Raw genomic sequence first — 72089 nt, forward strand, 5'->3', positions numbered from 1 at the left:
TAAGTGTGTACAGTGTGGGCGGGTATTACTGTCAGTCATCAGCTCCGGCGGGGCTGACTGACGAAGTTGGTGGTGGTGGAGCTAAAGGAGTCACAGACAGTGTGGAAGTGAGTCGGCCGTCTGGGCTAGGAGAGCACACAGCACACACCACAGACTGACAAGGCAGCACTGCGGTAGGTCACAGGTGGAGCTGTGGGGAGAAAGGGGATGCAGGAAGTACCAGAGTATGGTACCAAACTGACAGGGTCCCACTGGTGCTGATGATCACGGCTGCACCATGCTTCATTCACAATCACAGGCAGATGTCTGCCTGTGAGTAAGACGCAGTTGCTAGCCTGCTAGGATCATCAGCCCAAGCGGGACCCTCTGTCCGGTTTCAAATGGGAGCATTGGTTTGTGTGCTGTGCTCCCCTCCCCCACTCTCGCAGGTGACTTCAGTCTCCACTCTCCGGACCAACAGCAGAAGCACAGCTTCATCTCTTGACTCTTTTACATGCTGCTCCACCCCCAGGTCTCCTACAGCTCCTCCCTTCTCACTCTCCCTGCTTCCACTGACTTTGCTCACTGTGTCATGTGCCTCTAACCTCCCTCCACTATGTGTGTCTCTGCTACCTATATAGGTCTTACCCACCCCATGTGTGACTGCCTCTAACCACCCTCCACCATGTGTGCCTCTGCCACCTATATAGCTCCTATCCACCCCATGTGTTCCTGCCTGTAACCTCCCTCCACCATGTGTGCCTCTGCCACCTATATAGGTCCTACCCACCCCACATGTGCCTGCCTCTAACCCCCCTTCATCATGTGTGCCTCTGCCACCTATATAAGTCCTACCCACCCATGTGTGCCTGCCTCTAACCCCCTCCACTATGTGTGCCTCTGCCACCTATATAGCTCCTACCCAGGTAAGCACAATTTTCTGTTACTTACTTTATATTTACATTTTATGTATGTGCATGTATGTATATATATATATATATATAAATAAACTACTCTACTATATATTTATATACATTATTATTAGAAAATTTGACCCTGAAATACCTAAAGTGCAAAGCTAGCACCCTAGCTCCCACTGCGCGCCATGCACATTAGGTGTGCTGTGCAAGTGTTCCCTGCAGCAACAAGAATGGAGAGGATGGGGAACGAGGTCGGTAAGTATAATGGGATGGGAGTGGTCTGGAACAGGAGAAATGGACAGGCTGAGATTACCCACAGATGCCAGGTCCATGTATTTGCTAGTGTGTATTTGTATTTTTTGGGGGTATCTGGTGATATCTTAGGAGCATCTGGTGTATGTTGGCACTATGGGGGTGCACCATAGCATGCACTCGCTCTGGGTTCCAGGGCTTCATTGAACACCTCTGCATCCACTTGATTGGCAGGGGTTGAGGTGGTTGTGTAGGCTCAATGTCTGTTTTATTTGCACTGGGCTCTTCATGTTTTATGGCAGTCCTGGGCTCAAGGTATGCCATTGCTATGGGGCTCGAACTGTCACCCTCTGCACCCCTGTCATGCCACTAAACGGGAAAAATGAGAGAGAGAACATTACAGGCAGTGATTGCACTCAAGTGCAATAGCATGGTGGTAAGGAACTTATCACTAGAAACTGAGCGGGTCCCCCATAACATGCTCTATAATAAGAAAATGTCTCATCGGGATACTGTAATGCTGCCTCTTGGTTCCGGGACTACTGCGTCCCGGAAGCTTGTCTAATACTGGTTGACTGGTGGAGGGTCAGTGTAGTGCTGAGGCTATTGAGGTAAACATCCTCTCGGGGGAAATGATTGCAATGATCAAGGTAGAGTGATATGCTAATCCCGCCTACTTTGCTGTATGCTCCACCTACAGTTGATTTGGTGCCACCCACTTGATGCTGCTTCCAGAAATTTTTCCAGGGCCACTTTTAGTCCTCAATCTGCCCCTGCCCCAATCAGTCAATTTCTATCAAGACTGAAGGGTGACAACTAATTAAAACTGCTACTGAGACCAGACTACCACTATTGTTGTGCCTATTCATAGCCAAACGACGAACTAGTGACTTTGTTTACTTATTGCCACAATCTCTAGAGGATATATAGTGGTTGTGCTGTGGAAGGGTTAACGTGGCGCACTACAAGAACATTTTTCCCGGAGTCAGCAGGACATACTGCGGGAGATATACTCTTTGGACACAACAGTTTTAATACAGGTATTACTCTGGAACTAACACTATTATATGAAAATACACTGTTGGATTTATTGCGGCATAAAAGTGGATATATTCTTTGTGAGAACAATTGAGCTCATTTACCAAGTATTGCTATTGGAATTAAGGTGGCCACCAAGCATATCATTTAATCCTTGAGATTACATATTGGACTGAGAAATCGTTTTTTTATTCCCTATTGGATGATTGTTTATGTGTATCAAAAATACTATTATATGTTATAGATACTTACAGATAGCAATTTGTTAGTCAGTGTTATTATACCTGATACATTTTATCCTTTTACAATTGTCTTTGTGAATAAATACAGTGTTTAATATAATAAAAAAAGCAATAATAATAAAAATAAAACTATATTTTTGGACATTGGCCAAAAACTGATCAGATTCAGAAATCAGATTGAAGAGAAACCTGGGACATTCTATTTCTGTCCTGTCTCCTATTTCACTTCTCACTGACCTACCGCAGGTAAGAGTGGAAGGTAGGTATTCAATATTACACAGAGGCTGCTAAGTGCCTCCAGAAAGAATCATATAGGGGAGATGTACTAAGCTCTAGAAAGTGATCAATTGGAAAGTGATAAACAACAAGCCACTCAACTCCTAGCTGTCATGTTACAGGCTTTGTTTGAAAAATGACAGGAGCTGATTGGTTGGTCGTTTATCACTCTCCACTTTATCACTTTCTGGAGCTTAGTACATCTGCCCTGAAGGCACTTCTTGGCCATTATCATCTGTAATTTTCCCTCACAACCCCACAGAGGTACACAGGAATACTAGCACAGATTACCTAACGTAAGGGCACATTGGGTAGAATTCAATACCGCCACAAAGTGTTGGAGTTGCAGCTGCAGCCCCAGTTGCCTAGAAATAGAGATCATTGTGTTTGGAGACAGCTGGTTCTTTATACAGCCTGTCCAGAGGCTGTATTGGTGCCTGTTGGAGCAAAAAACTTGGGGGAGAAGTTACTTAGCAGTCAACATCTTGATTGTAAGGGATTAATAGGGAAAAAGAGTGAAGAAGCTATTAAGCTGCACAAACACTGTGCAAACCTCCTAGTGAAAGTTAAGTTTTATATCACTGTCCAGTGCAACAAACTCTTCGAGATGGGAGACAGCAGACCTTAGTCTAATGTTGTGGTACATTAGGCTCTGTGTAATATTTATATTTATTGCTTCAATACAGTAAATTAAATATACAGTCTATTAAAAAGCATACAGTTTTAATTATTCAACTTCTTGTATTCTTTATTAGAAATATATTTGCCAATATTAAATGTCAAATACATTGTTGATATGTTCATTTTTGCAATACTGTATTATATAATACTGCTGGCAAGTTTCGAAAGTACCAGCATAGCACTCAGGCACAAAACAATCTAAAAAAAACCAACAACAATGTGAGTAAGCAATCACACAGTAAGACAGACACTCTACATATAATTTCACATACAGTATACACCGATAAATTCTTAGTGGGCTTTCAGCAAGATTTCATTTTTCCTCCCTTTGGTCTTACTAAAAACAGAAATATGTTCACAAGATTGAAAAGTATCTTCTAAGGGCAACAATATTAATAAGCGGTATGTCAAGAAAAAGCTATAAGGAAAAATTGTCTATCCTACCATAAACATGTTTTGCCCGCAGCAATGGAGACTGAAGGGGATATTAAACAATCCTTAGGTTTCCCCAGGGAATAGATGGGGTGATAACAAAACATCCTTCAACCATGTGAGCATTTGTTGTACAGGTCCAGGTTACATACAAAAGGCTTTAAAAGACAGAACAACTAGAAAGGTATACTGTGTTTGTATATGTATAAGTATATGTATGTATGTATATATAATATATATATATATATATATATATATATATAAATCTTAACAAAAGACTCAACTGAATAAAGAGCTCTTGTCAAGGAATACATTGCAAATTGTTAATGCAACATATATAGATGTTAAGTATAGCAGGGTGGTGGGCTCCTTAGCCCAAAAAAGTAGTTAAGCTACCTGTGGTCACTATTAGGGGTTCCCTTCCCCATTAGAGGTAACATAAAAAGACAGTTATATAGTGACCTGGGCGCCAAACATATGCAATAATGGAATTGAATCTGATTAAAAAATATTTTGACAAAAAATGTATTCCTTCAATCAAAGAGATATAAAATGCACATCAAACAATCAATAGACAATAAACAGAGATAGATTGTACATAAGTAATTAGCTTCAAATGAAGCAACAAGCATACCAGTCTGTTATAGTGAGTGTCCTAAGGTATTAGCAGCAGGGGTTGGTCCGGAATGAACCTTTGCTGGACACTCACAGGCATAAACAGGATCCTCGTTTGGTAGTGGGGTGCACACAGGTGGGTGACACGTTTTGTCAGCCTTGAAGAAGAGCCGTAATCTTGCATCATAGGTAACGCATGTCACATATACATTTCATAGACATATATTCTCATCATGAGCCCTGTGATGTCATGCATCCATCAAAAATTGCCACTGGCCCATGACGTAACAGGGCTCATGATGAGTATGTCTGCCTATGAAATGTATATGTGACATGCGTTACCTATGATGCAAGATTATTGCTTTGATATGATGCTTTGCTATTAAAAGATATTGATTCTTATTCAGAAGGTGGTGTGCTGATCTCCTGATTGCTTCCTTTGTTGCTTGTAGATGCTATAGGATTTTTTATGTGATTGTAGCACCCTGGAATTGCTTCTTCTTTAAAGTAAGTGCGATTTCTCCGGATACCTTTGTATATATATATATATATATATATATATATATATATATTATATATATATATATATATATATATATATATATATATATATAGCAGTTTGATATATATGTAAGTTAGTGCAGAGTTTGTATGAATTTTTATTTAAATAGTGTTGTCACATACCAAAGGCAAAGGCGATATACAAATGCTCCAGGAATTTACAAAGACCTGCTTTCTCTCCATGCATTGTAAACCTGATATGGGTCTCCTCTGCACCGCGGGATGCAGTCAGGAAGCCAACGGTCGAAATGCCGTCTGCCGGCTTCCCGACTGTGTAATCCCTACAGGGGACTAATGATAGGCGTAAAAAAATCCCGATGCCTATCGTTATCCCTACGCCGGGAGCCTGAAGCCCGGCATACCAAACGAATGTAAGCCGGGCAGCAGGCACGGACAGCCGCCGGGGCGGGAGGGTTAGGTTTCAGGGCTCCTGGGGGGACTTTGGGTTAGGCACCCCCCTGGCAGGGTTAGGCTAGGGGAAGGGGGGGGTTAGGCACCCCCAGGGGGAGGTTAGGGTTAGGTACCCCCCCGGGAGGGTTAGGTTCAGGCTGCTGGGATGGGGGGGTTAGGTTTAGGCACTAGGGGGGAGGTTAGGGTTAGGCACCCCTAAGAGAGGGTTAGGGTCTGGGGGGAAAGGGTTAGGGAAAGTCTTCTACTTCCCAACGGGATTGTCACTGCTGCCGAGGTTTCAGCGTCTGGATTTGAACCGCCGGGCATAGGTCATTCATACCGATCCCTGCACCGCACCCACATGTCCTCAGTGTTGTCACATGATTATATAATGGGATTTCCCTATTTATTGTGGACCACCGAGCATTAGCTGAAGGCAGATATCTTTGTATAGCATTCACGGAGTTAAAAACCCAACAAAAACATTTCCTTACTCCATCACTATATCTTCAGGCTGTCTGTCAGAGAGGCTGACATGGAAGGCTTGATCGTCATCTTTAATGATGGTTTATAAACCACCAATAGGAAATATGAGGATTTATAAATATCAATTTAGCACATCAGGTTAAATTTTCTTAGGTATATTGTATATAGAACTATATTCCAATAAACAATACAAAACTGATTACAGCTATTGAGTCAAATGATCAACTACAACCAATACAATGTGTCTTACCTAGAAAGAGACAATTCAAGAAAACGACTGAGAAAAAAAATTGACCTTTGTTAGCACAAATATTGACCAAACCAGTCAATAGTAATCAAAACAGAAAATACAGTTCTTTAATCTATTTATCAATCTGCCATGGTGGTAGGGTAAGCATTCCTCCAATAAGCAGGATTTATGAATAATTAAAAGCCTGAATGCAGCTGTGCACTGGCTGCGTACCACAGACCACCTCGTTTTGTGTCTGTATCTAGATGGTCTGCCTGGTGCACTTCACCAGCAGTCCTATTCTCTGCTCTCTGCAGAATACTCTAAAAGGTAGAGAGGGGGGGAAATTGGAAAAGGCACACTACAGTATGTAAAAGTGTGACCACCACATGAAAAGCCCAGCTTTCTATCACTCTACAAGACTCCTTTCAATAAATATGACTTATATTTTTCTCCTAAAATATTGCTCAGCATATCTTTCCTTAAAAAAAGTCTTGTTAATACATGTTAATTGTCTGTATGCATAGCGATTTAAACAATTTTCCCAGAAGGTCAATGGTATATATAGTAAGATGATAGTTCTGCTAGATGTCTACTTTGAGTAACATTTCACTTCTAAAATATGAACAGAAATCGAATTAAAAAAGTTTGCTTTTCAAGCCAGGGGATTGTAGTATATGCCTCCACAGCTCCTACTCTGCCCACACTGGGGGGGCTGATGCAGCACTGTTCACAAAATGGGGGTAAATTAGTAAAAAAAATGCTTGGAAAATTACTATATATACACCCATATGTAGATACAGACATACTGTACATACCTTGCAATGCCCCAGTCTCTTCACTGGGAGCCAATGCGCCTGGTTTATGCCAAGTCTTAATTTTCAGCATGTACAGTGCATCCAGAATGTATTCACAATGCTTAACTTTTTCCACATTGTTATGTTACAGCCTTATTCCAAAATGGAATAAATTCATTTTTGTCCTCAAAATTCTACACACAATACCTCATAATTACAACATGTAACAAGGTTTTTTGATATTTTTGCAAATTTAATTTACAAAACCACTAAGAAATCACATGTACATAAGTATTCACAACCTTTGCTCAATACTTTGTTGATGCACCTTTGTCAGCAATTACAGCCTCATGTCTTTTTGAATATGATGCCACAAGCTTGGCACACCTATCTTTGGGCAGTTTCATCCATTTCTCTTTGCAGCACCTCTCAAGCTCCATCAGGTTGAATGGGAAGCATCGGTACACAGCAATTTTCAGATCTCTCCAGAGATGTTCAATTGGATTCAAGTCTGGGCTCTGGCTGGGCCACTCCAGGACATTCAAGAGTTGTCCTGAAGCCACTCCTTTGATATCTTGGCTGTGTGCTTAGGGTCGTTGTCCTGCTGAAATATGAACCGTCGCCCCAGTCTGAGGTCAAGAGCGCTCTAGAGCAGGTTTTCATCCAGAATGTCTCTGTACATTGCTGCATTCATCTTTCCCCCTATCCTGACTAGTCTCCCAGTTCCTGCCGCTGAAAAACATCCCCACAGCATGTTGCTGCCACCACCATGATTCACTGTAGGGATGGTATTGGCCTGGTGATGAGCGGTGCCTGGTTTCCCCCAAACATAATGCCTGGCATTCATGCCAAAGAGTTCAATCTTTTGTTTCTCATGGTCTGAGAGTCCTTCAGGAGCATTTTGGCAAACTCCAGGCAGGCTGCCATGTTCTTTTTTAGTTAGGAGTGGCTTCCGTCTGGCCACTCTACCATACAGGCCTGATTGGTGGATTGCTACAGAGATGATTGTCCTTCTGGAAGGTTCTCCTCTCTCCACAGAGGAATGCTCTAGCTCTGACAGAGTGACCATCGGGTTCTTGGTCTCCTCCCTGACTAGGGCCCTTCTACCACAATCGCTCAGTTTAGATGGCTGGCCAACTCTAGGAAGAGTCCTCGTGGTTCTGAACTTCTTCCATTTACGGATGATGGAGGCCACTGTCCTCATTGGGACCTTCAAAGCAGAAGATATTTTTCTGTACCATTCCCCAGATTTGTGCCTTGAGACAATCCTGTCCCGGAGGTCTACAGACAACTCCTTGGACTTCATGCTTGGTTTGTGCTCTGACATGCACTGTCAAATGTGGGACCTTATATAGACAGGTGTATGCCTTTCAAAATTATGTCCAAACAACTGAATTTACCACAGGTAGACTCCAATTAAGCTGTAGGAACATCTCAAGAATGATCAGTGGAAACAGGATGCACTAGAGCTCAATTTTGAGCTTTATGGCAAAGGCCGTGAATACTTATGTACATGTGAATTCTTAGTGTTTTTTTTAATTAGATTTGCAAAAATCTCAAAAAAACTTTTTACACGTTGTCGTTATTGGGTATTGTGTGCAGAATTTTGAGGGAAAAAATTAATTTATTCCATTTTGGAATAAGGCTGTAACATAACATAATGTGGTAAAAGTGAAGCATTGTGAATACTTTCCATATGCACTGTATTTGAAAATGCCCTCTAGCAGCTGCAAATTATATGCTTCTCTATGAATGTATATGCCAGCTTCTGCAGGTTTGTGTGAGCCACATTTGCATAACCACATCCATACTGTACTTAGTATATACCCTTTTCATCCCCAGCTTTGCCTCTCTAGTCATAAGGAAGAACAAGTGCCAGATACACACAACAAGGGGTGTAGCAAGATCTATGCTATGGGGGCCACATAGCAAAAATATCCACAACCCCCCCCCCATGGAAATTATTTTGCAGTGCATCCATTTTGATTGCAAATGGTCTAATCTGCCTAGTGAGCTGTCATGCAGGATTAAATTAAAGGTGATAAGCATATAGTAAGTATTCTAAACAGAAATCTAATAATTTTGACAAATTATATAGTCTCTCTAATCCTACTTGTTTATGATATAGGGCTCTATTTATTAACATTATTTTTACTCAAATAAAGTGAAAAAGAGTGTTTTCACACCCTTTTCACATTATTTTAGTTTCAGCTAAAGTTACTAAAGGGCAATTGGAGTGGAATTCGTAAAATTCTACTCCAAGCCCTAATTATCACATATTTTTAGTATGCAAATCGCATTTCCCATAATTGTAATGGGAAATGTGATCTGCCTGTAATTTACTAAAAATAAAATATGAAAAAATACAGAGGGAAGCCCTGTGATAATAACGCCATCTGAAGGTAGGGTTATACAGTGTCTCCCCCGGTTACTGGACTCCTGCTCTGCTCTATCAGGCAGAGCAGAGCTGGAGCTGGCCCCAGTGATCAGCTGTTTGGTCCAAACAGACCACAAGCTGATCACTGATAAAAAAAAAAAATAGTAAAAAAACTCACCAGTCCAGGGTCAGTGATCAGGGCTCCGGCGATGTCTTCCGTGGCTCCGGTCATCTGGTCTCCCATCCTGCACTGTGACTGTGAGCTGACCGGGTCACAGAGCAGGATGCAAGACCAGCTGACCGGAGCCACGGAGGACATCACTGGAGCCCCGATCACCAGAGGTAAGTGAAATGAAGGGGGATGAGTGTGGGGGGGTGGTCGCAGGGGGGGTTATGATCGCGGGAGGGTAGGTGCGGGCAGTCTGCGCATGCGCAGGCACCTTGTCACTGTATTTTTTCCGAAAAATACAGTGGTAAGGCCGCGGAGGGGTTTCGCAGGGATAGAGCTTGCGACAAAGCTCTGTCCCTGCGAAGCCTCTCTGTGGTGTTATCACTGTATTTTTGTGAAAATGCGATTTTTTTTATACATTTCTGTGATATTGCATTGCGAAATCAGTTGGTAATATCACACTTTAATCTGCATTTTAAAGCGGATTGTAGTAAATAGGGCCCTTAATGTGGTATATAACAAGGCTATTAATCAGTAATAAATCAGTCAGTGAGGAGAGATGACCAGTGAGAGCAGATGGTGTAACTCAGTGCAGGGAGAGGGCCTGGTCCCAGAGACTGCACAGGCCCCATAGCAGCTGCACTTCCTACACCTTTTGAAGCTATGGGTTGGGTATGATATGCCGGTGGTTCTAATCCCCACGCTGGAAGCCTGATGGAGTGAAATCCTGACAGGGGCAGTAAGTACCCTAACCCTCCCTCTCTCACCCCCCTAACCATAACACTCCCTTGGTGGTGCCTCCCCCCACCCCTTAACTTTCCTGGGGGGTGCCTAACCCTAACCTCCCCCTGGTTGTGCCTAACCCTAACCCCCCATTACTGCACTCTAAACTTAACCTTCCCTGGGGATTGCCTAACCCTAACCCCCCCTTCCTGCACTCTAAACCTAACCTTCCCTGGGGGTTTCCTAACCCTAACCTCCCCCAAATGGTGCCTAACCCTAGCCCCCACCCCCATAGCCTAACACTCCCCAGGGGTGCCTAACCATAATCTCCACCCATGGTGCCTAACCCTAGGCCCCCCTCCCTGTAGCCTATCCCTCCCCAGTGGGTTGCCTAACCTTAATCTCTCCCCAGGGGTGCCTAAACCTAACCCCCCCATCCCCGGGCTAAATATCATACTTACCCATCTTCTTACCTTTGGGATGGTGGGGGGCGGGATGCCGATATCAGTATCCTAATCCTCTTCAGGATATTATCGTGAGCATTTCAATGCCCAGGATCCTATCCACCGGCGTATTCAACGTATCCCATAGCTATGCCCTTGCACACAAGTCATATGCACCTGTTCTATTTGTAATGCAATCTGATATAAATTAAAAAGAAATCTCAGCATTAGGCCTTTGATGTCACTGGTATCATCTGCATCTTGAGCTGAATAGGTCTTTGCCTTGAAATGATCTCTGTAAATAGGAAGATACTTGGAATTTTTTTCAATTTAATTTTTTTTTCAAAAAGCATTGTTTTCCAATTCAGGTCATAAAAGCATATTATTTTTGAAATGTGTTGGAACTTCCCAGAGAAATACATTTCCCAGTTCTGAAATGTAACATTTAGGGCCTGATTCTGAGTCACACGCAAAAACGAACGCAGAGGTGTCTATTGGTGTTGGCCCACCTGTGAGTTTACGCAAATCCCACCATCACTTGTGTACATCCGGCAGAATGTGCAAGGACGGAGATGCCCACTTTTAGTGCCCATGCACGCTGCAATACCAATTGGTATGTACTTATGCCACTATCGGTTGTAGCCCTATAGCAGTTGCAGGGTTTCCATCTGATCATGGCCTCCTATGCTTGGGTCTGTTCATTCAAACGCACTGACATGCCTGTGACACTCCCATAATATGCCCAATGAACAGACCATGCTTGCTTGCACTATTAGCCACCGCCCAGAATTCCCCATCACTTTTACACAACATTTCTGATACCATCTAACCTGATTACAACAGCGCCTTTGTGTGTACATTCTGTGACATGTGCCATAGGTGCTCTCAGAATATTTGGTTGCAATCAATCGCTCAACTACGTGAACATCAGCATTACGAGCGGATTGCATGCTACTCAGAATCAGCTCCTTATTATAACAAAAGTCATGCTTCCCCATTTCCTGTTCTGATTAGAAAAAGGTTATAAAAACTCTGGCCCATAGCTAGACAAAGAAAATGGAACATTATGACACTCAACTAAGTATTAGGTCATCTATGCTTGCCTGTAAATACTTACTTTAGGAGACTGTTAACATTATCATTGTAACCAATCAATTAAATAAGTAGGGAAGGGGATCCAAAAACTCCTGTCCAACCAAAGATAAAAGTTAACATCTAGGGGTATATTTACTAAAGTGCGGGTTTTAAGAAGTGGAGATGTTACCCATAGCAACCAATCAGATTCTATTATCTTCTAGAAGGTGCTAGATAAATGTAGAATCTGATTGGTTGCTATGGGCAACATCTCCACTTCTAAAAACCTGTAGTTTAGTAAATATACCTCTAGTGTTGAAAAGAAAAAAATACTTCATACCCATCAATTAAATCCCACTTGTACCCCTTTTACACCAGAGCTAAAGCCCTGGTTATTGCAGGGTTAACCTGGGTAGGTTAAACGGGGAAAGGGTTGGATTGCCAAGTCGAGTGACCCGGTAATCCATCCCAGATAACTTGCAGGGTTTAACACGGGAATAACCCGTGAAACCCTGCTGTGCAAACGTCGCGATCCGGGTCATGGTGACCGGGATCATGCCGCATGCTTGCCAATTGGCCAGCTTCAGTGACGCTTGGAGATGACGTCATCTCCAAGCGTCCACTTCAACGCTGGAAAAGCCGGGTCTGTGCAGACACGGCTCCGGTGTGAACGGCACCGACTTGGGAAAATCCTGGGTCGGCGCTGGCTGAATTCCGGGTCTGATCCGGATTGGAACCCTGTTCTAACCTCCGGGTCAGACCCGGAATTTAGGTGTAAAAGTGGTATTATTTTCTACTTCCGATTGAATGCTGCTTTATTTTACAGTACTTACTTCTTTCTAGTTCTCTTTTGTTTCTTCTTTCTTCAGTATTCCTTTTTGCATACACCAGACATAGGGCCTGATTTAGAAGTGGACGCAGTGTCAATGCTGAACGCAAGCGTCCGATGTTTTCTCTCTTCGCATGTGTCCGAGCCACACTGAGCATGAGGTCCCAATGGTTGACACTGGAAGATACAGAACAAATTTGGACTAAGAGAGAGGCAATCTCAGTGAGCATTTCTGGAGGGTAACGGGAATGGCAAGCCAGACGTGGGCATGTCGTGATCAGCACTGACACCGGTCTTCAGGTGGAGATTCTGCGCTTCCATAGGGCTGGTGCAATCTCTGATGGTGCGACTAATGCATCCGATATTGCGTCTTAATATGCACAGTTCCGGATTAGCACCACAGCCTGCGGGTGTCTCTGTATGAATACCATTGTCTGCATCATTAGCATAAAAACACAGGGCCTGATTCAGACCCGTTCTCTATCTGCGTACGCTCACTAGATGCGTATGCAAATTTTGCAAAGTGACGCCACGGGAAGCGATCGCTCGCCAAGGCATAAGCACGCCCACCATGTATAAGCGAGTGGCCACTTTGTGTATGCGTACGCCCAATCGCACAGGCAGAGCTGCCAACCAGCAACACATCATCTCCAGGAAGTGTATTAAAACATTGGTACATCTAGCACCATCGGATATGAACGCAGTGCTTGAGGTTGCTTTACCCTACGCAAGCATTGCGAGGAAATCAGTGTAAAAAAAATGCAAGTGACGTATACTACTATGACACTGCCTGTTAATTATACACGGCTCTAAAACGGCGTTGAAACACCCAGGCACGCCTGCGTTCGCATCTCCAACCCCCCGTTATTAGTATCCTGCCCCTGTTACCACCCACAAACGGCCTCTCCTATCACTCATTACCCTGGGCTGCCTTTGCTGGGTGAGCAAGAGGGTTGTGAACACAGTGTGTAGTTCGCGCACGCGCAGAACAAAGCGTGCGCATGCGCGTACGCAGAACATCGGGCCGCTTGCGAACGCACAGCGTGAGCTAGTGGCTCTGAATCAGGCCCACAGTCTCTCTGCGGGAAAAGATGCAGGTGCGGATACAATAGCTTGCACCTCTGAATTAGGCACATATTGACAAGGGGTCTATGCTGGGTTTTTATAAAGCTCCTACTCTGAACCTTGTCCTGTTAGTTTCAACAACCAATCAGAATCCACGGGTTTGATATGACATGACACACCATGCGGCAAATGACCATTGCAACCATTGATACCATTGGTCCGGTCAGTCAATAACCAATTAGAACATTAAATTCAATGATCAAATTAACAAATTGGAAAAATGAGAGAATGTTTCCAACACAGGATCAGAAAATTCAGTCATGTGAATCCTGATTGGTCTGTTGTTCTAAACAGTGGGGGGAAGGGCTTTAATTTAAATATAAAACTACTGTACAAAGTGATAAATTGCTCAAAATCACCTTATAACTATAAAATAGCTGTAAGGAATCTTTCATCGTTTTTAGTGATACACTGAAATCTTTTCATAGAAAAGAGAGAAAAAAATAAATCAGCGTGTTTTTATTTATTTATGGTTTCCTTGCGTAAAGAAAATAGAAAGTACATTTCAGAAAGTTTTATTTTAACTTTACGCCAACAATTTTATTCAGTAAACAGGTTTTCCATTATATTTGTCCTTCACTACATTGTCCAATTTCGTCAGATCACACACTGAATCTTGATTTTAGACAAAAGCCTACATTTGCCTCAAGATGTACTACACAGAAACAGATCAATACACTTTTGCAATACCAACTGTGTCATGAAACAATTCCTTTTTTGCTCACTGGAAGTCAATCTGGTTAATCCATGCTTGGTTAATCCAGACATTTTAGTGTACATGATATCTAAGTGGTTACAAATCTTCCAACAATAAGTAATATTGACAAAATGCTATGGGAAATGCTGTCAATTCATATAAAAATTGATTGTACTGTGTTGTATGGATTTACAAGTCCTCTCTGCTGGGATTGTCCAGTTCCAAGTTTTGGTTGAAACGAGATTCTGCTGTAATATAATGTTCCATTAAGAAACAGCATGCCATATATAGGAGAACATATATTTTTTTAGAAATATCTAGATTTTTATATTTTATATTGTAAAACAAACAAAAATCAAAGAGAAATAGGCAAAAGATCAGCGCAAGAAATAGAGACTGAAGTACAGCTAGAAAAAAAGCACATACAGTAGGGCCTGCGCATGAGCCAGATGTAGCAGTGCGAGTTTCGCTGGTACGACCAATGGTCTGCCTACAAATGCACCAAGCAGTATTTCAGCAACTACAGATGCATTGGCATAAAGTCGCGACTTGACTGCGGCAAATTATATAAGGCTGACAGCAACTAAGGGCCTGATTCAGTAAGGATCACTATTGCAATCGCAATAGTGATTATGCACGCATTCTTACTGAGAAGATATACTAATGATTGCAATTGCAATGCCGTCGCAGCCTAATATAAGGATGCCCCTTCACCTTACACACATCCATAATACTTAGCAAGTCTGCAAAACCATCGGTAACATCGAGTACCATCGCAGCCTTACACACATTTGCACAAGGTCTGACCTTACTCAGGAATTGTTAACCTCATCGTATGCACAGTGGCGTAACTTCATCCCTGGTGCCTCCCCCACCCCCCAAATTCACATTTACCACCCCCCCGAGCACCAATGCCGGCCTCAGCTGCCGCCGCCCCCCTATGCAGTTCCTTTTATACATGCAGTACCCTCAGTAGAGGTCCCCCTATGCAGTGCCTGCCTATGTAGTGCTCCCAGTAATGGTCCCCCTATGCAGTGCCTCCAGTAGTAAGGCCCCTGTAGTGCCCCCAATAGTATTGCCCCTGTAGTACCCCCATATGATGCCCCCAGTAGTAATGCCGCTGTAGTGCCCCCATATGATGCCCCCAGTAGTAAGGCCCCTGTAATGCCTCCTGTAGTGCCTCCAGTAGTAAGCCCCCTGTAATAAGACCCTGTAGTGCCCCCAGTAGGAAGCCCCTGTAATAAGCCCCTGTAGTGCCCCCAGTAGTGAGCCCCCTGTAGTGCCCCCTGTAGTAAGACCTCTGTAATGCCCCCAGTAGTAAGCCCCCTGTAATAAGCCCCCTGTAATAAGCCCCATAGTAAGCCCCCTGTAGTAAGCGCCCTGTAATACGCCCTCTGTAGTGCCCCCAATAGTAAGCCCCTGTAGTTCCCCCAGTAGTAAGCCCCCTGTAATGCGACTGCACCCCCTGCACCCTTCATAGTTACGCCACTGGAGGTGGAGCTTTGATCAGCGGCGCTCCTTCTCCATGCAGCTCCTCCTAAGCCGGAACGGCCGGATGACAATGGAGCCAGGTGCCCACTTCAGGGCTGGTGCCCAGCGGCAAATGACTCCATTGTCTCTGAGAGTTCTGCCACGACGTACGCAGTGAAAGTTCACGCTGCGTATGGCATCACAGTGGCTAATTTATGCACGCCCCTGTAACAGCGTTCAAATGCACTGGCACACCAGCATTTTGCCGACCACCCCTCTAGCCAACACCCCAAATGGTACTTCCTGTCAATCACTCTGCGTAGTCACTGCGATAGTAGTCTTGGTCGCAGTGGAGTTTTCACGCACGCACACTGCGATGCATACATATGCGCAGAACGCAACAATTGGCCGATTGCGATCGTTAGTGTATCGGGCCCTAAGTCCATAGAGGTTAGGTAAGTTTAAGTAAGGCACATGGCTTCTTTTTAAATTTTCCAGTGCGCATACAGATTACACTATTTACACACTGTTCTCTTGTGCCTCTTTACATATGTAGAGAAGGAACTAAGGACAGAAGGGGCATTTTAACATAAGCCATATAGAGTAATGGTGTGTTTACACATTGCAAAGATGCAGACAGGTACAATCTATCAATTTCTGTTACACTGTGATAACTCATATCAGAGCCTCACTCTGCGCCTGATTAAATTATGTACGTAAACCCAATGGTTTACATACATATACAAGGGATGTAGGGCCTGATTCAGAGCCGGACGCAATTAGCGCTCGCTCGTCCTGAAAATAGGGGTGGCTATTCAAATGAACCGTTCGCTGTTTGCGGTCTGTTCACGCCTCTAGGTCTGAATGAGCGAACAAAACTTGCGGTCGTTTTTTGGGAAACTACGCCCCCTGGCCGCTCGCATCCTACGTCATGTCCGCTATTTATTAGATTAATCGAGTACATCGACCAGGGTATGAACTGCTCGCTATTCTTGGGGTTGGTTTTTGCTACCACAATTTTGCGAGCAGTTCTGGCTATTAAATAACCCAGTGACGTGGTCAATGACACTGCTGTATTAATTATGCACACCCATAAAACGCCCGTTTTGACCTTTAGGCACGCCTGCGATTGGATCTCCACTCCCCGTTTTCAAGCACCTTCCCCTGTTACCACCCACATACGCCCTCATTCTGTCACTCATATTAGCACTGCAGGCATTCGCTATTTTGCAAGCACATGAATTTCGGCCACACTGACTGGCTCGCGCATGCGTATAATGATCCGTACGCATGCGCAGTTGGGCAAACATCGCTCGGAGCGAACGAGCGGCCGCTTAACTGTGGGTTCAAATCAGGGGCGTATCTATAATGCAGTGATTTTCGAGGCACACTACACAAGATTTTAAAATTGCTAAGGCACACTGGCCCTCACTTAGAGGTGCTCGCAAGAAGCGAGCGCTCGTTCTGAATGAGGGCGGCTGCTTCATTTTTGAAGTGCGGCCTCATGGTCATTAGGTAAGCTGTAGGTTACCATCCACAGCTTAATGACCGACCAGGTTGATGGTCGCGATGGTGAACACCATCGCAACCATCGGGGCTGGCGACGAGACCCAAAGGTTGGGTCTCGGCAGCCACAAGCCCCAGCTCCAGGGAGCTTCCTGCTTTCCCAACCCCTGTCGGTATACCAACCATTGGGATGCCACTGTTGGTAGTGTGACAGGAGGAATCCCGACAGCTGCCACTACATTCCATATACAATGTTTATGGGTCCGCACATGTGCAGAACGAGTCTTGCGTGTTAGCATGTAATGCCTCCAAGCCGCAGCATGATTGGTTGCGATGGTCACAATCGATGGTCACCATGGTGATCCGAGGCAGTGTCTACAGAAGATGCACTCAGATCACTGATGCATGCAAGGGGTGTCTATATCCTACAGACACCGTCTGCTGCATATGCATTTTTATTGGATGGTATTGCAGAGCGACTTCCTTGTGGCTGTGCATTACCATCCACATTTGAATCAGGCCCTCTGACCACTGTAGGTAAAAGCGGAAGCAACACCTTTATTTTATCTGTGGTACCAGCAGACATCCTCTCATCTTTTGCTCAATGCTATATGTAAATGGAAGAAAGCAGAGGTGGCGCTGCTCCACTAGTATAGAACATTACCATAGTACTTTCAAAGCAGGTTAATACTTATTTCTGTAGTATCTACATGTTTTAATTATTCCATAAACTGTAGTTTGCCTATAAGCAGCAGAATTACCAGCATACATGTGACAGTCCACTTTGTTACTCATAATCTTTGAGTTATTTGCCTGATACCCTGATCCTTGTACAAAAACTCCCTGTGAAATGGCATGCTTGCAATTAGCTCACCAATTTTCTTCTTCTTAAACCGCACTGCACATATGGCATGTCGCTCACAGAGCCCCAATCGCTGCAGCATGATTGACATGCTGATGGTGTTTGGGGCGGCGAAGGACTACATCCCAGAAAATGGCGTATGTCAGCCATGTTTTCTGGGCATGCTGAAGCCAGTGGCTGCATCCTTGGATGCAGCTTCACTGGCCCAGGCAGCATAAATTCACTGGATATTCTGAGTAACTTTACTTAGATAGCGAATGTTCACACAGATGAACCGATGATGCATCCTTGGACACAGCAGCGGATTAGAGAAGCCTGCATGAGGCATCTATTTAGTGCCTAAGTATTTTTCTCTGATTAGGTGATTTGGTGCAGTCACCAAGAATGTTACTGTTTGGCCTCAGGGGGCCAAACTGAAACTACAGGGTTGCTTGGATTGTATCGAGTGGGATTTGTTTTTAGAGGAAGCTAGGATGGGTTCTGATATTAATGTGGACCAGTTAGCCTCGATGGTTCTACTGTACTTTAACTGTTGTATAGAAAGTGTAACATTCAGAAAGGCTATACGTTTGTTCCTCAATGATAAACCTTGGATGAATGGCGATGTACGTTCTTTGTTGAGAGCTAGAGACCTCGCCTTCAAATCAGGAGACTGTTTAGCATATTCCATTGCCCGGTCTGACTTGAAGAAGGGTATTGGACTGGCTAAGAAGGCCTATTATGATAGGATAGAGTGTCACTTTAGTGGTCTAGATCCCTGTGGTAGGGAATTAAACACTTATCCAACTACAGAGCTTCAAATTCAGGTGGTCCTAAGGTGGGTAGCCCTTCAGCTGACGAATTTAATAAGTTCTACGCTAGCTTTGATCTTGTGGATAATATCTGTGCTATCCCGATTAATGATACAGGGGGTTCTTGGATCTTGGATGAGGCCGATGTTAGGTCCTGCCTGCGGGGAACCAGTTCTAGGAAAGCTACTGGTCCTGATTGTATTCCCGGCAAGGTTTTGCGTGAGTGCGCTGTTCAGTTATCTGGCATTCTCACGATTATTTTTAATTTGTCCCTTACTCAAGGTATCGTTCTGGGTTGTTTTAAGATTACCACAATTATTCCAGTCCCTAAAACCACGTCCATTTCTGGTTTAAATGATTTTCGCCCTATTGCCCTTACTTCATTAATTATGAAGTGCTTTGAGCGTTTGATTTTAGTACGCCTTAGGGGTGGCATCCCAGATGCTTTTGATAATTATCAATTTGCATATAGATCTAATAGATCTACTGAAGATGTGGCTCTTATGGTTCTTCATAAAGTACTGTGTCATCTAGAGAACAAGGATTTGTATGTCAGACTCTTGTTCGTAGACTACAGTTCTACTTTTAACACTGTAGTACCATCTTTACTCACTGCAAAACTCCTAGCAATCGGTTTTGATGTGTCTATCTGCAATTGGTTGTTGGATTTTCTGTCTGACCGTTCGCAGTCGGTTAGGTTGGGAGATCTGTTTTCATCTCCAATTGTTGTGAATACAGTAGTACCTCAAGGTTGCTTTCTTAGGGCCTGATTCAGAGCCAGACGCTCTGACCAGAGCGCTCACTCTGAATTAGGGGCATCCTAGCTGAAAATGGTGCGGCCTCCAGGCCGCTCGCATAGCTGTTGGTGACCACCCACAGCTTATGCGAGCGGACATAAAGATGGTCGCGATGGTCAAGACCATCGCAACCATCGGGCTTGCGACAAGATCCTTGTGGTAGGGTCTTGTCTGCCGCAAGCCCGGAGTGCTTTTGGCTCTATCAGAGCCAAAAACACTCCCACTGACATCACTTGTGATGTCAGTGGGGCCGGACCCAGATGGTAGGTGGTCCCATGGGAACGCCTCTGTCTGGGCAGCCACGCCCCCAGCACGCCCACCAAAGGGGGAGTGCTGTCACTCACCATCGACAGCATGCCCCCTTTGGTGCGAGACCCCAAGCGACGGCTTCCCCGTTGCTCGCCAGGTCTCGCGCATGCACACAACGGAGGCGCCTCCGTCGTGCGCATGCGCATTTGGGTAACATCGACCCGCTTGCGAGCGTACAGCGCTCACAAGCAGGACTGAATGAGACCCTTAGTCCCTTCCTTTTCCTTTACTCCTTGTAAACTTCAGACTGTGTTTCCAGTTCTGAATCTAATTCTATTGTGAAATTTGCTGACGATTCCACAATTGTGGGTTTGATTACTAATGAGGATGATAGCTATAGGACGGAGGTAGATCGACTAATTAGATGGGGTGAGGATAATAAGTTACTCTTAAACAGCAAAAAAACTATATAGGTGGTGATTAATTTTAGGAGGTCCAGGAAAAGTGCTCCCCGTCCCTTATTTTTGGATGGTGTCGAAGTGGAGAGGGTGGGTGGTTTTAAGTTTCTTGGTATTAATTTCTCAGAGGACCTGTCATGGTCGGCGCATGTTTTTTCAGTGGTAGGAAAGGCCCAGCAACGCCCTGTATTTCCATAGGAAATTAAAATCAAGTGGATTATCTAGGCCATTGCTGGTAAATTTCTACCGCTGTATAATTGAGAGCCTTTTAATTTATTCGATCACTGTTTGGTACGGAAATTCTACATGTTTGGAGCATAGATTGTTGTCTAGAGTGATTAGGGCAGCTGAAATAATTATTGGTCAGTCTTTACCTAGGCTAGAAGACATTTATATTAAAAAGTGTGCTTCCAAAGCAAATAAGATGGTTGCCGATCATAGCCATCCTTGCCATTCTCTGTACTCTCTTTTGCCTTCAGGAAAGCGTTTTAGATGTCTCAGGTGTCGTACTAGTAGGATGCGGAATAGTTTCTTCCCTGCTGCTATAGTTAGTTTAAACATCTTAAACTGTTTTATGTAATTTTGATTGTGAGTATCTTGCATTTCATTTACACTGACGAATTTATGTGGATGTGACAATAAAAATTTATTTCATTTGATTTGATTTACACAAGACGCCTCCTTACGGCATTAGCATATTATCGCACAGTGGTCGCGTACAAAAACTCTGAATCAGGCCCTATATTCTAAGATGGTTTATTATGGTCTAGATTTAATACAATGTGCCATTGAGCTGTGCACATCATATAAACATAGGTTTATTTTATTTCTGCTTAAATTTAACTTTGTACGACACAAAATAAGTAATATAAAAATTATCTGTAATAGCCATAATTAGTAACAGCATTGTACAGCAGGGGGCAGGACAGAATGATATGAATTACTACACATCCTGATACAACCCACTTAGACCTTTCCCCTAGGGATATCCTGGAGGGTAGGCATACAATATCATCAAGTACTGTGGCCCATACATCTGATACCACTTTTACACTAAAGTTCAAGGTGTGACCCGGTATTTGGTACATGGGGCCCGATTCAGAGGCGCTCGTAAGCGGCCGCTCGTTCGCTCCGAGCGATCTTCGCACATCTGCGCATGCATATGGGTTGTAATGCGCATGCGCCAACCAGTCAGTGCGGTCGGAAATCGTGTGCTCGCAAAATAGCGAGTGCCTGCTAATTTGGGTGACAGAATGAGGCATTTGTGGGTGGTAACAGGGGAAGGTGCTTAAAAACGGGGAGTGGAGATCCGAACACAGGCGTGCCAAACGGTCAAAACGGGCGTTTTAAGGGTGTGCATAATTAACAAAGCAGCGTCATCGACCACGTCACTTGGTTGTCTTTTATCATGAACTGCTCGCATGATTGCGGTAGGAAAATGCCTCCACAAGAATAGCGAGCAGTTCATACGCCTTTCGATGTGCTCGATTAATCAAATAAATAGCGGAGATGACGTATGATGCGAGCGGCCAAGGGGCGTCTTTACAAAATAGCGAGCACATGCTTTGGACGCTCGCTCAGGCATAGAGGCGTCAACAGACCGCAAAGAGCGAGCGCTCAATTTAAATAGCCAGCCCCTTTTTCTGAATGAGCGTACGCAAATAGCGTCCGGCTCTGAATCAGGCCCATGGTTCCAATCCGGGTCAGACCTCATTTACACTGAGGCACCAACCCGGGCTTTTCCCAAGTAAGAGCCGTTCACACTGCAAAGTTCCCATGCTGTAAATAGGACCTGGGTCGCACGACGGGTCTCGTGTTAAACCCTGCAAGCTACCCATGTTGGATTGCTGGGTCACATGATCCGGGAATCCAACCCTTGTTCCTTTTACACCAACAGTAGCAGCAACCTGGGTTAACCCTACATTAACCCAGGTTTTAGCTATGGTGTAAAAGGGGTATGAGATAGATTGCCCCTATTCCCTATTCTGCCGGGGTTAGGGAATCGGGGTAATTCAGCATGTTGGATAATCTCAATTCTCCGATTCCGATCCGAAAATTATCTGAGTGGTCAAGTTGGGGAATTTTTACATGTTGAATTTCCCTGTTTCGTCAATGGATCACCGATCATCGATGGCAAATTGTGGATCAGATTGCAAATTGACAGATCGGTTGGATCATCAGAATGAGGAATCAGGGCAGTAGATGTATATTTTTTTATATTTGCATATATTTCTAAAATGCTTATTTAAAAGTATAGTCCAAATATTTGAAAATCCTGGAACTGGTAAAAATTTTATTTTAGAAAATGTATACCTTTACACCCTATAACACATCTACTGCATGTGTAGCCAAAGACACTGAAAGGTGGGTTAGATACAATTACTGTGGCTTCTTTTGGGGTCCTGGCTTGCCAGGGAAATGTAAACATGTCCCCAGATGGCACAGCCATTCCCCCCTTGGTGCACATAGCTTCAACATAGGGCATCCCATGGGGCATAACCACACCCTCCACTTGTCATGCCACTTGTATCGGGCCTGACCAGTCGCCTTGCAGCCCTGAGTGAAACACACATCTGTTTGGGAATAATTGGTGAGTAAGACTGGGCACACATCAGATTGACGTTTATTCTAGCTAACCCGGCGCCCAATGAAACGATATATCGGATGGCCAATACACTGCACAATGCGGTATATGACCACAATAAACCCTTCTATCCTGCATTTGCTTGCATGTCGTCATCAACGTGGTTGGTCCATCTGAAGTGCAGCACAAATAAGGCGACTTCACTGAAGATGCATACACACTCAGCAATATAGATGATTTATTATTATTATTTACTATTTATCAGTTATTTATATAGCGCACACATATTCCGCAGCTCTTTACAGAGAATATTTGACCATTCACATCAGTCCCTGCCCCAGGGGAGCTTACAATCTATGTTCCCTACCACATGCTCACACACATACACACTAGGGTTAATTTGTGTTGGGAACCAATTGACCTACCAGTATATTTTTGGAGTGTGGGAGGAAACCGGAGTACCCGGAGGAAACCCACCAAAGCACAGGGAGAGTATACAAACTCCACACAGTACGGCCGTGGTGGGAATCAAACCCATGACCTCAGTGCTGTGAGGCAGTAATGCTTACCATTGCACCATCGGTGCTGCCTTGATACATTGTTCCGATCCGCGTTGGAACAATATATCGTCCAATATATCGTCTGATGTGTATCCAGCCTTAGTTTGTGTTTCTATGGTACCATGATATGTTTGAAAAGTACACAATGCACAATTGTAGTGAAGAAATAAATTTTCAATATTTTTGAGCAAACTTCCATTCCATTCTAGCCAGAAGCCAGTCTTTCACAAGATACTTAAAAGTAAATAATTTTTGAATATTATCTTTTTTTCAAATAATATTCAAAAATGATTTTTGGTGGAATTGCCTAACTAGTGTTCTATAGCTAGTATTATATTATCTATATTAAAGAAACTTTAATAATAATATTTGTATGAGGAAATTATCATATCTATTATATAGATCTAAATAGAGAAGACTGCTTAATTAACTACACACTAATGACACACAGTTTAGTATAAATCATATATAATTAGAAAATAATGTAATCTGTTATGCTTTTGTTGTTGTGTGACCTGAGAATACTTCTATATTGTAGTTGAATTATTAAGTAAAACATATGGTAAATCCTTGTAATTCATTAATGATAAAATTGTGATTAGCAGTTTTTCTTCGTAAGTAAATTCCTAATTTGGAAAGAAACTGAATTTATAAAAGCAAGACAAAAAATTGCCTGTGGCAGAGATTTTGTTTGAGTGTATAGGGCTCTCAATACTCAAAGGGATATAATTGAGTCTAATTAGTTAGAGTGCAAATGAATTTTTATTTCATAGAAAAAAAATGTCATTGATGAACCATGGTATTGAGTTTAAGGAGCATGCAGATTGGCAGTGTGGGTTTAAAGTCGGTGGGAAAATCACAAGCTAATTCATTGATTGCCCCTTGGAAATTTCAGTTGTTAATTGTTAGGTAATTAACATAGAGCTACAATTATATTGGCCTTAGGGGGTGATTAATGTTTCAACATGTCAAATTAGCTCTGAGTGGAATATAAAAGCCTTTCTATACACGTGTTACAGACAGATGGCATATTGTGTACAGTGAATAGTTGTTTTCACTTCCATGTTCCAGGCAATTTTTTAAATGGATTTGAAAAAGGAAGCTTTGCTGAAAGTTTAACACTCTCTCAATGATTATTTTATATGTTTAAACTATTTACATAACAATTGACAGATTAACTAAAATTAGGCAATAAAATGAACACTAATTCAGATATGATACATACCTTAATATAGGGATGCAATCGGGAAACCGGCTGTCTTAATCCATAAAGCTGGCTTCCCGAGTGCTTTATCCCGGCGAAGGTTAAATGACAGGCGTCTATATGTAGACGCCTGTCATTTTCCCGACGCCGGGAGAAAGGCGCCCGGCATTACGATCGAAGGGATGCCGGGCGTCACGAGCGGACAGCCGCGTGGGGGGAGGGTTAGGTTTAGGGCACCCGGGGAGGACTTAGGGTTAGGCACCCCCCAGGAGGATTAGGGTTAGGCTAGGGGAGGGAGGGTTAGGGTTAGGCACCCCCGGGGGGGACTTAGGGTTAGGCACCCCCCCAGGGGACTTAGGTTTAGGCAGCAGGGAAGAGGGGTTAGGGTTAGGCACTTACAGGGGGGATTAGGTTTAGGCACTTGGGGGGGAGGTTAGGGTTAGGCACCCCTAAGGAGGGTTATGGGGTTAGGTTAGGTTAGTTTTTACTTACCTGCGGACGATCGGGATTTCCAGTGCTGTCGGGCTTCCGCTGCCGGGATCTCTGCTTCTGTTGGCCTGCCATGCCCAGGATTCGAACTGCCGGCCAGAGGGACGGCAGTATTTCATACCGATTCCTTTAATATAGTGCATCTCAGGTCATACTATTATTATTTACAGGGGGGGAATTAAATTGTTTTTGGCTGCCTGTGAGCAATGGGTGTCTGATGGGTGATATTCCATGGTTTTACCGACAGGTGCGAGTGCCGCGGCACCCATTACTTATCACATAATACGCGATCAAATGCACTGGGATTAGACACATAATGCATACTACTTGGTGAGATGAGTTTGAGTGCTCAAAAGCCCATTTTTTGGGTGCCCAAATTTCTTCTAGCTACCTCAGGATGGTGCAAGCAAATATAATGGGTGCCAGTGGTAATCGTGCCCAAAAGCACAAACAATTGAATAGATTCTGTCACTTTGGATGGGAGTTGCGGCTGCGTTAAACCAGTTAAATTCCCACCATTGTATTTTTGTTACTATTATTATTATTATTTTTATTATTAATGGTATAATGCCCTAATGTATCTAGGGCCTGATTCAGAGATGCACACTAATGCAATGCACCTTCGGCTTCGTACTCATAACTGCTGTGAAAATATGCTAATGGTTACAAAGCTTACCTGAGCATAAGGTTGCACACTGCTGCCATCTCATATGCGTACAACATTGCTTACGTGCGTAACCGTCCATAAAATTGATGCACATCGAGCAGCCTTCGAGCCCTTCTGACACACAGAGCTGCGTATGCACTCACAGTGGCTAATTTATGCACGCACATGAAATGGCATTCAAATGGACAGAAACACCTATATTATTCAAACCACCCCCCCGTTACCACCCCCACACGCTTACTACCTGTCACTCACTCTGCGATGGATTCCTCTGTGCGTCTGTAGTCGCATTGCGATCACTGTGCATGCACAAGTCAGCTTATAGGCATGCGCAGTGGCAAACAATCGCTCGATCTGTGTGCGGAATCGCCTTTGCATCCAGCAATGAATCAGGCCCATAGTGACAATAATGTACACAAGTGCAAGTTGTAAATGCTGTTTTGTATTACTATTTTATAAGATACACAAGTGTACAGGTATGGCTGGCTTTGCCATGTATCACACAAATTCTATTTTTCATGTGACAAGCAGGATTAACATGCTTTAGTAAATAGGATTATAACATATACAAGAGAAGACCATACATTCCTTTCACTTGGAACCTTTTTCAAAGGTTTAAGGTGGGTCAATATATTGGGCAACAATCTTAAAAATAAGCAACTTCTTGGATTCTATACATTGCAATTTCCTGAGTTGTTTATGGAATCTGATTATTCGTTGATTACATCTGTGTTCCCCATGTAGCCAAGAAAGAAATTTTGCTGTCCATTTCAATTCCTAAGTTTTACACAATCCTTACCTAAATAAAATCTAATGTTGCTGTGTAAATGAGATTAACATTTCTTGTCTAGATTTTTGGCTTTTGATTTTTACAGTGATATGACCTCAGCTTGTTTTGATTACATCACTGTTGCCTTCATCTGACCTAGTTTCCCTCTTGATTCTCTACACTGATGTCAGCAGTATTTTGGTTTGATTATTTTGTGGGCCTTTACCTGTTGCCTCTTTGTAATCATGTGCAAGTCTTCTGATATGGTCCTCTTGTCAAAATAAAGAGGCCATCAAAGTAACCATAAGGTAGCCCGTACAGATCAACAGGTCCGCATCCTATCTTGGGTCTTATATCGAACAGTCTATAACCAGTACTTTCAAAAGAGCCCATGAAAAATCAACTGTGGGAAGAAACATTCAATGGAAGTCTTTTGAGACTGTATTAAAAGCACCCACAATTCATTTGTTCTGGTTTTTAATCCTGTTTGTTGCAATGTCCACAGTTCATCTTAAAAAACATTGTGATCAGGGTCATACTGGCTCACTTGAATGCCAGGGAAATTCTTATTGCCACACCCCTACTGTGCACTGTAGCTGCCTAAATCAGTGGTAGACAACAGGTAAGCAGTAGAAACCTGGTCTCCATCCTTCCTCTGTGAGATCTGATAAAATCCACTCCCTTGACCAAATGTAGTCTAGGTGAGTTAGAGTTGTGGGTCATGAGACATCTTTTCCCTATTGTCTAATACAGATTTAAAGCTGTTTAAGCATATAGTGAAAATGCATGGGGACAATAGAGTATCTGGCAGTTTCTGGTCTATATCATCCAATAGCTGTTGGACAGCTTAACTTGGGACCCATGCAATACTCAGCTGCAAAACACCACATATATATATATATATATATATATATATATATATATAAATTATGCCTAACATTAACCTAAATTGCACAAGAGGGAGGCAGATGGAGAGATGCATACGCAACTTTTGAAGTATATCAGGTTTCCCTTTACTAGCCTAAATACTGTCTTCCTGGTGCACTTCTTATTAGGAAGAATACTGACTCCACTAAGCTTTAATACTAATACATCTAAGATCATCTAGCTTTCCTCAGGCTTTACCAATGTATTTGTACACATTGTACAGGTGAAATTAGCTTATTTATAAGGTATACGTTTTCTTTATATACCTGGTTATGGTGCTGACTATACCCCTCTGGTTCTGGTGGCGGCTCTACAGTGCACATACATACTATTTAATGGGCCTCTACCCTTTCATTTCTCTGATGGGTTCTCTATGCAAATGTCTAACATTGCTTGCACTGTTACTTATGTCATAGAGACCCCTTTTTGGACAATGGATTTGAGTTTACCCTGCTCTTTCCCTATAGTAATCTTGCCCATATAGAGAGAATACAATATAAATGTAGAAAGGGTACTTCTTTTTTTAAACAAACACATTTTTTTAATTTATCAAGAACAATAATAGGGGACAGGGGACAGAAAATGAAATAGGGGGAAAGGAGGGGGTACAACATGGCGTACACTGTTACAATCTTCATAATCAAATCTACCAAAGAGATTTAAGACTTGTATTCATAAAAATCCTGTAGATTCATATACTGTATTGTATATATCACATAAATTGCCATGGGCTCAAGTTCATTACAGTGTGAAGCATACTGTTAACATGTTCATATACAGGTCACCAAAATATTTGTGCTAAACTCTTGACCTTTAGGGGCACATGGGAATAGATAGTTGTATGAAATATTTAATTCCCCTTTGCGTTCCATTATATCCAGTACAAACAAAAGAAACCAGTGTGGGTGAAGCCTAAAGTGTATGATGATAAACGCTTAAGGTTGAAGGATATAGGTCTGTCATCAATATACAAATGAATGCTGCAGGCATCTTCTCTTCTCAACATAGGACTCTCAGTATACAAATACTACATCATTTAATCTCAAAATGGTGCTTTCATTGTGTGGCTTACTTGTTCTCATTAAAAAGGGTCACGCAGTGACATATATACTCACAAGTGAGATGGTTGGAGCACCGCCAGGATAAAACCCTCCTGGATGACTGTTTAACCTGTTGCATAGATCATTAAAAGCAATCAAACAGATGAAGTTCAGAGCAAGAAGACAGCTATGTCTATATTCCAAAAGCCTAAACAGCAATAATGCACCTAGGATACAGCTCAATTAAACTTTAAAAAGACACTGACTGGAGGTCAGTAGTGTATTGTTGTTTTGAAAGCTACAGATAAAGAACAGAGAGCATTGGGATATTTATGGAAACCAGGAGCATGATGAAGATGAGACGAGCATTTTTCTGGTCACTACTTAACCAAATAGAAGACTGAATGATGCTTTGCCATTGTTGGGTAATGGCAGTTCACCTGACAGTAGAGTAAATTCCATCTCAGAGTTACAATATAAACTCAGTTGTACAGTACTAGATCCAGTACTAACAGTGTCATGATGCCATGGCCCTGCTTCAGTTATATGAAAGAAACCTAACATAACAAATAGATAGGTTTGTACTGTCAGCGAAAGGATCAAGCTGTAGCTCTGAAATTTTATAAGGTGTTCTAAAAGGACCTTTCCTTCCTAGAGATAAATGGCTGTCCAGTGATTTTGCTTTGCGGACAAATCTGTAGTATTATATTTTTTGGTGAATTTATGCAACCAATGTTTTATTACATTTAACTAATAAATACATAAATAAATACATTAATTAATTACTTAATAAAATAATTTAGCCAAAAATTTGTTTAAATTGATATTTTTTATATAAAAGGTTAGTTTTGATGTGTAATGTGTTATAATATATTTCTGGTATTTTACTATTTTGTAAGAATTTGTTTGGTTAAAAATGTTGATTTGTTAATGGTCTCTGGTCTATTCAGACGTAATATTCCAAAGTCAATTTTGTTTTAAATTCAGAAACTTTTTGTTTACCAGCCAACATCCTTTAACTGAAGACTGGGGTTTAAAAGTTGCTGAAATATTTTTGTCTATTCAACAAAGCATAGAAGTCAGTAATGGAGAACATACTACAGTATGTTACATTTTCAAAAAAATACATGTAAATGGACATTGCACTACTGTAATCTGAGGCTAACTATGCAAGAATAACAAAATTTTCACTGTAGCTAAATATGTGTATCAAGAAAAAATAAAACAAAGATAAAAGTAAAGCACTCATATAAATTTCACTTTACGAAGCATACAACTAAAAAACAACCAATTTTAACACAAATTAGAAGCAAAACAAAGAAAAGAGTAATTATATGTCATTAAATGATTACTGATTGACCCTACACCAGAAACATGTGTTGCTGTTTACTTTTAACAGGTTGGTTAACATTTGCATTATTTATATATTTTTGTACTTATTGAAATTAAGTAATTTGCATTTAAAATACGTTTCAAAAACAGATTCATGCTCACTCTCCATATCTATACAATGGCAGGCATTGATCTTTTCTGTAGTGTGATTTCAAAATAGATATCATACACTTCCATGGCCACCTGTGGTCAAGCCATGTAACAAAGAATCTTAGAAAGTGACTCCTTGCCCTGTGTTTATTGTTTGCAGCTTTCTAAATAAACATTGTTTGTTAAAAGCAGTGGCATCACTGGGATTGGTGACACCCAGTGCGACAGTTAGACAATGGCACATTTGCTCAAAGAAGGGGTGTGGTCTCACAGGAAAGGGGCATGGTCTAATAGCACACCTCTGGTTTTATCACTCTGGTGACGGGCTGCCCCTAGAGACTCTCTACACACTGCCAGCTCCGCCTCAGTGACCAGGAGTTGGGCACTGCACAATGACATCACAGTGCAGTGCCTGGCTAGGTCAATGAGTAGGAGTCTGCATATTGGTGTCACCCCTTCGAACCCTTAGTGATGCCGCTGGTTAAATGCACGTTCTGATTTGTAAGTGTAAATTCGTATGCTGCAGTATTTTGACATCATATAGATTTTCATGCCGTGCAGAAAGACCATGTTCCATGTCTACGACACCCGAATCAGACATAAACAAATAGATCAATGCAAAATGGCTCGAATACAGTAGTCATTGATATAGTAGTAGTAATTAGATCAAAATATATGCATTCAATCTAATGGTGCTGAATTAGGAGAGAAGCTCTCTCTTAGTTTAAGGAAAATATAATTCCTAATCCAGTTGGTGGCCTGCCCAGGGGACATTATCAACCTGCTATGGTTCTGTTAAAATACAATGCCATCAACAAGACTACATGAACATACATCTTTTCACTTATTTAAAATGTTTGTGTCCAACCCCCCCTTTGCTTAACTACTTGTTCCCCTGCAGTTCTTCCCATCTGGATCTATGGACCTCATTCAAAGTCGGTCGCAAGCGCTAATGCACTCGTAACCGACTTGATGGTTTGGCCTGTGCACACACAGTGGCCGCACTCCGTGTGCGCAAGCCCCGGAGCGACAGAGAAACTCTGTCACTCCGGAGCTCGTTACCAAAGTGGTGGCTGTCGATGTTGATCGACAGCTGCCCCCGATTGGTAGGCAGGCCGGGGGGGTGGTTTCCAAAATGGAGTCGTTCCTTTACGAACGCCTACTGTTTTGTGGGAGGCCGCACTGACATCATCAGTGATGTCAGTGGGGAGCTTCCTGCTCCATCAGAGCAGAAAGCTCCTTGGGGCTTACGAGTGCTCAGACCCAACCTTAGGGTCTGGTCGTAAGCCCCGATGGTCACGATGGTGATCAACATTGCGACCATCAACCTGGTCGGTCGTTAAGCTGTGGGTGGTAACCCACAGCTTAAAGATGACAAGGAGGCGGCTGTTCAGGATGCAAGTGGCCACCCTGATTCAGGGCGACCGCTTGCAACTAATGACCGCCTCTGAATGAGGTTCTATATCCCTAACCCATTCCCCCTTCCTCCATTGCTCTCTTCCTTCCCTGTGGATAACCACATCGCCTCTCACCATACCTGTAATACAAAATTGGTACATCATTGTCATTTTTATTTTGCAACTGGAACCTTTGTTTCTCTTGTAATATACAGTATAAACTTGAACACTTCTTGAGGCATGCTTATCACATTCCTGAAACACTGAGTTAACCTCCCTAAGTTATTCTCCCTGATTGCCACCTATCTACACAGTTCACACAAAACTAACATGTTTAATTTCTATACATTACTCAAGCAACCTCCTTACCCCAGAACAACAATTCTGTTTGACAGCATCATATAGCTCACCAATCACTTTTTACCCTTGCAATTTATCTGAACCATTATGCAAGATTTTCCAGTTATCCCCATATATTAAACCTCTATTATCTAATAGATTGTTAGCTTGTGAACAGGGCAATTCTACCTCTTTAGTCTGTCTGTTAATGCCAGTTTTGTTATATTACTGTGTTTGTTTCCAATTGTAAAGCACAACAGTATATGGTGCTGTTGCAGAAATAAATGTTAATACATAATTAATAATAAACATAATGTACAATTAACCAATCAGAGTAACACATCAGGCCACAGGAAAAGGGCTGTAACTGAGGTAATATCATGGGCCTGATTCAGACCCGGACGCTAAGCCGCGAACACACGCTATGGCCAATAGTCGCCTGTCTGCGCATGTGTATGCATCAATATGCGCATGTGCAAGTCACTCACTGCGCTCGGGAATTGTGCGCTCGTAATACACAGACTGGACGCTACTTTGAGTGACAGAATGTGCTGTTTGTGGGTGGTAACGGGAAGGTGCTTGTGAATGGGGAAGTGGTGGTGCGAACGCAGGCGTGTCTGGCTGTTAAATCAGCTTTTAATGGGCATCCATAATTAGCATGGAAGCATCATTGTACACGTCACTTGGCTGTATTTCAGCCTGCAGTGATCGCAGTGCTTGCGGCGAGGTAGGGTCTACATCAAGCACTGCGTGCTGCACTGATGGCTCTCGATGGTTCTAATTAATCATACACTTCCTGGAGATAATGGGTGTTAAGAAAGAAAAGTGGGCGTCTTTAGACCTGCGTGTGTTCGCTCTGCCGTCGCTCTCTAAGACATAGAGGGCATCCTTACACCAGACAGTGCGATTGCGGAATTTGCATACCCGGCCCCTTATGGATGCGAGCGATCATGGCTTAGCGTCCGGGTCTGTATCGCCATCTATGTACATAATTTACCCAATAGGGTTATACATTTTTAACATTAGGGAAAAGTGCCATAAAGAAGTAGAACAGCTTGTGGGCTTTCCGGAATCACTGAATTAAAACAAAGCAAAATGTGGGTCTAGAACTTAAAAATCATAGAAAATTAGTTTATTTGAAATGAATGGGTTCCAGCAAAAATAGATAGATATGACCAGAAAATAGCCTTGACTTTCACTGTAACCCAAATAAATCAAGGGCTTTATGTGATTCATCAGTGTAGCCTCAGCATTTTATTTTTACATGTTCTGTTTAAATACTGTCAACAAATATTAACACATCACAAGCTACATAAATGTATACATACATGAAATATTACATTAAACAATCCGCTGTACTCAACACTGTAGTTACAAGAAATGAAAGTGTCACAACTGTGGCTCTTAATCATGGCACACCTTTAATGTAAAGTATAATTAATTAGATAAAACAAATAACTCAACCGCTGCTCCCCGGTAAGCAAATCTAGATTGCTACATTTAAAACTCATAAAAGGTTACTGCAAATTATTTTGCACAATGGGTGCACGTTATATCTATAACCAGAAGACACATAACCATAAGAAATGTATTCTACCCTCTGAGGAAACCATCACCACAATTAGACAGAGAAATGCGTCAGTGTGTTCAGCCTGAGGACCATTTATATTTATGGACATCAGAGACGGCTCCAGAGTTGGGGCTGCAGCGCAGTCCAAAATTCAAATAGGGGAGTGATACCAACTGCCAGTGAGACCCGGGCAGCAATATTTTGCAGCAGTGAGGGTGGCAGTTGGTGTGGCTCCCCTATTTGAATTTTGGACTGTGCTGCAGCCCCACATCTGGAGCTGCCACTGACGGACATCATCCTTATTTGGCAGTGACTGCTATTCATCATGAACCATATGACAGCAAGGCAGTAGGCCAAATCGAGCAGGGTAAGAAGCAAGTTGTCCTCTTCACTCTGAGCTCCACCGCAGTGTACAATGGAGCTAATACCAACAGCAGTGTGTTATATTGTACCAGGAGAGACTCTCCCTCTGGCCGCTAACACAATTGAGCTACAGGAGCAGAACGCTGTGGTTCATTACAGAATGGCAGTTACATGCGTATAAGCCACACTGTGCCTGCGCTGCATTCTCACTGCGATTACGCACACACAGAGGAATCCATCACAGAGTGAGTGACAGGCTGTGAGCGTTTGGGGGTAGGGACGGGAGAGTGGTCGGAAAAACACAGGTGTGCCTGTCCTTTTGAACGCCGTTGCTTGCATGTGCATGAATTAACCATTGTGATTGCATACACAGCTTGAGAGCACACTGCGTGCATAGAGACTTGCAGTGTCTGTAGCTGGTCAGATCTGGTGTAAATGCTGCATGAGTAGTCGATGTGCACCGATGGTACCGATGATTACACAGAAGAGCGGCAGTGGACAGATGTGAGAAAGCAGCAGTGGGCGTCTTTATGTCAGTGGTCCTGCGCTTTCCCAGCATCCTTGGTTATCTAGCAACCAGTGGGTCCATCAGGCTGTGTTTGTAAAATGACAGCTAGGAGCTAAATAGTTCATACTTTATCTCTCTGCAATTCTTAGTACATAGACCCCTATGCCACTTACCTTACACCAGTGATTGCTTGTAATTTCTGGTTGTGTATGGGACCCTGCTAATCCTGACTATTTTTCTCTGCCTATGCCACTGATCTCGGCTTCTCTCTCTGTTCTGCTACCTGCCTGTGCCCCAGACCTTGGCTTGTCTCACCACACTGCAACATTGCCTGTGACTCTGACCTCTGTCTTCCTGACTATGCTTTTGCCTGTTGATTCAGCACCTCACTTTTGTTGAACTCCCACACCAACATCACTAGGTGCCAACTAGAGTGCCAAGACCTGCAGGCTTCCGACGGTGAAGCCCAACCCGCCTTGAAGTGTGTTTGGCAAAGACCGGGGGGTTGGTTAGACTCTGGACCTCAACCCTGCCAGCACAAATCCTGGTATTACTGCATCCTATCCAGTCAGAAACATGATATATGCATTCGCTATTAGTAATCAATAAAACTTCAAAAACTATCTCTAATAGAGCACAAACAACTATGTATCTCATGTATGTAAAAAAAACTAAATTGCAATGAAGAAAGTACTTATCAATGTCAGGGGTGCTTTTGCAGTCAGCCAATATCAAGCAGTTTCTTAATGCGGATGGCTGTGCCCCTGACCACCCATAAACACAAACTTGGCACATACTGTATGCTGCCAATGCAGAATGTATATCTACATACTGTATGGATGGAAATACCTGATTTTTCTGAATGCTTTCTTTAGTCATTAATGCTCATTTTGCAAACATCTCTGCATTAACCTTAGTGTGTTTATAAATAATATATACAAGTCGCTTGCAATATAACAGGAAAATCAGATGAGGCAGGTTTGAGTTATTTGAATTAAATGTTTATATACCCTTGTAAGTTATTTTGATAATAACAGTTATATAAAATATATTTCAATCTAGCTAAATGTTTATACTTCTTTACTCATTTTTAATACATGTACATATAGTCTGAGTTTGCTTCATGAACATAGACTTTAGTAATTATAATGAAAAGTTATTTTTTATACTGTACGTATTTGCATTTCCTGAGAGCTATTAGGACATCTGGCTTATATAGAGGTGACCTGCTTAATGTTATTGCAGAAATCATACAATTGCGTGCTAAGGCCATCTCCAATTTAAAATAGAGTTTTAATCATGATTTGTTCTACAAAAAAAATAAAAAAATTAAGAATAAATCAGAATATGCAGAAAGGATTAATTTAAATGCGTATTAGAAGAGTAAAGAAATCTAAGAGACAAGACTAATCATCATTTAGATTATCAGTAGAAGATGATTAAAAACAATGGATTGTATGACAAGTTATGTTGATGCTGTGTTCCGTACAGCCAAATGTTTTAGCTTCATAAATGAAAAAAGCCTAAGCTGCTTACAGTGAGAGAAAGTAATCATTTAAATGAGAAACTTAAGATTTTCAAATTACATACTTCATCAAGTAAAGTCTATTTTACTTAAAATATACAGTAGATGAGTTATTTCAGTAACATTGTTGCATTTAATATTTTTAATAACAAACTCTAAATGGGAGAATCATTGAAAAGAACGGAAGATGAAGATGTGCGTGTACAGTCGTAAATAAATAAAATTTTTCTGTTCACTGCAAAATTAGAAATAATGTATTTTGGAAATATTTGAATTGTCAAGATAATATATGTAGATACATGAATATAGTTGTTGCTTGTTACTGCTTATTAGTTTTACTATTTTGTGCCCTTGTCTGGGGATATGAACTTCAGAAATGACAAATAAATATGGAAGTTATTTCCAGAATATAATAGGTCTGTGTTACCATTCATTAAATGAAGTTATGCCTTCTCCACACTCTATGGCAGATGTGCCACTTTTAAGAAATTGATGCAATAATGTAAAATAACCCTGTGAATAGTTGCATACTGCAGGGCATTGACTAGAGAATTGTTAGTGTGCCTTAATGTGTGTTTTTATAGAATATTTATTTTCAAAATATGGGCACGTGTGTAATGTTCTCTATTTCATTCTAATTTCCCGCCAGGGCAGGTAGACCACTGCTTCGCCTCATGGCCATTAGACTGTGCCTCATATCAGTCATACTGTCCCAACATCAGTTGTAATATGGAGGGGCTGGCTGACACATGGTCAAACAATGAGGTGCGTAGTGTGATCAGATTTCTGCATCTAAAGGGCACATCAGCAGCTGAAATTCATTGCCAACTTGTCATGGTGTACGGTGATAACGTCATGTCACAGAAACAGGTTTGGTGCAGTGCCATTGATAATGGCAGGAGAGACATTCAAGATGAGCTTTAATCCGGCCAACCAAGCATGTCCACCATAGATGACAATTTGTGCCACATTGAGGGGTTTATTTATCAAGCAGTAAAAAACTTAGTAAAGTGGACCAGTGGAGAAGTTGCCCATGGCAACCAATCAGCTTTGAAGTAACATTTATTAAGGACAGTCTATAAAATAATAGGTAGGAGCTGATTGGTTGCCATGGACAACTTCTCCACTGGTCAGCTTCACTAAGTTTTTCACTGCTTGATATATAAACCCCTTAAGATCTGATTCAGGAGGATAGACACATTTTAGTTAGGGATATTGCTGGGATATTGCTGATGAACTGAACATCTCAGTGGGATCTGTGCACAACATTGTTCATGAGCAACTGGGGTATAGGAATAAGTGTTCTCATTGGATACCAAAGCAACTCACAGAAGTTCACAAAACCAATAAGATGGGATTGTCTTTTGTGCACTTGATGTGGTACCATGAGAAGGGAACGCGCCATTAGGAAGGAATGTGGTTCCTGCAGCATATTGTTACAGGCAATGAAATGTAGATGCTTCAAGTCACACCAAAGATTAAGCAAGCATTCATGACGTGGAAACATGCATCGTTTCCACCATCAAAGAAATTCAAGACAACTCCATCAGCAAAGAAGGTCATGGCGATCATGTTTTCTGACCACAAGGGTGTGCTTCTTTTTGATATCCTCACCAAGGAAGACACCGTGAATGCTGTCCAGTATTGTTATACATTAAGTTGCAGAGGTTGCAGAGGGCAGGTCATCAAAAATGACCTGGGTTTCTGTGGACAGGTGTCATATTGCTGCACTATAACACCAGGCCACGCTCAGCCAATACATGAGTGTTATGGTGCTACCATTGGGAGGTGCTGGACCATCCTCTCTACAGCACTGACCAGGTCCCAAGTGATTTCCATCTCTTTGGACCATTGAAGAAGCACCTGGGTGTAAAGCGATTCACAACTGATGGTGAAGTTCAGCAAGCCGTTATGTCCTGGCTTCATTCCCTTGGCACTGATTTCTTCTACACCAGGATAGATGCATTGGTGTACTGTTGGAATAAATGCTTAGACAAGTATGGGGACTATGTGGAAAAATTATCTGTACCAAGTCCATACTATTGATTATAGGTATGTATATGTACGAGTTGAATAAGTTTATGCAAGTTCTTGTTACCTTATTTATTGAACCACCATCGTATCACAAAGGTTGAGGTTGACAGTTGAATATACTTGCAAAATGTGATGCAAATATTACTACATATCACGTACAGTAAAATACCTGCACTGCAAATCCCAACACCCCCAATTTATTACGGAATCCATATTAATTTACTCACCTACACATACAAAGCCTCAGGCCCAGCTACAAGTCCTGTGTCTCTGCCCAGCTATGGAATTCATTCCACACCCAATCAGACTCTCCTACAGTTGTCAAATCATTAAACACTTTTGGAAAATGAATGTTTTTATATAAGCTTACCCTAGACCTACCTATACTACAGACACTGGTACACTTTCAGCTGAGCCCTTTTCCCCCTTGAATGTAATCTCTCTCATGAGCAGGGATCTCCCTATCCTTCATTATCAAGAGGAAAGGAAAGGAAAAGGAAAAGGAAATTTTTTATATAATTTAACAAGGATTGTTTTGATAAGTGACAGGATATTAGAGTGAAATTGGTATATTTGTGCAGCTAAAAAAGTTTCATTTTCCAACATGACTTGCACTAAATAATAACTTTAAATGTAGCTGGTGTCATTGGCCTATAGCAGACATCTTACAGCAAATGTTATCACAGTCCTTTGTTAGAATAAATAAACACAGCCATTATTATTCTGCAGGAGGACAAAGATTCTTTCTTACCGTGGGATGCAACCGCTGCATTTCTTTGCATAATTACATGTTATTGGGAACCTATGCAGAGCTACTTTTGTATTCCAGACCACAACCTTCCTCTGTACTTTGTCATTTTAAGCAAAACCAAAAGCATTTATTTAACAATTGCCATTGTACTCTGGTGTTATTGCCATTAGCCTGTTTTGATTACTGTCATTAGAGTTACTGTAGGTGGATTTTGCAGATAACCAGCTGAGTCAGATTAGACAGGAGGGAAAGTGTATCAAGCCTTGGAGATGGAAAAGGTGGAGAAGTTTCCCAAAGCAGCCAATCAGATTATAACTGTCTTTTCTGTTCTAGATAAATGACAGATAGAAGCTGATTGGTTGCTTTGGCCAACTTCTCTCTCCAAGAAACTCCCCCAGAAACTGGTATGTGTAAAGATATTTTCCCATTTGCATGCCCTATTATCTATATTAAAGGTTCCCAACCTTATTTTGAAATTTTGTATTGAGACAGATTGAGATAGATGCATACTTGCTGACTTTCAGGATGCCTGGTCGGCATGACAGGAGGCATGGTGGCAAAGGTGGGCAGGGCAGGGTAATGGAAGCCTCATCATAGCACCACCACCCTGGTATACAATACCGAGATTACTGTCATTGTAATGCCGAGGGTGGGGTTTGTACGATGCCATTCAGCACAAATTGTCTAATTTCCCCCCTGCAGACTGCCCATTTTTACTCGGTAAGTAGGTGGGTGCGCGTGGGGGAAGTGCTCTAGGTGGTGTGGGGGGCGGCAGCCAGTCCGGGAGTCTTGCCAACTCTTGCAGGTGGCCGGGAGCACCACCCAAATTTCGGGAGCCTCCCAAAGTATGGATAGATGCCACATATATCTTGTCTATGAGATTGAAAACCAGAATCATAATAACTAACATTAGATCATAAATAAACAGAATTACTTACCTACAAGTTATTTTAAGAGCTTCTATTACATTCCATACAGATTTGTCCTCATACGCTGTGGCTTCGGTTCTACCAAATGGCCCCTCTGTGAGTGCCAGGTCCTGGGCGACACTCCTTGCTGAGTGGTTTCTTGCTCAAACTGTGCATCTTACTCACATAAATAAAACAACTGAAAGCGACAAAACTACTCTGCTAGATTACGCTGATCAATATGATGTGCGACACTTGTATATCTGTGTGCGACTGAGTCTGTATCTGTATATGGAGTGCTACAATGCAGTGGACATGACATTTTCTCTCACATGAAGTTCTGCTGTGCTTAATCTGCGCCTTTGTAAGTGTTAACTTTAAAACTATATCCTGTGCAGTTACAGTCACAGCCCAGTGTTTGTAGCATAACTGTGATTTGGCTGCAAGTGGGATGCAAATAAGATGCAGAATTTATTGAAAAAGATGTTGCGCCTCATGGAGAATCTCAGTCACACCCGGTGTCTCATGGAGAATCTCAGTCACACCAGGTGTCTCATGCCGTAGGGTGTATTAGTGCTACAGTAGGTGTATAAGGACACATCTGTAACAAGCTTTTTCTACATATGAGAGCCTCCAAGATGAAGTCAATGACATGAAGACTAAACTCACTGATCTTAATGACAGGTCCAGATAGATCAATATCAAAATTCGAGTTGTCCCAGAAACTGTTGACTATGCCAGCCTCTATGCATTGCCATGTCTATTTTTAAATGTCTTCTTCCCATGGAGGCAGAATCTGCCGTTCTCATTAACTGCATCCCCCTATTGCCATAGATAAAGCAGGCCTCTCTGGTCACATCCAGGTACACTCTGCTCAGAGTGCAATTTTTCCATGTTAAGGAGCAAATCCTCCAGCAACCAGGTATATTATGATTGCCAAAGACATCCCAGGGGATTTACAGCTGTTTCCCGATACACTGTAAACTTGATGCTGCAAATGTAACAGTGTAGAATAGATCTGAACCATTACAATTGATGGCAGCTTCCACAGTACAAACAGAAACTACACAATGTAGGAGACAACAATATGAATAAATAACCCCTATAAGGGAAATTTGACAATTCATGCTACATGATACCCCAATTTAGATATCATATGTATTAATAAAGGAATTATTAATATCCTTACAAGTTTACAAACTAGCTTAATATAACAACTAGTATACAAGTAGGATACCAGTTACATCTTTAAATTCCACAGATAATTTTGAGTAGATGGAACAAAGTAATTTTTTTTAAATTCACATTTCTTTATTTTCTATTACACCTATAATTCTCTACAGTATCTGTTTTTTAAATAGTTTGCTTAAAGCTACGACCAAGTTTTGGATTTAACGAAGATTTTAATAGTAATAATAATAATAATAATAATTAGAACACAAAAAAGTAACATACATGTTTTAAGGTAACACAGTCATTACTAATAACATGTAAGCCAGAGTAGAGCAGTGTTCTTTATGACCTACTAGCAATTAGTAACTGAGAGGGCTGCAGATAGTACTGGTGCTGACTGGTGTAACGAAAGCAGTTATCCATAGCAAGGAAGCAGGTATTGATCCAGGTTACGACATCCCTCTAGCAATGTCACTAAAATGAAAGAGTCACCATATTAACCAAAAATAAAGTGTTGTAGCTTGTATCATCTGTCTCCTGGGACCTGTTTTATTGGAAGAATGCTGCCCTTTCCCTGTTCTCAGTTTTCATCAATATAGTAAGTAGGAGATATATATACTATATATACTGTATAAATATATATAAATATATTATAATTGTGTGCATATTGATATACTGTACAAAGTACATTCCATTCTAATTGCCTTAATATATATATATATAATTATTATATTACTAATTATTTACCAGTTATTTATATAGCGCATACATACTGTATTCCGCAGCGCTAAACAGTAGATATTTGGCCATTCACATCAGTCCCTGCCCCAGTGGAGCTTGCAATCTATGGGCCTGATTCAGTATGGATCGCAACTGCGAATGCAATAGCAATTACGCACGCAGTCTCACTGCGCATGTCTCAGGCAGTCTCACTGCGAAGACATGCTAATCCTCTGTGATCGCTATGCCGTCGCAGCACAACATAAGGACGTCCATCTTACCCTACACACATCCGTAATACTTAGCAAGACTGCGAAACCATCAGTAACATCAAGTACAATCGCAGCCTCACGCACCCTAGCACAAGCTCTGACCTTACCCAGGAATTGCTAACCTCATCGCACGCAGTGAAAGCCCAAGCTGCGTATGGCGTCACAGTGCCTAATTTATGCACTCCTCTGCAAGTGCGCTCAAATGCACTGGCACGTCTAGTCTCTATTGTAGTCCCGATCGCAGTGGCTAGTTTGCGCATGCGCACTGCGATGTATGCGCATGCACAGAACTAAATAATAGTCCAGTTGCATGCGTAATCGCAGTTGCGATCCTTGCTGAATCAGGACCTATAGTCCCTACCTCATGCACTCACATACATACCAGGGTTATTTTTTTTGTCAGGAGCCAATTAACCTACCAGTATATTTTTGGAGTGTGGGAGGAATCTGTAAGGCAGTCATGCTAACCATTATACCATCTATGCTGCCCAATATATATCAGTCATAAAACCACTGCACTTGGCACTCTTAGATTTGAGGTGTAAACCTGCACTTACCATTCTCAGGCCTAGGGAAGTGGCATGTCATGTGACCACATTGCTTAAATAATTAAAAACACAAAACTCAGCATTCGCCACCATAAAATCGCTAATAAAATCGCTCACTATAGCACAATTAAGCATGCAGCCCACATCATGGGACCCCATATAAATAAATACATTATATATATATATATATATATATATATATATATATATATATATATATTTACGCACACATGTATATATGTATGTATTTTTTGTTTATATATTTGTTCTATTTCTAAGCACATATACAGAATGTCTGCATTTTAGAAATCTGTCAATCACATCTGCTTGAAAATCACATATGTCACAAATAGTTTAGTTTTCTCTACTGGATTTTTGCTTATTTGATTGCACAATCAATGTTTGTCATGGGCCAGTGGCTATTAAGTGTGTTAACTGACTGCATGTAATAAAGGGTAAGAGGCACGGACATAGTGGATGCTGAAATTTCGAAAAACCACAGACCATAAATATTTAATCCACAGTGAACATCACTGAACACATGTTTGTATTTACTTTGTGTATTATTCAGATTAAATATAAATAGTAGTTAAGTGGCATCTGGCAACAACTTTTGAAATGTATTTTGTCTGGCAGTTTAGAATCTGTTTGTTAACAGAAAAAGTGATTCTAAAAGATGAATTTAATTAAACAGGGCATATTCATTTTGGAAAGCTTTCAATGTTAAATGTTTTTCTATATATGTTCCAGCTCAGTTAGGTTTCCACTTCAAGAATACTCTGCCCATATTGCAATGAAAACAGGATGTGTTAAATATATTTGGAAATACATATATAACTGTCTTACAAGTCATTGGGCTAAATTCACTATGCCGTGCTCTTCAACGCCGATGCATTTTCAACCGTTTCAGACACTGGGTTTAAAGTAGGAATGAGCGGGTTCGGAGTTCTGAAATCCAAACCCCCCCCAACCCCCCCCGATCCGAGCCGGGAACTGAGTCCAGCTGGTGTTTTCCCACTAGACTCAGTTCCCAGAACGAGGCAAAACGTCATCCTCGCACTGTCGGATTCTCGCGGGTTTTGCATTCTATAAAAGGTCCCCGCGTAGGCGCCATTTTTCACTCCGGCAGTGGACAGTGAAGAGGGAGGGTGGGGGTTTGCTGTGCTGGTGCTGCTGTTGTCCATAGGGGCTGTGTCCAAAGTCCATAGGGGCTAGCTGGGATGTTGTCCCATAAAGGCCATGTTGTCAGTAGAGGGAAGGTGGGGGTTGCTGTGCTGGTGCTGCTGTTGTCCATAGGGGATGTGTCCAAAGTCCAAAATTCAAACATTTTCTTTTTTTTCTTTTCCTGTGTTTGTGTGCGCCTTAGCCACACGTGCATCAACAAAGTAGCAGCACCAAGCGTGCACCTGTTTCATAAGCCAAGGGCCAGCTGGTCTGTTGAAGGGTGGTGTAACCCCCAAAGTGCCCCAAAAACTTAAAAATATATATTTTTCTGTGTTTGTGTGCGCCTTAGCCGCACGAGTATCAACAAAGTAGCAGCGTCAAGCGTGTGCCTGTGTCATAAGTAAAGAGCTGGCTGGTCTGTTGAAGGGTGGTGTAACCCCCAAAGTGCCCCAAAAATGGAAAAAATGTATTTCTGTGTTTGTGTTCGCCTTAACCGCACCTGCATCAACAAAGTAGCAGCGCCAAGCGTGCGCCTGTGTCATAAGTTAAGGTTAGGCTGGTCTGTTGAAGCTTGGTGTAACCCCCAAAGTGCCCCCAAAAATTCAAACATTTTCTTTTTTTCTTTTCCTGTGTTTGTGTGTGCCTTAGCCACACGTGCATCAACAAAGTATGCGCCTGTTTCATAAGTCAGACCAGCCAGCCTTTCATAAGGCCGGCTGGTCCGTTGAAGAGTGGTTTAACCCCCAAAGTGCCCCAAGAAATAAAAAAATATATTTTTCTGTGTTTGTGTGCACCTTAGCTACACGTGCATCAACAAAGTTGCAGCGCCAAGCGTGCGTCTGTGTCATAAGTCATGGGCCGACTGTTCTGTTGAAGGGAGGTGTAACCCCCCAAAAATTAAAACATTTTCTTTTTTTGCTTTTTCTGTGTTTGCGTGCGCCTTAGCCTCACGTGCATCAGCAAAGTAGCAGTGCCAAGTACGTACTCTTTGGGGCCTAGTCTTTCAAAGTGCCATCCTGTCTGCCACTGCAGTGCCACTCATAGATAGGCCACATGTTTGTGCTGCCCACTTGTGTCGCTTAGCATAGTCATCCAGCTACCTAGGTGCAACATTTTTGCCTAAAACTAATATTGTGAGGTGTTCAGAATAGACTGGAAATGAGTGGAAATTAAGGTTATTGAGGTTGATAATAGAGTAGGAGCAGAAAAACCCACAAATTATGTGATTTTAGCTATTTTTATGCTTTTTTCCAAAAAAATACAGATCCAAAACACAAAACCCAGAACCCAAAACACGGAAGGGTGGTTTTGGCAAAACCAATCCAGATCCAAAACACGAAGAATGATCCAGATTAAAAAACCAAAACACGAAAAGTGGCCGGTGCACACCTCTAGTTTAAAGGGATAACTACAGTATACTCAATGCAAAACATGCCTTGTTTTGTATCAAATATAATTGCCCCTTTAAAACCAGCAGGTAAAACCACCAAAGACGTGATGACATTGAAGAGTTCTGCATAGTACAAGAAGCCCTTTGGGTCAAGGTAGTGGTAATGATTTGAGGAACTACAATTGAATAAAGATGAGATGTGCATTAACAAAACTACTGTATACAGTATATAACGGCATATGTAAGATGCTGTAAATAAGAGATGTGCAAAGAAACCAAAAAGAGAAACAGAACAATTCTATGTAAATTACAATTTGACATTTAAATGTGGTTTATGCCAATATTAGGCATATGATACAGAGGAAGAAGAACAAGCCTAAATCTATGCTACTGAACTGCACCTTGTATACCCCTGATGTAAATGACAGGCCTGAAGGCAACTAGCTAATACAGAGTGAGTGAGAAAGTAAGAAAGCTATTCTGATTGGTTAGCTTTGGGTAGACAGCAGGTAGGTTGCAGCAAAGAGGTTCATTAATAAATTACCGTATTACAGGGAAACACTGTTACTTTTCCTGTTACAGTATTACCAGCCCAGTCTGTCATAGCCATGGGGGTTGTTGCAGGATAAATCCACGCACCTCAGTAGAGAATGCTCGGATCACTTTGTGGTATAGTGCAAATACAAGTACACAATGATGACTTGTAATAAACCAGAGCATTTGCTGCCGATACAGAGGCAAAATTGTCACATACAACTATGCGTCCGATCTTGTGTGTCTAGGACACATATAGGGTCGATATCACAGGACAAAAACCTTCTGCTGCAACTTTTCTGTAAAAAGCTCAGGATTGGGTTGAATTATGTGGAACATGTATTTTGGGGTTTTGTATCGATGGGAAATGAGTTTGTTAAATTGCAGATAAGAGTTACAGGTGTTTTGTTCCCAATATTTTTGCCAGGTACTTTAAAATACTTAAAAAACACATTATAGACATTTTCTGTATCCCAATATAATCTAGAGGCTTTAATTTGGTGAAAAACACTTATTTTCTATTATGTTTCTACTGTTAATAAAGGTAAAAATCAGCCATTTGACACCTTTTAAGAACCTAAAATACCTTCTGTACTGTTATCCAATAATATTTGCCACTTTTTTGGAGTTCAGAGAGATTTCCCCACTTTTTCATGCACTTCCCCAGGTTTTGCAATGTATAGTTACCGCACAGGATAGGCTTTTACAGTAACACTTAGAGATGTGCGTAGACCCCGTGTTTTGGGTTTGACTTTAATTCATTGTCATGTTTTGGTTTTGCTACAACCATCCTCATGTGTGTTGGTCTTGGATCTGATTTTTTTTTAAATGATAAAAACAACTGAAGTCAAGAAATTTTGGGCTGTTTTTTTTCCCTACAGTTATTAACCCCAATAACATTAATTTCCAGTCATTTTCAGTCAATTTTAACCACCTCACAGCTCACAATATTGTTTTCATCCATATTGGCCAAAGGCTGGCTAACTAAACTAAAGCAACAGAGCAGCGGCACAAACACATTGTAATTTAAAGAATATAGCACATCTATGAACCATTGAGGCAGAGCAGTGGCAGACAGGATGGCAGTTTAATAAATTATACAACCTCATAAAAAGAATGTTTTCATTATTCAAGAACTATATCAGAGGCCCAAGAGCAGTACAGGGAAATGGAGGTGAAGTAAGTAAGTGGAAGGCAGGTAAAGCATTGGTTGGTTGATTGATTGAGAACATGTAATTTGAGACATGTTGCCTCACAAGATCTTTTCTGCAGCTGAGAAGAGAAAATGTCATACAATGTTGTTGTTAATATAACCAAGGATTCCTTACAAGGGTTGCAAGAGGAGCTGGTCATACTACCCCCTCTTCCTAATTAGCTAACATCCCCTGTATAGCAGTAAACAGTAAAAAAAGTTTGTCTATGCACTAATTCACCAATTTCCCCCAAAAATATAGCTTATAATGAAAAGAAAAGTGATCCATGACGGAATCCCTCCTACCCACCCTTATGTATATTAAAAAGCACTTGCACAGATTAACAAACCAAGCAGCTCAGCGACAAGGGCTGCCACATTTATGGCTAAAGTGCTTGGTTTGTTTAGGCAAAAATAATACAAGCTACCAGTGGGCTTAAGGTGGCTAACAGCATTGTTAATCATTTCTATACTGGAAAGATGTCAATATCATCCTCCTCACCCTCATCAGTGTTAACATCATCATCACACAATATTAGCTCATCCCCAGTGGAATCCACCATTATAGAAGTGTACAAACACAGAGGCAATAACTCTTTGCGCCTATTTTGTCCAACGAATGTCCCAATGTTTCGTGTTTCTGAATTTTCTTCCACATGTGTGTCTCAAGTTGAACTAAAAGTGCTCGGCAACATGAAGCAAAGAAAAGCAGAAATATAACATATATTAATATTGAGTAATTAGTGGATGGTGAGTTGACTCACCATCCACACTCCCCAGTAGGTCTCTGGGAATAGGTAATTTTTTTCCTGGCAGGAGCATTTGCAGGAGAAACTGAAGCAGAAGACATTATCGTGTCATGTGCCAGTTGAGCTGAAAACTTGCTGGCAAGGAGCCCTTTGCATCTCTTAAGATCTGTGTCAGTTGGAAAGAAAGACATTATGTACATCTTAAACCTAGGATCAAGCATGGTTGCCAAAATGTGGTGAACCAGTTAAAAGATCTTGACAACCCTTTGGTCCTGGCAAAGTGTATAAAGAAGTTGTAACATAGTGTAACATACTTAGCAGAATCACTTTGTTTCATCTTCTCCTTCAGCTTTTCTAGATGCTTTTCCAGTAGTTTTATTAAGGGAAACACCTGACTCAAGCTGGTATATATAAACTCACTTCATTATTTACTATTATAATTCAAATGGGTTCAGAATCTTGCATAAAACAGAGAGTATTCTGTGTTGGACTAATGTACATTCCCCCTCCTCTCCCAATGTCATGGCTTGTTGTGTAGGTTTGGATGGCTTGTTGCTATTCCTTTATTTGATGCAGTTACTGAATGCAGAAAATGTCCACAATTTTTTCTGGCCACAGACAGTATCTCCTGCATGCCTCTTTCATTTAAATTTTTTTTAGCCACCAAGTTTATTGTGTGGGCAAACCATGGGACGTGTTCAAATTCACCCTGTTGTAATGCTCTCACAATGTTACATGCGTTATTGGAAATGACAAATCTTGAGGAGTCATAGCGGGGGTAGGCCATTTTGCTATGACATCTTTTTCTAACAGGTTGACACCAGTATGTCTCTTAGTGAAGCCGGTGACACAGAGATTAGCTTATTTGTGAATGAGCAGGCATTGTGTGTTAGATGCTGCTAAAGGTGATACACACACCCAGTAGGCTGTCAGAGCCATGTATTCTTTTATTTGACCAGTACCGCTTGTGCCTGAACACACAAAATACTGCCTCATAGCACCCCTAATATAAGCCGGGAGGCACCCTAATAATGACTTTATATTTTTAAACACACAAGTTTTATATTATTAAAAAAATTTAACAGTACCTGAAGGCCCTGAACACACAACAAACTGCTTCACAGGTCTCCTAGTACAATCCAGATGGCACCCTAATAATGAAGTTAGATTTTTTTTAACACGCAAGTTTTATATTATTAAAATTTTTAACAGTGCCTGAAAGCCCTGAACACATAACAAATTGCCTCACAGCTCCCCAAGTATAAGCTGAGTGGCATCCTAATAATGACGTTATAATTTTTAGCACTCAAGTTTTATATAAACATTTTTAACTGCCTGGACACACTACAAATTGCCTCACATCCCCCCTACTATAAGCCTGTTGCACCCTAATAAGGACATTACATTTTTTAACTCAATTTTTATATTATTGACTTTTTTAACAGTGCCTGAACTCAAAACAAACTGCTTCACAGCCCACCTAGTATAAGCCTGATGGCACCCTAATAATGTAATTATATTTTTTACCACACACATTTTATATTATTAAAATATTTTAACAGCACCTGAAGGCCCTGAACACACAATAATCTACCTCACAGCTCCCCTACCATAAGATGGGCAGCACCCGAATAGCATTGATGATATTATATTGTTTTTGTATTATAAAAAAGTTCCTCAGTATGCTTTTTAAGTAACATAGTGCTGCGGTTCACTACTATGGCATTTTTTTGTGCCTCATTGTGCTGCAGGAGCACACAGTGCCTCCACAGTGCCCATTAAACACAGTGCTCCTGATATTCTTTTTAAAAAGTGCCCCAGTAGACTTTTTTAGTGACAAACAACAACAACTACGCATGCTGCACTCCACTCCTATGGCACTTTTTTGCCTCAAAGAGTGCTGCAGCGAGCCCACAGTGGGCCTGATTCAGACCCGCTCGCGAGCGCTGAGCGCTCGCAAGCTGGTCAATGGTGCCCAAGTGCGCATGCGCACAATGGAGGCGGCTCCGTCGTGCACATGCGCGAGACCCGAATAATGATGGCCAAGCCGTCGTTATGGGTCTCACACCAAAGGGGGCGTGCTGTCGATGTTGATTGACAGCACACCCCCTTTGGTGGGTGTGCCGGGGGCGTGGCTGTCCAGACGGAGGCGTTCCCATGGGAACGCCTACCATCTGGGTCCGGCCCCACTGACATCACAAGTGATGTCAGTGGGAGTGCTTTTGGCTCTGATAGAGCCAAAAGCACTCCTGGGCTTGCAGCAGTGAGACACTACCAATCTATAGCTGTGGGTGGTCACCCACAGCTATGCAAGCGGCCAGGAGGCCGCTCCAAAAAGGAGCAGGGACGGCCCTGATTCAGAGCGAGCACTCTGTCAGAGCGTCCGGCTCTGAATCAGGGCCTGTGTCCCTTCCTTTAGTGCTCCTAATTGTTTATTTATTTATTACAAATAGTCCCCTATACTACCCACACCCTCTCCCTCTGGTCTCCAGTGTAAAATGGTGCCCAATCACAAGGATGGGGCTTTAATATACAATCCAAAACACGTAAGATTCAACCTCGAGAAGATGATGTTTTGCCTCGTTTCGAGAACCGAACAAGGCAGGAAGACCCTAGCCCCAACTCCACAGTTCGGATGTATTCGGATTCCAGGATACCGAACCCACACATCACTAGTTAAACTACATGGCTCACAGGAGTGCGCATGCTGATAAAAGCAAATTATAATAAATAATGTTAAGTTTACCTGCTGTAAAATTTCAGCTTAATGTGGCTTATGGTGCCATTAAATATAAAATAGCTTTTAAATACATGGTTTCCACACTGGGGCATTCTTGTAGGTAGGAAATCATCATACAATGGGCAGCACAGATGGTGTAATGGTTAGCATTACTGTCTCACAGCAATGAGGTCATGGGTTCAATTCCCACCGTGACCCTAACTGTGTGGAGTTTGTATATTCTCCATGTGCTTGCGTGGGTTTCCTCCGGATACTCCGGTTTCCTCCCACACTCCAAAAATATACTGGCAGGTTAATCGGCTCCCCTCAAAATTGACCATAAGTGTGTATGTGTGTGAGCATGTGGTAGGGAATATAGATTGTAAGCTCCACTGGGGCAGGGACAGATGTGAATGGCCAAATATTCTCTCTGTAAAGCGCTGCGGAATGTGTGTGCGCTATATAAATAACTGGTAATAAATAAATAAAAATAAATAAATACAAAGTGAAGTAAGATTCATTTTTTTAGATTTCCCATTACAGTAGTATAGTAATATTTATTTTAATACTTCATGATATTTGCATTATATTCTACACAAGCAGTGTTTGTCTTGTTCCATTTTCCTCTTTAATATGCCATACTCTCTTGTCTTTATCCACTTTTTTTTAACCACTTGCCTGCCATGGTGGCATCAGATGCGACCTCACCAGGCTGGGCTTTCCCTGACATGGTCGCATCTGATGTGACCAGTCAGAAATGCCCACTAATCGGCTACTTAAAGATAATCTTTCAGCAACCGGCACCCACAACGATTCCCTTCACAATGTCCCAAACACTGCTGGCCACAGTGATCTGGGCTCGGCGGCACCCCCTTCCAGGCGTGGCTGCAAGGGCAGTCGTGATTTCCATAGAAGCAGCAGCCATGGCTTCTGGTAGCCATGGCTGCTGCTGTGTCCTGATCACTGTCGCCAGCAGTGATCGGGAAGCCGGCATCACCCTCCACCTGGTGCGGCTGCAGTGCAGCTGATACCAGTATGGCGGCAGCATCCATCGCACCTGGAACCTGGCCACGGCTACTGCTGTTTCCAGCTGGTGCCACCTCTTGCCTCTGACTGCTGCTGTGTCTTACATCCGGAAGCTTTCCCTCTGCTTGAGATTGAAAGCAGCAGCCACGGCCCCTGGTAGCCTTGGCTGCTGCGATGATGTGATTGGCCGGTGGTTTCCCCACCACCTCCTCCTTTCTTTTGGCTCTATCTCTGCCCCCCATCTGCAGCCGGTACAGATATTGAGTGAAATTGTGCATCAGTTTATACCTTGTTCGGTCCATTACCCAGGGTTAATGCAAATTATTTCCCAATGTCTGGTTCTTGTTCTTTATGGTATGCAAATCAATTCTTGTGAAGTGACAAATTAAAAAAACGTGACACCTACTTACATTTTTGGGGACCTTACCCCTTGTCATTTAGAAAGTTTCATGGTGTTTCAAAAGTCACAAATATCCTAACAGCATTCAACTGATGTATGTCTTGCTTCTTTAAATGACCTATGTGGTACAATTAAGTACACCATTGATCAAAGGAAAGTTCTAAGTTATGTTTTATCCTATTTTTTATAATGGTAAATGGGTTAAGATTTACAAACTCACAATAGCTTAAGTGTTCTAAAGATTCAGTTGAAAGGTTGGGGTTAGCAAAGGAACTCTTTCAGGTCTGTCATATTTTCTTGATCTGATTTTACAGATTTAACCTATATTCCCTATTAGGCTGTTACATTTTTCTTCCTGCTGTGATGTCACAAGGTTGGAGGACGAAAAAGAACTAAGAAGCAACAAAGGAAAACACAATCTAAAATACTTCCAATTCTATTATTTTACTTTATCGAAAATGTAATTGTAACATTACTGTTCTTTATCAGGAAAAAAAAAATTAAAAGAAATGTGAGATTTCGGAAGTCCCAGATACATTAACAGCACTAGGATATAATACAATACATTAAATGGCATCGCACATCGGGCCTGATTCAGAGGTGCTCGCTGTTTGCGAGCGCTCACTCTGAATCAGGGTGGGAATTTTTTTTTTCGGCCTCCAGGCTGCTTGCTAAGATGTGGGTGACCACCCACAGCTTTTACGAGCGGCATGGCGATGGTCTCGATTATCGTGACCATCAGGCTTGCGAGGAGACCCTGTGGTAGGGTCTCAGGTCTCGCAAGCCCGAGTGCACTTCCTTCTCTAATAGAGCAGGAAGTCCACTAGTGATGTCAGTAGGGCCGCCCACAAACGCCAGGTGTTCCTAAGGGAACGCCAGCATTTGTGCAGCCACCCCCCCTCCCCGCCTACAAAACAGGGCAAGCTGTCAATCAACATCGACAGCCATCCCGTCTTGTAGCGAGACCCGTTGTGGTGGAGCTGTCGTCGCAGTACGGGTCTCGCGCATGTGCACGCCGAAGGCCGTGCATGCACAGTCGGGGAACATTGATCCACTTGCGAGTGCTGTGCGCTCGTGAGTGGGTCTGAGGGCCTGATTCAGAGGCGCTCGCTGTTTGTGAGCGTTCGCTCTGAATCAGGGCAGGGTTTTTTTTTTTCGGCCTCCAGGCCGCTCGCTAAGCTGTTGGTGACCATCCACAGCTTTTGCGGGTGGCCTGGCGATGGTTGCGATTATCGTGACCATCGGGCTTGCGAGGAGACCCTGTGGTAGGGTCTCAGCACTCGCAAGCCCGAGTGGACTTCCTACTCTAATAGAGCAGGAAGTCCACTACTGACATCACGAGTGATGTCAGTAGGGCCGCCCACAAACGCCAGGCGTTCCTAAGTGTACGCCTGCGTTTGTGCAGACACCCCCTCTCCCCGCCTACAAAACGGGGCGAGCTGTCAATCAACATCGACAGCTGCCCCATCTTGTAGCGAGACCAGTTGCGACGGAACTGCCATTGCAGTATGGGTCTCGCGCATGCGCACGCTAGAGGCTGCGTATGCACAGTCGGGGACCATCGACCCGCTTGCGAGCACTGTGCCCATTGTACATATTTCATGTGTTGCAGAGTTTTGTACATATTGTACATATTTCATGTGTTGCAGAGTTTTGTCTGTGGACTGAAAAAATTATATTATGCCACAAATCATTAAATTAAAAATTAAAGTATTTAAATTATGGGCAATTTTTAATTGTTTGATAAACATTCTAGTATTTTCACGTAATGTTAGTTAGTTTGCATTTAGTATTTACTAAAAATTTTTCAGCTTTTATTTTTCTTCTGCAGATTCCAAATGTGGCATTTATGTACTAACGCAATTTAATCTCACATAGGTCCTAATTTAGAGCCGGACACAAATGCCAGTTTTAACAATTAAATTCATTGTTAACGTAACTATCTATGCACCAGTGCTCATAACTTGGGTTAGTTGCGGCAAATGGTGATAGAGATGAATAGCGTGTTATAAGATCACACAAGTCGTGAACCTCAAAATAAACATGTAAATATATTTTTTGTACAACATCATTTATTACTGCGATTTTGATGCAAATGCATTAGAAGAAGCCTTATTTCTAGAGTATAGAGATGTGTGGGTCTCAGAAAACCGACAACAACTGAATTTAGGGGAACCGAGTCCGAGTTCTGAATCACTTTGGGGTACTGAGTCAAACCGAGGCCCGGTTCAGAACTTCCTGTGGTATGGAACACGGATTTAAAACCGAACTCGGTTTGGGATTGCATGCAAACAGGTCAAAACTACGTCATTTTAGCTGGGTTTTTTTATTATTATTTCTTTTAAAATACAGATACAAAACCAAAACCAAAACATATGAGGGTGGTTTTGCAAAACCAAAACAGGAAGATGAGTCTGGATCCAAAACCAAAACCAAAACCCGGGGGTTGGCGCACATTTCAACTTATTACCCTTACCAGTGCAACAGGTGGTTTTTCTATGCATAAACAGTCCTTATCTGTCTCCTACAATCTGATTCCCGTTATTCATGACTACACTTGATATCCATTTGTCTTGTTCTTAACTATACAAAATGCAATAACCTTGTCTTTTCTCACATTTTGTCTTTTTATGATTTGGTGATTTGAAACTAGTTTACTTGCTTGAGTTTCTTGTTTGTAAACCTGTCACCTCATGGTTGGACTACAAGTACATATAATTCATGTAGAAAAAATACCATGTTGTTGTTTATACAGAAAGGCTGTAATAAGGTAGTGTTTTAAGTTTTATTTTTATTTAGAAGACAAAGGGCTAGTTTACTAAAATGTCAACCTTAACCAGGCTGAGCCATATCGGTTAACTATAAAATTAGCATTTATGATAAACCCATACATATACTTTACCTTGCAATATTTTAAATGGAAAATTTGAGACCAAATAAGACCCACCATTACTACACCCGGACACATCCTAAGTTAACAAAATAGTATGCCTATTTGATATAGCTCAGCCCATTTGGTATAAGAAAATAGAGGTTTTAGCGGCTGAACCAATATTCATGGATAAGCAGAATTTGAATGTATTTGTAACTAGGAAGCTGACCATTTAGTGCCTCCAATGTCTGTAACTTTTATTATTGTCTGGGCTCTGGGGGATATGTATCAAGCCTTGGAAAGAGATACAGTGGAGAGAGATAAAGTACCAACCAATCAGCTTCTAAATTCATTTTCCGAACAGAGTCTGTAAAATGGCAGCAAGAAGCTGATTGAGTGGCACTTTATCTCTATAAAAGGTTTGATACATCTCTCCAAATGTGTGGGAGAAAATCACACTTTAAGCATTGAATGGCATTTTTTTCTAAAATATATATATTTTTTAAATAAAATACAAGTTTCTTCCTCATAGGTTGATATTTTCCCTTCAAACACTAATCAATCAGATTCTTCTAAGAATTTATCTAGTATGTGTACAATTTGTTTTGATCTTGGCTTTTGACTAGTCTTATGATGAATTCTGCCCCCCAGATATAGGAAATAAGTCAGAAAAGGACTTAGTCTATCCAAAACACTATCTTTGCAGAGAAAACTAGTATGATGAATAGTAACAGGCTGCCTCTTAAATATTGGTAATGTATGATCCTTGTGTAGGAGTTGATTCAATATGTGTTGTACAAAGGCAGACAACCAATTTAAGCTACTGTGTCCTGCATTATTAGGACTAATCTACTTCCAACTGTAGCGCAGAAAATAACTTTAAGATAGTTAAACAGGAAACACACATATATAGAAACGTAAATATGCCATGGACCAAAACAAAACCAATTTTATCAACATTAACATACTGTAAACCACTATCTGGGCAAAGCAGTAAGTTAGCGATGAGTACAATTGAGATCAGCTCTGCACCCTACAGTATGTCTCACATAATCATTGTTTCGCAAATAAATTAATTTAATTAAAGTTAGATTAAGTTGTGAAGTCAGTAGGAAATTACAAGGTGGTGTTGAGATGTTATTACATTGAGGACAGGGTCTTTTTGATTACTTGGTTTTTTTAAATGTCTACTTGAATCTTGAACCAGCTACTGGATCCAGAGTGTGCAAATTTCTCATCATTGATAATATCTGTGGACCCCTTGGTAGTAGCAGCTGTTGCCACAACTTCTTCAGTCATGAGGTACAAGTATCCTGGAATTGTGACCAGCATGTAGCTTGATGCCAATGGACATTACCGGACAGACAGCTACTCTGAGCTGGTTTACAAACAGAAGAATGCACGACAAAAGTGGAAAACTTGTCAATCACCAGAAGGTGAAGTTGGTTTAATTAAAACAACTATTGAAGGACAGTCTTGGTTGCCAGTCCCTGACTTTAAGATTTCTACAATGAATAGTTCATCTATCACATCTTAGTATCTGATGCTGTCTTACAGCAAACATGCACCCTTTACCCATATTACTTTTGTATAAGATATCCACCATACCACTTTACATTCTGTTTTATGTCATTGTATGTTGTTTATTAGCAGGTTGAGTCTCCCATATCCAAATATTCTGAAATACTTAGTTTTTGGAGCATGACTGAGATAGTAAAACCTTTGTTTTTTGATGGTTCAATGTACACAAACTTTGTTTAAAGCACAAAATTCTATAAAAATATTGTATAAAATTACCTTCAGGCTTTGTGTAAAAGGTGTATATGAAACAGAAATTAATTTCAGGTAAGTACACAAACTTTGTTTGGGCCACAAAATTATTGAAAATATTGTATAATCTACCTGCAGACTATGTATATAAGGTGTATATAAAATATAAATGCATTCTGTGTTTAGATTTGGGTCCCATCCTCAAGATATTTCATTATGATATGCAAATATTCCAAGATACAGATTATTCCGATATCCAAAATATCCCTGTTCCCAAGCACTTTGGATATGGGAGACACAATCTGTATCATGATTCCCCACCAATTACGTAACATGTAGCACTGCGTAACATGTTTATATTTTATATTTTGTGATTATCCACCTCCGTGTGATGCCCAAATTGCATGGCATCATTGGCATATGGATAGTTCACTTGGATGTATCATCCATAAAAACTGCAAGCCAACCGCTGTTCTGCATAGCGGCATCACACGGAGGTGGATAATTACAGGCTGTAGCCCAGTGTTCACAGCGGGCTAGCGGACATCCAAGGGAGACAGAGTTATTGCTGATATAATGTCAGCCCAACTCCAGTAGCCGCTCACCATACCTGGGAAGCCGACATCAATAAGACACCTCAGCGCCTACAGCTCTGTATGGCTATGGATAGCCTAGCTTCAGCAGCCGCTCACTTCACCTGGGAAGCCGACTTCATTAAGCCACTACAGCGCTGTACAGTTCTTCACGGCTAAGGACAGGTACAATTCATACAGCGGTACATATATCAGGCCAGATAATTTGCACCTGACATTTTTGTTTGGACACCAATTCAGAACTCCAACTGGAATGTTATTCAGTACTGGGTGCCAATGACTTATTTGATTTAAACTGTCCATGATATTCCAATGTGTCAAGCACATAAGTGATTTATCAGCATAGATACTAATGTATATTATGGTAACATTGTTTCAATATAAAGAGGTATTTTATCATCAATTGTGAGATAATTGTCTTCATTAAATCTGATATATAATTATTTATATAATAAAGAATTTTATAAAATTTTATAGTTTTTGGAGCCATAATTGTTTTATATACATGTGTGGATTCTGCTGTCTCACAATAAGAGTATTATTAGCGCAGTCTGAGATTAATTTGACATAATCAATAAAACCAAATATATATGGAGAATAGCTAAAAACTTAACAATCTAAAAAAGAAAGCAAGTATGAGTATTGTTAACTAGATATTTTTAAGGGGATTGTGATGTTGTTCATTTGTACTTTATATTCAAAATTGTATATTTTATTTATATTAATATTTCACATGTTAACTACTGTATATAGTGATTTAATATATTTATTTACATTTTACTTGATATTTTATATCCATTTTATGTTAATTTCAATAAACTTTCTACATATTGTGATGATTTATCAATTCTAAAGAAAAGTATTTTAAAATATTATATGTAATAATGAAATGTATATAGTACTTAAGCATAAACAGCAGCACGTCCCACAGATGAGGTCTCAGAGATGGAATGATGATAATTTGCATCACCTTGATAATCTTTTTAGATTGAAGTTTTTTTGATGAGAAAATTTTCACTTGGTTCTCAACCAGAATAATAGATAAGTTATTGATTTTTGATATTTTATGTATGTACTGGATTTTTATACATGTTTTACTTGAATAATACTACACTATTACGTGTCAATTGCTATGTTTCATATAGATCTGAGGTTAACTACACTCAATTGTATTTAAGATTGTAAGAATTGAAGAATTGGAAAAGTGCTCCAATACTACATTGGAACCATTACAGCAGTGTATCTAATATAGTCAGTTGCACCTTCCACCCAGGATCAAGGAAGATTCTTCTACATTGTGTTATTTGCTCACCAATTACCAAGTGCCTTATCTGGTATGTGGTTTGGGTATATGTTATTTCAGCTCACCAAAGGTTGCTTCCTATCTCTTCTTTGACAGTATATAAATAAAGTCAAATAATTAACAACTTAGATTTATTATGATTTACAATATAAATGGTCTGATGATTGTTAACCAATAGAAGCACGATAGCTTAGTATAAAAAAGGCAATGATAATAATAACTAGTAAAGGGAAAGAGACTCTGCCCCACCCACACTCTGTCCAGCCCTGTTCCATCTCTAATTGCTGCAGTCTCCCTCCCCCCCTGCTGCTTTGTGTGATCCCCCACTCAGTACTGGGCCCCTGCCCCATCTTTCTTCTCAAAATTGTGCCAACCTCCCCTGCTCTCATACTTACCCTAGGTCCTCCTTCTCAGCTAGGTCTGCCACTTCTCCCTAGCAGTGGGAGCCATTGTTGCCTTGGCTCCCACTGTTGGCATATGTAAATTATTTTATAGATAATTATACTCATGATGATGATAATAATAATATTGCATCAATGTGTGAAATGCAACTGTTCTTCTAAGAATTAAGGAGGAACTCAGGTGAAGTGCAATTCTTACTTTGTTTCTATTCTCCTATGATATTATTAGAGCATAATGCACAGCAGTGCTCATCTGTTATTACAAGCTTTATTTTGTCTGCTTATATGTAAACCAGACAATATATGCCAAATATTTCCTAACTCTATATACTGTACTGCAAACAATACATAATTATTTGATGTCCTGTTCAATTATATACTGCATTACATTGTCACTACCCTTTATCTCTGTTCAGTTGCTATTATACTTCCAACTTACAGGTACTCAATAGTAAAGTTGCACTAAAGCCCTTAAAGTCGTAGTTATGCCAGTGAAACTAACAAATAATATAAGAAATAAGGATACGATATTATACAAAAAAAGACCTAACCAGAAAATAGATAACGTACATGGTTTCAATATTGTAGAACAATGCAGAGGAGACCAAGGCTAATTTCATCCTGCCTATCATAAAATAACTTTCAAAAGTACCTTGCTAAATTATCCCCAATGTCTCTCCTCATCATCTGCTTTTGGTGGTAACTATGGGTGAATATGTAATGCCCAGAATCCTTATTTGATAGTCAAGAGGTTCATAAGGCCCATACTGTAGCTCAATTTTGTTAAAGGGTTAAAATAGCCCCTATCTAATTGTGCAATTAATATCATGATAAAAATACCTACAATAATTTTTAAATAATATAGGTGCTGCAGCCATGTTCCAAATGGACAATAATACTATTATTATTATTATTATTATTATTATTATTATTATTAATAATAATAAATATAAATTAAGACATAAGTGTTGTTTACTTGGTCAACTTTATTATTTAAGAAACAAGTTGCAGAGGCAGAACAAGAAAACAGCCAACCAATTTGAACAACATCTGCAAGGGCCAATTGTCCTAACAATCATATCAGGAAAATGAGAGGTCTCCAACATTTCCAATTAACATTCAGGACATGCAGCTGGGTGGTGCCACTGACCTAGTAGAGCGTAATCAGCCTACTCAGTGTATTAAAGGGAAGTGCGCCTCACCAGTGCAGGAAGATGGCTTCTGGACTAACACTAATTTCTTCTAACCACTTTTAAGGCTGACCAAACAACAAAAAAAGGGAGGTGGGAAATTCTGGAAACAAAGAGGCTTAACTAATGCCATACAATGTAAAGTTACAAGACATACTTTAAGCTCCACCCACCCCCAGCTATTTGTCGATCAAATTGTCACCCACACATCAACACACAAAATTGGAACCACACTGTCAGGAATTGTCATTTACTGTAGTTCATCAGCAAGCCCAGCCTTGGGGTTCAAAGACTTGTAACATTGCAGAGCTCATATTTTTTATTTACCTTTGGTGATTACTTCCTGTAAACATATTTTAATAACTTCTAACATCACAGAGAAATATGATTAGTGTTTCATAAAAGTAATTTACCTTTATCATATTCAGGGCAAATTATTTTAGCATACTACAATCTACCACATATGAATAACCTATTTGTAATTAGCAAATTGTGGCTCTGATTAATTTCAGGTAATGATTTTCTTATGCACTGGAGGAATAGGGACATTTTTTTATAATTAGACTTTGAATACCAAGGTAATGATCAATACCAGTTAAAAGATAATTTAAAAAAGCTTTACATAAAAAATGTATTAAGACAAAATGATTAAGACTTAATGCAGGTATCCACTAAACGATTCACTCCATGATCGATATCGTGTAGGGTGTCCCCGGAAGTGGTTTGCTCAATGCCGTTAATGACATTGAGCACACACACTGGGCCTGATTCAGAGCCGGACGCTATTTGCGCTCGCTCGTTCAGAAAAAGGGTCCGGATATTTAAATAGAGCGCTCGCTCTTTGCGGTCTGTTGACGCCTCTATGTCTGAACGAGCGAATGAAATATGCGCTCGCTATTTTTAAAAAAACGCCCCCTGGCCGCTCGCATCCTAATTCATCTCCGCTATTTATTAGATTAATCGAGTACATCGAAAGGCGTATGCCTACAACAAGCACTGCTTGCAGTGCTTGTTGTAGGATTTTCCTACCGCAATCATGCGAGCAGTTCAGGCTAAAAGACAACCAAGTGACGTGGTCGATGACACTGCTTTGTTAATTATGCACACCATTAAAACGCCCGTTTTGACCATTTGGCACGCCTGCATTCGGATCTCCACTCCTTGTTTTCAAGCACCTTCCCCTGTTACCACCCACAAACACCTCATCCTGTCACTCAAAATAGCAGCCATTCGCTATTTTGCGAGCACACAATTTCCGACTGCAATGACTGGTTCGCGCATGCGTATTACAACCCATATGCATGCGCAGTTGTGCGAACATCGCTCGGAGCGAATGAGCGGCTGCTTACGAGCGGCTCTGAATCAGGCCCACTGTACGATATCATAATGATATCGTTCAGTGTCGGCACCCTTCCTCATCCCCGAACCTGCACAACCTGACGATATTGTCAGGTTGGACAGCAGGTTCATGCGATAAACGACATCGTCAACGACCAGTGGGAGCGTGCATCACTGGTTGTCGATGGCATCTCCACTGGATGATATTGTGGACGATGAACGATAACGATATCGTTATCATTCAAAATGTCCAATGCATCATCTAGTGGATACGCGGCTTAACAATTATTCATTTGGTTAAATGTCATAATGCAAAAGATTGGTTAATCATTGCGTGCATTTATTATAAACCCTATGTAAAACAAATCAATTTTTCGTTTCAATTGTGAGAAGTTAATGAAGAATTAGGATTTATAATTGAGAAATAGGATTTATAAACAGTAAAACAAATAAATGTCATTATACATTAGCTGACATCATAGTACTACTGTAGCTAATTCAATGACTAGTTATTATAGTCATAAATTGTATAATAATTGCTACTTTATACTAGAAATGTCACTGTGTTTTGATTTTGGCAAAACCACCCTCAAGTGTTTTGGTTCAGTTTTGGTTTTGGATTTCTTTAAAAATTAATAACAGCTAAAATCATGTAATGTGGACTATGGGCCTGATTCAGAGCCAGACGCTCTGACCAGAGCGCTCGTTCTGAATCAGGGCCCTCCTCCATGAAAATGGAGCGGCCTCCTGGCTGCTCGCATAGCTGTCGGTGACCACCCACAGCATATGCGAGCGGCCAAAAAGACCATCGCGACCATCGGACTTGCGACGGAGAGCCTGTGGTAGGGTCTCCCTGCCACAAGCTCTAGAGTGATTTTGGCTCTATCAGAGCCAAAATCACTCACACTGACATCACTAGTGATGTCAGTGGGGCCGGCTTCAGACGGTAGGCGTTCCCATGGGAACGCCTCCGTCTGGCCGGCACGCCCACCAAAGTGGGCATGCTGTCAATCAACATCGACAGCATGCCCCCTTTGGTGCGAGACCCGGAGCGATGGAAAGCCCGTCGCTCCCCGGGTCTCGCGCATGCGCACGACGGAGCTCTCTCCGTCGTGCGCATGCGCAGTGGGGAAAATCGACCCACTTGCGAGCGTACTGCCGCTCGCAAGTGGGTCTGAATGACCCCCTATGTTTTTGTTCCTATGGTATTATTAACATCAATAACATCCTTTCCAGCATATACAGTCCATTTGACCACCTCACAACACCTGAAATCATAAGGGAGGGACTTAAAAGCAATCCAAAATACGCAAAATCCGTTTTTTAGATCCGATTTCCGAATTTAGCGAGAAGACCCGAGTTCAGATGTGTTCAGTTTTCAACAAAACCAAACAGCTCACATCTAATTTATACAAACTTTGGTAATTGTCCATTTCCATTATATTTTAGGTTTTTGGGACAATTCTTTACTGAATCACAGGGACATTGCTAGCATTGAAGAGATGAAGGAAACCTCCATGGAGTCTCTAGTGGTGAACATATAGGGGAGTAGACTGACAGATGAAAAGTCTTACAAGGCTAATCAATTGAATATTGTTGACAGCACAGTGGCGCAGTGGTAAACAGTGCTGTCTCACAGCAGTGAGGTTGTGGGTTAGTTTACTTCCAAAGCCCTATCTGAATGAAGTTTCTCCCTGTGTGGGTTTCACACAATCCAAATGCAGGTTAATTGGTTTCTGACAAAAAATAATAATAATAATCCTAGTGTATATGTGTGTACATGTGATAAGGAATAAAGAGTGTAAGCTCCACTGGGGTAAGGAATGATGTGAATGACTAAATATTCTCTGTAAAGTGTTGCATAATTTGTGTTTGCTACAGTATATAAATAACTTGTAAGAAATACATGTTAATAAACTATGAGTGACATTTTTTACATAACTTCGAAGTTCAATATTTATATAGATGAAATTGAAAATTAATAATTAAAATTTTAGCTGTGCTTACTTCTTAATACAAAAATACAGTCTTTTGTAATAATGCATTAGGGTGGAATAAATTAGTTTGTTTTTCTTACACAATGCAATTACATAAGTAAGCACTCTTAATAAAAATAAATACAGTAACTTCCTTCATAGCACCACAATAAAAGCATATGATTTATGTACAATAAAGGTTTTATACATAACAGAGTTGGGCAACATTTTAAAAACTCTTCTGTGAATTATTCACCTTATTATTATTGACCATGTTTTGTTGGTGTAATTTGGCCTTAAATGTCCCCACCCCTACTCCAAACCACAACACACAGCAGAATGACATGACCACAATAGTCTCTGCTCTATTTAGTCCATCAAATGTGAACTTACAAAGAGAGTGTGTAATGGTATCTGTCTGAATGATGTTGCAAATGTAGTTTGCAAACATGTTTTCACCAGAACAGTTGCCTGGTGCCTGCTCTGCCATAGAATTTGATTTGCACCAAATTTAGTTGTGATTTGGCTCACCTCTAGTTAAATTTATGTGAAATTCGAGTGGTAGCACGGGATGTAGATAATAGACCGGCGGACGCGATGCAGCCGGTCTAAATCCTGACTATACATGCCCGACACTGGACTTAAGATAGGCATCTAAATACCAATGCCTATCTTAATCCCGATGCTGGAAGCGCAACCCCTGCCATCCCGATTTTCAAGAGCTGGGTAAGTATACTACTTAGCCCGGGGATGGGGGTAGTTAGGTTTAGGGACCCCCGGGAGGACTTAGGGTTTCCCCCCCCTGGTTGAAGGTTAAGACTAGGCTAAGGGAAAGGGGGTTAGGGTTAGACACCACTTGGGGAGGTTAGGGTTAGGCACCACTAGGGGGAGGTTAGGGTTAGGCACCACTAGGGGGAGGTTAGGGCTAGGCACCCCCCTTTGAGGGTTATGTTTAGGGTTCAGGAAGGGAGGGTTAGGTTTAGGCACCCCCGGGAGGGAATTAAGGCTAGGCACCCCCCATGAGTTTTAGGGTTAGGCACCACTAAGGGAGGGTTAGGGTTAGGGGGGAGGGAGGGTTAGGGTACTTACCAGTCGGCATAGGTATGTTCTCCTGTTGGACTGACATAGTCAGGATTTAAACCGGCAGCTAAACAGCCATCGGTATATCAATCCCATTCCGGTAGCACTACGTGTTCGTAACATATAGGAAAAAATACCATTTATTAATATTTATTTTTCTGTCCAGCAATTGAAATTGCCATGCGAGCAACTGCCAGTATTCACAGCTGATACATGTATGCCATCGCCCTGCCCTCCACAGGTATCATCACTATTATATGCCCCAGTCATATCCTTGGTGCAGGCGGTCAGACAGAGGTCCGATGGATCTCTGCATACGCTCATTTCTGAATAGGCAGTATCTCTATACATGCCCACTACTTGACCATGGCTGGCTTCTTGTACATGTGAATGCAATCTTTCCCATCCCGTAATGCCACTATTCAGGCCAAGATACATGAGCAGTTAGTTTAATATTGTGAATTCCATCCGCATTAGAAATTGTGTGCACCTCAGAATGCCATCCCTAGAAGTAGTAGTGGAACCAATAAATCAAAGTGGTATTACATATATATTTTATTTATTACTAGTTACTTATATAGCACACACATATTCCGCAGCGCTTTTACAGAGAATATTTGTCCATTCACATCAGTCCCTGCTCCAGTGGAGCTTAAAATCTATATATTAAAATCTATATTCTCTATCACATGCTCACACACATACACAGTTACACACTAGGGTTAATTTTTGTTTGGAGCCAATTAACCCACAACCTCAGTGCTGTGAGGCAGTAATGCTGACCATTACACTGTCTGTGCTGCCCCAAGAAATGGATAAATACAGGAACATACGGCACTGTATGTCTTTTTAGTTTTAAGCTGTGTAACTTTTAACAGATGGTGCAAAATGAAATGTAATTTGTGATTATATTCATGGCTGGGACATTGATAAGTTGGCTAAACCTGCCACATTAAAATGGTTACATTAAAGGACGTTTCAGATATGTGACACTAATGTATGGGAAAAAAAATAATGTTTCTAAGACCGATAAATATTACAATACGTTATGCCAGCTTCATATATCAGGCAGTGGCCAGTATTAATAAAGTGTTGATACTGAGGTTAACAGCTATAGCTGATAGATTTTGTCAATAATTTACTTACAGAATTTATTTTACTGGCTAGGCACTCAGCAAAGCAGCGAAAAACTAATCATATGCGATGTAAACTGATATTAAAAATTAGAGATGTGCGCCGACCCCCGTGTTTTGGCTTCGGTGTTTTGGTTTTGGATCCGGATTCATCTTTGTGTTTTGGTTTTGGTTTTGGATTGTATTTAAAAAAATAAAAATAAATATCATATAAAAAAAACAGCTAAAATTATGTCATTTTGACCTGTTAGCATGCAATATACAACCCAAGTTCGATTTTCGAACTACGGGAAGATCCGAACCGGGACTCGGTTCGACTCGGTACCCCAAAGGGATTCCAAACTCGGACTCTGTTCAATTTAGGAACCCCTAATTTTGGTTGTTTTTGGTTCTCAGAGAACTGGACCTGTACATCTCTATTAAAAATAAAAAAAGAGCAAAGATTATACATAGGGGTCTATTTATCATTGATGGAAAGGGGGCCTTCTGAAAAAAAAATTGGGACTATTTATTAATTCATGCTGTGACAGCTGCTCCGATATGCAGCTGTGCTGGCAACTGACAACCCCTGTGATTTTTCCCCTCACCTCAATGGTGGAAATTTACACTGCAGAGTCATATCTCAGCAGTGCTCATGCACATGCTAGAGCTTAGTCCATGCATGCACACTGTTATATATGTGTCATTTTGATATTGCAACCACTGTTCTCAACTGTGTTTGGTATACAGTGCAGATGTTTATACATAAATAAAGAGTTCCTGTTTGGTCATACTTTCTGCTGCTCCTATATAGCGTATCTGCTGACACATATAAAAAGGAGGGAGCGGAAGGATCTGAGAGATTCCTGTTCACACTCCAGTAGCTTTTCCTGAAGATGGTGCTCGCGAAAGCTTGATTAATTGAGCCAGGTCGCAGTCTTTATAACCGGGACTGTGGTGTGGAGCAGTTTCCCTATCACAAAAGATATATTTAGTATCTCCTGGTTCAAACTTTTTCAAATAAACTAGTTATTTAAATCATGCAGAAACTATAATTTCTACATGATTGTAGGGGAGAATTAGTTTGATAAATAGGCCCCACAAAAAGTTTAAAAAGTTACAATGCTACTCAAATGCATGGAAAACTATCAATTTCCACAGCTGCAGCTGTTGTTGCCGTACCACAGCAATGTCCCTGGCTCCTGGAATTGCAGCCGAGGGCCGTGCTTACAAATAAAAATAAAGTTTTTTTATTTTGAATTAGCTGCAGATGCCTCTGAGGGGTTTCTGACCGGAGCATGTGCAAGTGCACTGAAAGTGCTGGTCAGAAACCAAAAGATGGAGAATGCAATTCGCCGGAGAGGTGAGTAAAGACTCTTCGTCTTTGGCAAAAGTTTTTTTTAATACATGGTGCTGTTATCAGGACCAGCTTGACCACAATCTGGAGGTAAAGAGGGCCCACACTAATACCAGCCGTTAGCCACCGGATAATACATCTTACCCAATGAATTTATCTCTCTCCAATCTTTGATACATCTCCCCCTAAGTCACACACAAAAGTACTTAAAAATGCCAGCACCAGTAGTCAGTGTACCCTTGTATTGTTCTTTTGTCACATTAGTGATGCGACTTATGCTGCATACACACGGAACAACTTGAACAACCATAGATATCGTTGATAGATATCCCTCCAACTTTCTGTAGTGCAGGGCAAACAATTTTGGTTGTACTGATAGAGATCTATGATAGATATCTATGATAGATATTTCAGTGAAGCTATCTTTTTAGAGGCAAATCTTTACAAAATCATCCAAGTTGGCCTGTGTGCATGAAAGACCATAGATATCATTATAGTTCATGCGGGAACGCGCATCGTTGGTCGTTGTCAGGTTGGTCAGGTTGGTGACTGCAAAAAAGGGAACGATATGAACAATATCGTTCAAATCGCTCATAAAAGTCATACCGTGTGTACGCACCATAAGATGTCTAGTTTAGGACAATATTTCTTTCTTGATGATTGGTGTGGCTAAGTTGCAAAATCCATGGTGCGCCAGACAGGGCTATTTGGCGCAATTTGAGTAAAGGATCATGTGGATACATCTGTGTGAAATTACATTGTTTGGAAACTCAAAGATTATTTTGCTGGAAATTTGCATAATTGAGAAATGACTTGTTTCACCACTAAACTTGATTTATATGAAATGTTGGTGCAGAGCAATAAAAACTTAAAAACAGGCCTATTTTCATAATATTACATTTAATTAATAATTTTTGCCCAATTAACACTGCCTTTATTTAAACTAGTTTACTTTTTTAAAAGTAAATGAAGTAATTTACGTGATACAATTCTTTCCTCACCTGCTCACCTGTCTGTCGTATATTATTCAGGTCAGTTGTTTTGGTCATGAACTGTGTTCTGTAGTTGTGTCATGTATGAAATATATTCTCTGTAATTCTATCCGACTTCATGAGACTGATTAAAACAAATCACCTTTCTGCATGGGAAAAGCTGTCTCAGCTGATGGAGTGAAAAGTACTTATTTATCTTTCCGTTATAATAAAGAAAATGCAGCACAGTTCTAATTGGTAACTTTGGAAATACACATCTTGTTAAAAGTGAATACAGTAGATAGAAAAAATATTACCAAACATAGTGGAGATTAAGCTTATATTATATTAGCATCAGAATTATACCCCTTTTACACCGTAGCTAAAACCCGGGTTATTGCAGGGTTAACCCAGGCAGCTCCTTGGCGTAAAAGGGGTGAGGGTTGGATCGCCGGGTCGAGTGACCCGGCAATCCAACCCAGGTAAATAGCAGGGTTTAACACGGGAGTAACCTGTGAAACCCTGCTGTGTGTACGGCGCACTCCGGGTTTTGATGACCTGCAGTGCATCGCAAGCCGGCCGATTGGTCTGGCTTCAGTGGTGCTTGGAGATGACGTCATTTCCAAGCGTCCACTTTCACGCCGGAAAATCCGGGTCTATGCTTACCCGACTGCGGTGTGAGCAGTGTCGACTCGGGAATATCCCGAGTCGGCGCCGGCTAAATTCCGGGTCTGATCAGGATAGGAACCCTGTTCCAACTCCGGGTCAGACCCGCAATTTTGGTGGAAAAGGGGTATTAATGATGGGTTCTTCCCAGATTTGACAGATGCTCAGTTTAAAAAATGTTTTTATTTTTTAAACAATTTATGATTTTAATAAGTTTTATATTAAACAGCATTATTACAGTTAGTTTATTTTTTTGATGCTGAATTCGTTCTCCACGATATTTAAAAAATGTCTATTCTGAAGATGCCACATTGTAGAGTTTTGTGTCTTGTTTTTTTCATGTCTAGATCAAACCCTGCTTTACATGCAGCAGTGATGGCCAATGAATTGAACAACTTCTATTCTGTGTGTCACTGTTTTGAGAAGCATGTATGGGATGAGTAACTGGAGGGCAATGCTGATCATTGTAGTTTCATTTCAGAAGATCCTGGGGTGCCTCCAGGGGAGTTGGACTTGGTTCTTAATTTAGAAACACATGAATATATGACCCAAAGTGGGGCTATTATTATGTAGCTTAGGACCACCTGAGCAGAGGTGCCTTGCCGTGGCGGGTGGCTTACCAAATTTGCAAATGTATTTAATTGAGTCCTCTATATTTTATTATTATTATACAGAATGCTTGTCTCTTTTGCTGGCCCATTGCAGAGTGCTTGGGGCATTTGTGTCTTTTTTTTTTTGTCTAGGTTAACTCCTCCCTTACACGCACCTGTTATGGGCCAATAAATTGATTCTGAGCATCTTTCATTCTGTGTATTAATGTTCTGTATGGCATGTATGGACTCAGGGCCTGATTCACTATGGATTGCTATTCTGCTTATACGCACGCAATGCAGTTGCTAAAATCAGCGGTGACATGTTTGCATTCGCATTGCGATCACAGCCTGACATAAGGATGCCAACTTCCCCTTACTCACATCCGTAAACTTAGAGAAACAATCGGTAACATCGAGTAACATCGGACAGTTAATGAAGCCCAGACCTTACTCAGGAATTGTTTACTTTTGCGCATGCTATGATGCCTCAAGCGGCATCTGGTATCCCAGTGAATAATTTATGCAAACCCATGCAACGGCGTTGAAACGCACTGGCACGTCTGCGTTCACCCGACCACCCCCCCATCACCACCCACAAATGGTACTTCCTGTCAATCACTTTGTCAAGGGTCTGCGTAGCCTCAGTGATTGCAGTTCTGATCGCAGTGTCTGCCTTGCGCACGTGCACTGCGATGCATACGCATACGCAGTGCAAATTAATCAACCGATTGCGTGCGTATAAGCAACTGTGTTCCTTGCTGAATCAGGCCTCAGTAGCTGGAGGAAATGCTGATTATTGCAGTGCCATATAATAGGATCCTGGGGTGCCTCCATGTGGATAATTGCATCATGTCAATGTCAGACCATGCCATTGTTGTCCTTCACATCTTTCAGCATGTCTGTGTTTGTGTACCAAGCCTCAAGACCCCTGGCATAAATGAGCTGAGCAGATCAGTGTAGAATAGCAAGTTTTTGCTTAAATTTGCATCTTAAGTGCACCACCGGTGAAGAGATGCTGGTCTGCAACTTTAAACGCACAGGAATCAGTTTAAATATGTACAAAGTCAGAGATGAAGCACAATGGAACTTGGCAAGAACAAAAAAACATGGCTGCTGGATTGTAGCACTTCATATACAGATCAAATTAATCGGTGCAGTCTTGTTAAACATCTTAATCACATCCGATTGCTTAAATGTGCGACTAAGATGCACATTTGAACGAAAAAGACGTGCTGCTCAAGCGAAGTCACACAGGACATGGCGCGCCAAGATGGGCTGATTGGTGTGACTGCAGCAATAGTGTATTCCTGTGTATGTTTACGGGGAAAACTGACAGATCTGACTATCGGTTGGTGTATGTGAACACTTAGTTTAGCTGCTTGTAAGTAATTGTGCGTATGAGTATTTTCCTGTACTGCCCATTCACTTTAGATTGTGAATATTTGAAGAATGAGTTTGAATGCACCAACAAAATGATTACTGGTCACTATTTGTATACACCAAGAAAATAGACATAAATGTTGCAAATAAAGTCTGCTGGAAAGTGCCTACATCATGTGTGATATGATTGGAATGCAGCTGATCAGGAAAATACTTCCAAACTGTGTGGCAAGGTCCTGAAACTTGAATGTACGCTTATTTGCATAGTACAACTTGCATGTTTTAGCACTGCTCATGCTCAGGAACCAATCATACACAAGTCATGCTCATTTCAGTTGCATCTTCACTTAAAGTTGAAAAGCTGTAATTGGGCAGGAATGGGACATTCCCATGTAGGCAAAACTTCATTGAGGGCATGTCGACGGAATAGCCAGCTACCAGACTTGGCTTTAAGCATAGATACACCTGCATATTTGGCACCCAGTATTGGGCTGATGAAAGTGTGGGCTGATGATGATGATGATATGTATCAAAGCAAGCACACAGATAGGGAAAGTCAACACTGAAATATGCGCACAACTCTACATACAGTTGAATATATGCAATTAGCTCTCTGCAGGCAATGTTTGAGCAATTATGACCGACTTGCAATCAACTCTGCATCAGCCCTTATGGGGTAAGAGTAGCAAGGTTCCATATTAGCCTGAGGTTTTTGCATTGTTCATTATTCCATATTAACTGAGTCCCATTTTATGTTTTTTATTACTATTTAATTATTGGCACTCATGCTCTTAAATAAATGTATGAAACAGATATGTTCTATTTCTTGGACTGTTAGTCACAGCTTCATTAGAGGGGTTCATAACATTTTTGATTTGGAATCTGGGAGGCAGGTTCACAGCTCATGGTTGAGTTTAGAATAAATTATTCTCTTTTAATTGCTTTGATGTTTTATACAAATAACCTGTAACATTGTTCACTAACTAGTGGTTACAAAAGTAGATATTTGTACACAACAGCACTGTAATATGTAACTTATCGTGCGGCCCCCCGCTATTCGCCATATTCAATTCCAAAGGACGCAAAAATATGTACCGGCGAAACTCTAACAGGCGAAAAGTGTTGACAGAATTGGGGAAATCAGCCCAACACCCCCCAAAAAATGCACTAACATTGGGGATCAATGTAGATGTCCCCGATTAGCCCTACTGAAGCTATTTGGGGTACTTAAGTGCTGTCAATGGCTCCAAAATAGTGGCTTTGCACAAGTGGTGAAGAATAGCATTAAGCTTTTTTTTTGTGACCTGTCAAATTTGGGGTACTTGAAAATGGGTTCAAGCATAGTTAAAAATCATAGTCAAGTTTTAAGTGCTGCAAAAAATGCACCTTCAGCAAACACCTGCAATAAAAAAAACACCTCCCCATACTATCAGACACCCCAAAAGTCTATTTCGCTAGTTTTTGCATTTGTACCCCCACTTTGTACTTTTTCGCCCCATTTTCAAAGTGCTTTTTTGGGGTGTTCCTCTTTTTTTTGCTTTTTTTTTTATACAGTTATCCTTTTGGGGGTCTGTCCAAAGTGTGCAGAGTGGTTTCTGCACCTTTGAACCCCAAAACTGCAATTCTGCACTTTTTTCCGCCGGCTATTCAGAGGCAAAACTTTTTTGTCAGGTACATTGTATTGACTTTCCGCACCGGCAAAATGAAGTCACTCGGTTTCGGACTTTACGCCTGGAATTGAATACGGCCCTAGGTGGCTAATTCTGTTTCGGACACTTTTCCACCTGGCCGCAGTTGCCTGCTTACTACGTAATGCGAGAATTCGCATACGTGTTCTAAAAATCCATGTCACTGCATATACCGTAGAAGCCTATCTCGACTACTGTCTTATGTCCACAGCCATCATCATTAATATCAGGATGTACTCCAGCCCCATGCTGGTTGCAAAAGTTGGTCTGAAACAGAAATGCCATCTCATTTTGCACGCTGAGAACTAGAACTGAAGTCAGATGTCA

This window comes from Taudactylus pleione, unplaced genomic scaffold (genome assembly GCF_031769625.1).
Source record: "Taudactylus pleione unplaced genomic scaffold, aTauple2 ptg000114l, whole genome shotgun sequence".
Lineage (NCBI taxonomy): Eukaryota > Metazoa > Chordata > Amphibia > Anura > Myobatrachidae > Taudactylus > Taudactylus pleione.